Here is a 63,169-nt window from a genome sequence, read left to right on the forward strand (position 1 = left end):
AGTATGACATGCTGGTAAGCAGTACGACTTATATCGCCCACAACTCACTTGTGTTCTACTCGTGCACAACATCAACGCATAAAACCTAGGCTCTGATACCACTTTTGGGGAACGAAGTAATTTAAAAAAAATTCCTACGCACACGCAAGATCATGGTGATGCATAGCAATGAGAGGGGAGAGTGTTGTCTACGTACCCTCGTAGACCGACAGCGGAAGCGTTATGACAACGTGGTTGATTTAGTCGTACGTCTTCACGGCCCGACCGATCAAGCACCGAAACTACGGCACCTCCGAGTTTTAGCACACGTTCAGCTCGATGACGATCCCCGGACTCCGATCCAGCAAAGTGTCGGGGAAGAGTTCCGTCAGCACGACGGCGTGGTGACGATCTTGATGTTCTACCGTCGCAGGGCTTCGCCTAAGCACCGCTACAATATTATCGAGGAGTATGCTGGAAGGGGCACCGCACACGGCTAAGAAAACGATCACGAGGATCAACTTGTGTGTCTAGAGGTGCCCCCCTGCCCCCGTATATAAAGGAGCAAGGGGGGAGGCCGGCCGGCCCTTGGGCGCGCCAAGGACTCCCCTCTTTCCTACTCCTACTAGGAGGGGGAAAGGAAGGGGGACAGTGAGAAGGAAAGGGGGGCGCCGCCCCCCCTCTCCTAGTCCAATTCGGACCAGAAGGGGAGGGGGCGCGCGGCCCACCCTGGCCGCCCCTCTCTCTCTCCACTAGGTCCCATAAGGCCCATTACTTCTCCCGGGGGGGTTCTGGTAACCCTCCGGCACTCCGGTTTTCTCCGAAATCACCTGGAACACTTCCGGTGTCCGAATATAGCCGTCCAATATATCAATCTTTATGTCTTGACCATTTCGAGACTCCTCATCATGTCCGTGATCATATCCGGGACTCCGAACAAACTTCGGTACATCAAAATATATAAACTCATAATGAAACTGTCATCGTAACGTTAAGCGTGCGGACCCTACGGGTTCGAGAACAATGAAGACATGACCGAGACATGTCTCCGGTCAATAACCAATAGCGGAACCTGGATGCTCATATTGGCTCCCACTTATTCTACGAAGATCTTTATCGGTCAGACCGCATAACAACATACTTTGTTCCCTTTGTCATCGGTATGTTACTTGCCCGAGATTCGATCGTCGGTATCTCAATACCTAGTTCAATCTCGTTACCGGCAAGTCTCTTTACTCGTTTCGTAATACATCATCTCGCAACTAACTCATTAGTTGCAATGCTTGCAAGGCTTATGTGATGTGCATTACCGAGAGGGCCCAGAGATACCTCTCTGACAATCGGAGTGACAAATCCTAATCTCGAAATACGCCAACCCAACATGTACCTTTCGAGACACCTGTAGAGCTCCTTTATAATCACCCAGTTACGTTGTGACGTTTGATAGCACACAAAGTGTTCCTCTGGCAAACGGGAGTTGCATAATCTCATAGTCATAGGAACATGTATAAGTCAGGAAGAAAGCAATAACAACATACTAAACGATCGGGTGCTAAGCTAATGGAATGGGTCATGTCAATCACATCATTCTCCTAATGATGTGATCCCGTTAATCAAATGACAACTCATGTCTATGGTTAGGAAACATAACCATCTTTGATCAACGAGCTAGTCAAGTAGAGGCATACTAGTGACACTTTGTTTGTCTATGTATTCACACATGTATTATGTTTTCGGTTAATACTATTCTAGCATGAATAATAAACATTTATCATGATATAAGGAAATAAATAATAACTTTATTATTGCCTTTAGGGCATATTTCCTTCAATCAGTCCATACCGACGCCTCCAAGGAGAGGAACGGCGCCCTCAGGCATCGCCGTCGACACGGCCGGCCATGACTGACCAGGGATTTCGCCCGAATTATATCCCCGCCACCACCAGTGCCTTCTGTATAGAACCGACGACCCAAGGAAGTGCGGCCCAACGAGGCCGACCCGCACGCCGAACAGGGGAGGAGGGGAGGCGCCAGATCGTGTGCACCGGCTACCGCAGAAACCGCCGCCGAACGCCAACGACCACCGGATCCCGCCACGTTACATCCGTAAGTCATAAGAATATGGTTACGTTGATGTGTTCATAAGGGTTAGTGTGAGTTCATTATGAGTATCTGCGATTGTATTGTAGTCTTGAAGAAAAAATATGTAGACATGTCTTAGTGTATCTGTTTGTTCATTTATAGTGCATGCGTAGTCAATATTGAAATATTCAAAACATCTTATATTTGTGAACAGAAGGAGTATCTTTTTTTTTTTGCAGAAAGGCAAATGGAGGGAGCATTTTCTTTTCTGCAAATAAGATGGAGGGAGTATTTGATTCTACGAGTAGATGTGCCTACCAAAGCAGACGACAAGGACCAAACATATAGCCGCGCGAGCGTTAACGGCTAGAAGCAAGTAAAACTACCCACTCCAAAGCTGCCTCGTGCCTCTCTCCGACCAACCAGTGCATCTAATCTATAGATATCCTTCGAAGTGTAGTATTTTGTCCTTTCTTTGCCAGGACCGCTAGCAAAGCAAAGCAGGACGCAGGAGCCTACCTAGGAACGGCGGATGCACGACGTATTTATTAATTCTGATTGTGATCGGCATGTTCTCTTGTGGCAAAATTTCGTGTTTTGATCCTTTTCCAAAATTTATTCAAGATCTGATCCTAAGTTAAATTTTTTTCGAGATCTGACCCTTTTGTTACCGTCAGAGTTCATGGCGGTAGAGTCTAACAGCCTACCGCCAGGGACGTTGGCGGTAGGAAACATCTCTACCATCAAATGGGTTGGCGATAGCCTGCACAACCCTATCGCCAAGGTGCTTGGCGGTAGGCACGAGCACGCATTGTGTTCAATACTTAGGCGGATTTTGGTGGTAGGGCATGCAACCCTACCGCCAGGGTCCTTGGCGGTAGGCTGTTATACCCTACCGCCATGGTCCCTGGCGGTAGCAAAAGGGTCAGATGTCGAAACTTTTCCAAACTAGGGTCAGATCTCGAATAGGTTTGAAAAAAGGGTCAAAACACGAAATTTAGCCTTCTCTGGTCTTGCCAAGGTACGTACGTGCTAAGGCCAACTCCATCGCGTGACCCCAAACGAACATCCGTTTTGTTCGGTTTTTGTCTATTTAGGTAGGGCAATGGGGTCGTTTCCGGGCGTGTTCTGGGATGCGGTGGCTGTGCGCCCAGCGCGCGGCCCCATCCCTTTGCTCCATCATATCCGTCAGGGCCAAAAATGCCCATATTTTCATCAAAACTAGTTTTACAACCCAAATATTTGTCTGAAAATTAAAATAGTTTACAACCCAATTGAAATTGTCTTTAATAAAATAGTTTTACAACCAAATCGAAATTGTCTTGATTGAACATAAAATGGACCAATACATCTACTGGTTGCCAATGTGATCCCACACGTGCTCAACCAAGTCATTTTGAAGATTCAAATGAGTGTGCCAATCACGCATCTCACGGTGGAATTGGGCAAACTGTTCAAATGTGGCCGGGTCTTGGTGCAGGGGCTCAATACTTTGACCTTGATAATCAAATCCTTGGTCGAATATATTCTCATCACGCTCGTCCTCGACGATCATGTTGTGCATGATCACACAAAGCAGTCATCACCTTCCAAAGCTTCCTTTCATCCCATGACAGTGCAGGGTTTCTAACGATACCCCACCGGGATTGAAGCACACCAAAAGCACGTTCCACATCCTTTCTAACACTCTCTTATATTTGGGCAAATCTCTTTCTCTTCTCACCTTGGGGTTTCGAGATTGTCTTCACAAAAGTTGTCCACTGAGGATATATACCATCTGCTAGATAGTATCCCTTGTTGTACTGATGGCCGTTGATCTCAAAGTTGACAGGTGGGGAGTGGCCTTCTGCAAGCCTCGCGAAGACTGGAGAACGCTGCAACACGTTGATATCATTGTGAGAACCTGCCATGCCGAAGAAAGAATGCCATATCCAAAGATCCTACGATGTCACCGCTTCTAATATGACAGTGCACCCGTTGACATGCCCCTTGTACTGGCCCTGCCAAGCAAATGGACAGTTCTTCCACTCCCAGTACATACAATCTATGCTGCCAAGCATGCCTGGAAAAGTCTCTAGCTGCGCTGGTCACCAACAATCTTTCTGTATCAGCACAGTTGGCTGCCTCAAGTATTCTGGGCCAAACACCTCGATCACAGCCTGGCAAAACTTGTACATTGACATCAGACATGTTGTCTCACTCATACGCACATACTCATCCACCAGATCGCCTGGAATTCCATATGCAAGCATGCGGATGGCCGTGGTGCATTTCTGGTAAGAGGAGAATCCAAGCTTGCCAAGGGCATCTGTTTTGCACTCGAAGTATGGGTCATGAGCAACCACTCCTTCTCGGATACGATTGAAGACATGCCTTGCTATTCGAAAACGGCGACAAAATGTATCCGGCTTGAAGAGCGGGGTGTTGGCAAAGTAATCGGCATAGAGCAGGGAGTGGCCTCTCTCCTTGTTGCGGTTCAGGTTGGGAGCACGACAAGAGAATGACCCCCTGTACCGAGGAAGCTGCCCTTGAATGTGGTCGTGAACGACCAGTGCAGCCACCACAAGATCTTCATCATCCGACGACGGATCGTCCGATGAACAAAGGAAGTGATGGAAGAAAAACTCGTCTCCACTGTCCATACCTTTGTGGGCAAAATGCCGAACACCTTGCGGTCGTGGTGGCGAAGAGGCCGCGATGATCACCTCGACGCAGCAGGGGTGGTTGCCGGCCGGCTACTGGCCGCTATGGAGCTCTCGTCGGAAGCTGTCGAGGCCGCCGTGGTACGTCGCCGGCGGTCGTGTCCCCTCTGCGACCGGCAAAGACGGCGACGGCCAAACCTCCGATCGATGGCCAAAACTACGGACAAAGCGTGGGCGTGGTGGCGGCCATGTCGAGACGTGGTTTGGTAGGGACGGCCGGAGGCTGCACGATGAGGAGGCGGCCGGAGAATAGCGGCGGCGGGACGGGGCGGGAGAGAGAGGCCGGAAGCGAGCGGAGGGACTGCTAGTGTCCCCGACAGGCGGGCCACGGGGGGGACAAGGGCGTGCGTCCAGGCCGTCCGCGCGCGTCCGTTTCACCCCCAAACCGAGCGCAAGTTTGGGCCCGGGATGAGTCGAAAACGGACGGAATCCAGACATTTGTCTGTTTGAGACCGCGCGTTGGGTCGCGCTATTCGTCCATTTTATTCTAAACAGACGCGCGCGGATAGGATGGGGTCACGCGGTGGAGTTGGCCTAAAAGAAGCATGGAGACAACGATGCAGCGTAAATTAGATAGTTCACAGTTGTTCCAATGCTAGGCTGACAACAGATGGTGGCAGCTACAGTAGGGTGGTACTGTACTGTACATATGATCGATGTGCAACAACCGGAAAGAAATTGATGGGTAGGGTTGGCCGGTTGGGGGACAACACCAGCTGAGAACGAGAGCGAAGGTGACACGCGGGAAAATAGCTTTCTTTTCCCAAGCTGTGGAAGAATATATGCCTGCCCCGGCCAGCCGAAAACAGCATATCGCGCACTCGGTTTTGGCCAAGTTTTTATGCTCGGATGCATGCTTAGATACATCTGGGTGGATGGTCACGGATATTTTTTTCGTTTTGGACGGTATGAATGTTGATCGCGCTTTACTAGCTTTAACAAACTCGTCAATGGTCGAATTTGTTCTCTTATCTGCCTTTTGGGTTAGCTAGGTTACCTCCATATATATACAGCCATGTACATCCAGATTGCGCAAAGAAACCTAGCATAGCATGTGAAATCTCTGCCAGCACGAGACAGAGGCATGAGGGATACTACTTGAGATGCAGGCCCTTGGATTAGGGCAGCACATATAGAAGCAAATTGGCGGCTTGTGCCCGCTAATCATGCAAATCAGGGGAGCGTGTAGTATGTAACCGAATTGCTGCTTCCTGTCCGAGAACATAAAATTCCCTCGTGAATAAACAATGGCCGCGATTGCAGACGGGGGCAGTGCAAAAGTGCGGCATGCATTTCCACGCGCAAAGTGTCCAGTCAACTCCAGGCACGCATCTCAAAGTGTCAAGTAAAGGAAAAAGATATATACTCCCAATTTTTTTTATCATAAATTAGATTTCTTATACTATAAAATATATTTTGTGACTTAAATATTACAACATTCAAAACTTCTTTCAAATAAGAATTCATTGATACAATTGCTGCCACATATATATAACCCATATTTGTTTGGTCTAATTTAAAATGCATGGAAAATGCCCCTTGGCTCTCGGTGTATATGCACCCGATGTGGAAACTAACTAGTAGTTACAAAAAAATGAAAAAAAATCTGCAGCTTTTTTGAAACAAATTTGACCTTCTATTGTACTCGTTCAAAAGTTTCGCGAAGGAAAAACTGCTGTCGAATTCAGCTAAAAAAATCAAGGAAAAATATTATGAACAGTAATTTTTATGTATCATTGATTTTTTTTTCACTTGGAGTACCGTGAAAGTTAATGCTTGGCGAAATTTTTTATATGAGTATAATAAAAGGTCAAGTTTGTTAGAAAAAATATTTTAAATTATTTTTCAATTATTAAAAAAAGATATCAGGTGCATATAGACTTCAAAGCCAATCGTGTCATTACTTAGTTTGTAGTCTCGAGGAGAAATCTTCTAGTTAGTCCCGACGAGCGATTTTTCGATCTTCTTAATCACTAAGCTCCTTAGGGCTAAATTGGTTGAGAATCGATTGAGGCCAACCAATTTCGCTAGGTGCTCTTGATTTTGACCGGGTCGTCGCTGAGATTGGAGAGCCGTCCTCGCTCCGGGTTTTGGTGGTCTAGTGGGAAGGGGTTGTGTGTCAGCCGACGGTCGATTGGGTTCCACACGCTCGCCCTCTTTCCTTCAACCCTTCTCCCAGCTAGAAGCCACCACCGCCCATCCTCCCGTCCAGGTCCTCTCCTCCCTTTGCAGCTCTGGGCACTGCCTTTTTTTCAATTTCGAAAAAAGGTGAGAAGCCATATCTAGTAGCATTCTTAAAAAAGTTTGAGACTTATAAAATCACCACCGATAAAATTAAAAATTAGGGGCATGTCCAGTAGAGATGAGTGACTTATTTTACCCACAGGACCTGATGGCGCGACGTGAGCTTAGCTCGATTTTGCACCTCGCCTGCATAGTAGGAGCCAACACCTGATGACAAGTCATCAAATGTTGTTGGGAGAGTCGAAGACAATGATGATTCGAAGCATGGATTATGGTCCTGGAGAGGAAAAGTGAAGGCCGGACGAGGAGAACCAACCACACGTAGATGTCGAAAGCGCCATCGAGGGATGTTATTGAAGAGACCACCGACGATATGTAAACCAATGTGAAAGCATCGTGGTCGTTGACTAACACATTTTTTTGCGAGAGAAGACTAACTTACACAACCTAAAAGGATTGAATCTCGCGGCGACACCAAAACCAATTCCAGTGCACCAGGGATGACAACAGAGTGATCATACCACTTCATCAACGTCTACACACACCGGACGAACTACACGAGGACACCAGATGCTAACAACCTAGACCGGATCTCCCCAGGAGCACAAAGATCGACCCATGGTCACCCTGCCTCTACGCACCGAAAGAGATTGTCGGAGGTGAGGGATACTAATGGATTCAGCTACATGACATGCTTTCTCCGAAAATGCCTTTCGGATCCCTAGAGGCCGCTCGGATTTCAAGTTGTTTGTTATCGCAACGAAATTGCTCCATGCACGAAACAAGCGGCCAATCTATGCACAACACGTAAATCCAACGGCCGAAGCACTTGTCAATCAACGTGTCCGGCCGGATTTATCCATCGTCTCTGCATCGTCCAAGTTTCATCGTGTGCGTAGCAAGACTCTTATCGCAATGGCAGGTGTGTCGTGTACAAATATGTTCCTAGTGAGCAATAATAAAAGCTAAATATTACATGCATTGATGAGATAATAAAAATAGCAAGGAGACTAGAATTTCTTTTGCAACATAACACTATCAATCATAAAATAAATAGCAGAAGATTTTGGTCTTGAGGAGCAATCTTCCAATTAAAGTGGGGGAAGATTATATGCTCAATTGTAGTGTTGGGGAGCCATTTGTAGCACCATTTTCAATGTATCTTCAAATAGTTGGTTGCCTGGTGTGACATGTGAATAACATTATTTTGGCAACTGAAACAAGAAGATACGAGAGCTGTGACGCAGACATGTCACGACCAGCCCTGACCCCGAATGCGATTCCTACTTGTCTTTCCTCACGTCGTCCATGTACACTTACTCTGCGTGTCATTTCGCTCTCGCCACGACTAGAGGCTGGCTGTACCAATAAGGACGAAGAAAAAGAAGAAGAAACGTAAAGAAGAGGAAGAAGCATCGACCGTAGCTGTACAGCACCTCACCTCGCTCGTGGCAGGCGCGGCGTCCATGGATCGGCACGTTCCCCAGTCAGTCAAGCCCCGCCATTAGTACAACTTGGTACGTGTCCCTTCCTTCTGCCACTCTCCCGATTGTTCCAGTGGTGCTCCGAGCATTGCTACGATCGGGTTAATTACCACTCTAACGGTTGTATATCACGTATTTTAACCGGTTATATTATGGGAATCTTCAATGGTGACTCGTAAATTTCCTTCTGTTCTATAGACATGAGGATTAATCCACGGACAGAGATACGGAGACCGCATATATTTCAACCATTTTTTGAACCAACCTGACAAAATACATGCAAACACGGCGGATTCACTACAAACTGGACGGAAACATTTACATTTTGGGCATATTTTAACTAAAAATAAATAAAACTATGTGCATGCACAATCCCTTGGAGCTACATTCCCACGACACGGATATGCTACACTAGTCTATGGCCAACCGCGGTGGATCCTTCCCCATGTCCAGCAGCCCGTTCATCGGACTGCCGGGAGCCCCAGAGGTATACTCTTCCCCCGTATCCGATGTTCGGTTGCGCCGCTTATCGGAGTGGCAAAGTGGGTGCTTCAGCTGGAGGGGAAGGGTGCCTACTCCGCTTCAGTGAAGCCGAGGCGAGGGTCGACGATGGTCTGCGCTGAAGCGGACAAGTCACTGACTGTGCACGCCGGAGACGCGTCAGCGGTGGCCTTCCTGGGGCCCAAGTGGTGGCGACCTTCCGTGTTCTACTTTCCCTCAATGTTGGCGGTGGCTGCGGGCGCGAAAGCGCTGGCCACCGACTCGTTGATCTCTGCGTCTTTCTCCACCGACCGGGTGTGGTACCAACAACGTTGACAGCGGCTGGCCTTGCCCATGGCAGCCACGATGCCCGTTCCGCCGTGCTCCCCCGCCTGCCTGGAGGAACTCGCTACTCCTCCGGGAGCTGGCTTGGAGCGGCGAGTTGCCAAACCATGCGCTGGCTATGAGCGGCAACTTGCTCCGTCGGGCTAGGCAAGGGAGGTGGAGCAGTGAGCTGCCTGGCTCGTATCCGGCGGGCTCGGTGGGCCACCCAGTCGGTTTTTATGCCGGATAACTGCTCTTCCTGCTCGTTGGATGCCATCGAGTGGGTGAAGAAAATGGTGAAAGGAAGAAATGGGGATTAGCGGAGTGGTGCGATTCTTGCCCGGCACCTGGCCTCCTTTAGATAGCCGGTTGACGGGAGGAGCTTGCTCGGCGTTGTGGTTAATGCCGACCCGCTCGTGAACGGGTGTGTAGACGAAATAGGTTTCTCGGCACACGCACGGGTTTAAATGAAGATGTTTGAATGTGGCAAGGTGGCGTGTTCACTCGGACGTGTGCGCTCTGGGCTGCCTCAAGGACGGAGCCAGTGAGAGGTCGTGTCCGCTGGACCGGCTTCAATGTGAAGCGTCCACTCTACAGCGGCATAAATGCGGGCAACTGGCGCTGGACAGGAACACACGCAGGCGAAGGAGCAGGGGGTATGAGTGGGCCATGGTGGTTAGAGCATTACTAGTAGAACCCTCAAACCCTTATAGCAGTTTTAAGAGTTGAGAAGTACCAGTTTTTGACACTTTTAAGGGTTGAAAAATAGGGGCAAAGACTAGAACCCTCAAACCCAACCCTTAAACTGCTTTAAGGGTTGGATTTGAGGGTTCTAGTCTTTGCCTCAACCCCAACCTTTAAAACTTTCATTTCATATATCACACATTTCATCACATTTCATCATATGACATATCACAAATTCCATCACATTTGACATAAAACAATAATCATTCTAGTTATTATTACAACACCGAATAAAACAATAATCATTCAAATTATTACAACAATGTTTGAGCAAATTACACTAATTGTTTGAATCAAATAGGACATAGAAAAGTAAAACAAAGATACATCATGGGCCAATGCGCCGCCCATCCAACTGCCAGTGGTTCTCTACTAGATCATCCCGGAGCCGACCATGAGTGGTTGCATCCTCAATCTCACGATGTGCTTGAAGAAAAGCGTTTATGCGAGAAGGGTTTCTTTCCGGTTGCACACAGGTACCAACATTGTCATAGAAACAAGGGAGGTTTAACCCTCTCTCATCCTCTAGGATCATGTTGTGTAGAATCACACGACATTTCATGATGTTTATCAAGGTTTTTTTGTCCCAAAACCGAGCTAGACCACGAAGTATGGCAAACCTTGCTTGCAAAACACCGAAAGCTCTCTCAATATCCTTGCGGGCTTCCTCTTGTGCCTTGGTGAAATGAGCCTCTTTTCTTGTTAAGGGCACCCCATTTTTCTCCTTGATGGACTTCACAAGAGTTTCCCATTCGGGATAGATGCCATCGGTGAGATAGTATCCCATTGAGTACTCATTGTCCATGATTTTGTAGTTGCAAACTGGAGCATCCCCAGAAATTAATCTTTTGAACAAAGCAGATCTATTGAGGATATTGATATCACTGAGTGTTCCCGGCAACCCAAAAAATGCATGCCAAATCCATGTGTCCTGAGATGCTACGGCCTCAAGCATAATGGTAGCATCACGGCTTTTACCGCAATACATTCCGTGCCATGCCTTTGGGCAATTTTTCCACCTCCAATGCATGCAATCAAGACTATCTAGCATCCCCGGCCATCCCCTTTTTTCATTCATTTCCATTAATCTCTTTGTATCTTCCTCGTTTGGTGCCCGAAGATACTGCTCACCGTACAACCGGATGACCAACTTGGCAAACCTACGGACTGACTCCGTGGTTGTATCTTGCCCAATGCGAAGATACTCGTCGGTATAATCCACGGGTATGCCATAAGCGAGTACCCGCATTGCCGCCGATATCTTTTGATATGCACTAAACCCCATGATACCGGCGGTGGATCTACGACGTTTAAAGTAATAGGAGGCGGCCTCACAATCGGTGACAATCTTCACAAACAAACTACGCCGCATTCGGTACCTTCTGCGGAAGAGACGAGGAGGGTATGTAGGTACCTCCGCGAAGTAGTCTTCCATCAAATGCTCGTGTCCGAGAGCGCGGTTCCGGTAGATGGTGACTCGCCCCATCTTCGACCCTCTCCTCTGATCCATCAGCTTCACGCGGTTTTCAAACGATTGCACGTCGATGAGGAGGCTCATCATCTCGACGTCGTCGTCTTGCAACAACTCGTCGCTATCCGAATCGCCGGATGACGACCAACCCGACGAATCGGACACCGAGTCCATGTCGTTGTTGTTCACCTCCATCTACACAATACAACAAACAATAAATTGTGAGTGCCAACAATGAATCAGAAAGGAAAAAAATAAAACAAAAAGAAAGAAAAAAGGAGGCATACCTGCGGGGAGCTCGGGGAGGCGGCGCGGCTCCCTCTGGCCCGCCTGGCCTCTGGCGCGGCGGCTCGAGGATGCCTGAGGCCAGCTTGCCTCTGGCCGCTGGGGGGCGGGAGGCGGCTGGGGGGCGGGGGGGGACGACGGGCTGGAGGCGGGGCGGGAGGCCGGGGGGCGGGGCGCGGGGCAGGAGGCGGCGGGGAACGGCGGATCCGGCGGCGGGGAGTGTGGCGCAGGGGCGGGACGGCCGGTGTGCGTCGAGAGGAGGCGGGGGGCCGGCCGGATTGGCGGCGGGCGACGGCCGGCGGCTTGGGAGGGAGGAGGCGGGAGGTTGGGGACGAGAAATTTCCCTCCCGCGCGACGGGGGAAGGGAGTGCGGGTTGGGGGTCAAGTGCCCCTCTCCAATCCTCACTTCTACAGATTGAAATTGGGTTTGGGGGTTGGGCCCTTATTTTTTTTTTTTAGGGTTTGAGGGTTTAGGGGTTTTAGTCTTTGCGTTTTTTTTTGTTGCAACCTGAAAAAAAGCGGTTATTTTTTAGGATTTAAGGGTTTAGAGGTACTACTAGTAATGCTCTTAGTAGTCGGCGTGTGTGCTATCTGCGATATATACTACTCCCTCTGTGACTTGGTGTAAGCCGTTTTTACGTCTAGAAAACTTCTTATATTGAGTCACATAGGTTGTGGGTTTTTTTTTTTTGCAGGGTACATAGGGCGTGGTTGATTGGAAAAGTTTTGTAGTAAGTATCGGAGCGGCATGTTTGATTTCTTTGAAATCGTTAGCAAGATATAAAATATTGGTTAAAGTTGCCCTAAGCTAGAAATACGTTTGTTTCAGGAGCCAGTTGTGTCAGTGGTGCTCCACATGTGTTAGTCACATTGACATCGACACATTGTAACTACCCTCCGTTCCTAAATATAGGTATTTTTAGAGATTCTAATATAGACTATATATGGAGCAAAATTAGTAAAATCTACGCTTTAGAATACGTCTATTTACATTTCCATAAGTTTATATAAGCATGGGCACATTTACGTCTATTTACGTTTCCATAAAATATAGTTTATATAAAAATGTTTAAAAAAGATTTATATTCAAGAACGGAGGGAGTAGAAGTATAAGTTTCAACTAAAGCGTTAACGGCTAGAAGCAAGTAAACTATCCACAGCTGGTTTGGGTGCCTGCCTGCCAAGTGCCAACTAGTGCATCTCAATTTATCTCCTCGAAGTGTAATATTTTGCCCTTTCTTTGGCAGGATCGACCGGTAGCAAAGCAAAGCAGGACGCAGGAGCCTACCTAGGAACGGCGCACGACGCATTATTAATTCTGATTGTGATCGGCATGTCCTCTGGTCTTGCAAGGTACTCCCTTTGTAAACTAATATAAAAGCGTTTAGAATACTAAAACAGAGAGAGTACGTACTAAAATAAGCATGGGCACGAGATGCAGCCGTGCTTCCTCCATTAGCAGAGTAAATTAGACGGTTCACACTTGTTCCAATGCTAGGCTGGCAACAGGTGGTAGCAGCTACTGTAGTCTGTAGTGTAGTACTGTACATATAATCGATGTGCAAACAACCGGAGCAAATTGATGGGAGATTCGTGGGTTAGGTGACAACACCAGCTGAGAACGAAAGTGAAGCTCACACGCGGGGAATTAGCTTTCTTTTTCCAAGCTGTGGAAGAATATATGCCTGCCCCGGCCAGCCGGAAACATCATATCGCGCACTCGGTTTCGGCCAAGTTTTTATGCTCGGTTGCATGCAGCTGGACATGGAGAGATCTATCTATCTAACATCTCTGCTTAGATACAACGATCATAGATACGTGGGTGGATGGTCGCATTTATCTTTTCCTCTTTTTGGACAGTATAGTTGTTGATCGCGCGCGCTTTATTCGCTTTAGCAAACTCGTCAAAAACCGAATTTGTTCTCTTGTCTGCTTTTTGGAAAATTTTCTATACAGCCATGCACGCTACATCCAGATTGCGCAAAGAAACCTAGCATAGCATGTGAAATCCCTGCCAGCACGAGACAGAGAGGAACGTACGGGGGATAATTGAGGTGCAGGCCCTTGGAGGTTGGATCAGGGGAGCACACATGGAAGCAAATTGGCGGCCGGCTCGTGCCCGCTAATCGTGCAGATCAGGGGAGAATATATAACAGAGCTGCTGCTTCCAGTCCGAGGACATAAATTCCACGTGAATAAACAATGGCCGCGATTGCAGACGGGGGCAGTGCAAAAGTGCAGCATGCAGGTTGCAGGCGCCGTTCTCTTCTTATCTCCACGCGCAAAGTGTCCACTCCATTCCAGTCCAGGACACAGTTTATACTCTGCGCACTTTTCGATGAACCAAACGGGCACGCATCTCAAAGTCTCGAGGAAATGGAAAGATATATATACACCCAAATTTGATTATAATTTTAGCTTAATATAAAATATATTCCGTGACTTAATTATTACAACATTCAAAACTTCTCTCGAATACGAATTCGTTGATATAATTGCTGCCACATATATCCCATATTTGTTTAGTCTAATTTAAAATGCATGAAAAATGCCCCTTGGCTCTCGGTGTATATGCACCTATGTGGAAAATAATTACTCCATCCGTCTCAAAATTTTTGTTTTAGATTTGTCTAAATACGAATGTATCGAGACAAATCTAAGACAAGAATTTTGGGACGGAGGGAGTACTAATTACGAAAAAAAGCCAGAAAAATCTGAAACTTTTTCGAAAACAAATTTGACCTTCTATTGTACTACTTGTTAAAAAGTTTCACGAAAGAAAAAACTGCTGCCGACTTCAGCTAAAAAAAAGAAATCAAGGACGAAAAACTAAAGAAGAAACGTACAGAAGAAGAAGAAGAAGAATAGCACTACAGCACGTCACCTCCATGGTACTCCCTCCGTCTGAAAATACTTGTCATCAAAATGAATAAAAAGGGATGTATCTAGAACTAAAATACATCTAGATACATCCCATTTTATTCATTTTGATGATAAGTATTTCCGGACGGAGAGAGTAGCAGGCATGGCGTTGATGGATCGGCACGTTGCTCCAGTGTTAAGCCTCGCTAGTACTACGATAGCTGCATTCAGCAACTGTTCTTCGTACAAGTCCGTTCCATCTCCGACTCTTTCACTAGTAGAAAAAGGGTCAAACGTGAAGCACATTAGTGCCGGTTTGTATTTGAGCCGGCACTAATGCATACATTAGTGCCGGTTCCAACGGCTAGTCGGGCCGCTTTCATTAGTACCGGTTCGTGGCGAACCTTTAGCACCGGTTCGTGCCACGAACCGGTACTAATGAGAGTGGTGGCAGGATGTTGTCAGGATGGGGCCCCTCCAGCCCCTTTAGTACCGGTTCTTGGCACGAACCGGTACTAAAGGTCGTCCTACATAAACCCTTCGTCCACCCGAGCTCGCTCTGTTCTTCCCCTTTCCCCTCTCCTCTCTGTTCTTCCCCTCTTCCTCTCGAGCTCATCACACATTTTGCCCAAAATTTGTCAAGATTTGAAGGCCCCCATCCATTCAAATGATCACAAAGGTTAGCAACTTTGTCCTTTCATCTCTCATTGCTAGATTAGCTCTTGTAATGCTTTATATAGTGATTAATTTGTGAGTTTAGTAATTTGGGAGTATATATATATATATATATGTGCTAGTATTTGATTTATATGCAATTTGAGGTCAAAAATAACACTTAGTTTGCATATGTAGGTGTGGTTTACTTAGTGCCTTCTAAATCTCCATCGTAGCCACCGTCGATCGCCCGCACCGTCCCGTCGCCGGCACCACCTTGTGGTGAGCCTCTTGTTCATGAAATTTTATATAAAAATTGATGTTTGTGTGATTTGGATATATAATTACTCGTATAATTATCTTACCCGTACGTTGTTTGTTATACATATAGTGCCATGGTTTTGATATCCGTCCCCGTCGGCCCTAGTCCTTGTTATGATTCGAATGTGGTATGTATATTCTCTTTTAAAACTAGTTGCATTTTGTGTTTATGACAAATTATGCCCATCAAGTTGACATAGAATTTTTTTTCTAGGAGGTATGTGAACCGGAAATTCCAACCGACCCTATTGCCGAGAGGTTAAATTTAGTTGAAAGAGAAAACGAGTACTTGAAAGAAAAGTTGAAAAGAATTGAGGGGGAGAAGATTGAATTGGAGTTGCATGTTGCCGATGTCGTCGATGATCACAAGATCAAGATGGAGAAAATGCGCTTGAAGATTAGAAAGATTAGAAAATATGCCATCGATAGTGAGGCTTGGTATCATTATGCTGTTGGATCCATTGTTACCTTAGTTGCGATGTTGATCGTATTTGTTGTTGCATTTAAATGCTTTAGCTAGAGAGTTATTTGTTTGTTGCATTTAAGTGTTGTATGAACTTTATGTATGAACTTGTATTAATTTGGTCTATTCGGTGTTGTGTAATGAAGATGAGCCGGCAATGGATGTACGATGACCGATGCTCTCCCCAGTTCGTTGAGGGCGTGCATACTTTTCTGCTTGCGGCTGATGCAAACAAGCGGGCGGATGGTTTTATGCCTTGTCCATGTGCTCGTTGTAAGAATGGTAACAATTACTCTACGTCAAGAACCATTCACGTCCACCTGTTTAAGTCCGGTTTCATGCCCCATTATAATGTTTGGACCAAGCACGGAGAAAGGGGGGTTATGATGGAAGACAATGAAGAAGAAGAGGACGATGACAGCTATCCTGGCCATGGGTTCCCTGAATACGATGATACAACAATGGGGGAAGAAGCTGAGCCGGTAATGCGGGAAGAAGCTGAAGAAGAGGCATCAGATGAGCCCGTTGATGATCTAGGTCGGGCCATTGCCGATGCAAAGAGAAACTGCGCAAGTGATTTGGAGAAGAAGAAGTTGCAGCGCATGTTAGAGGATCACAAAAAATTGTTGTACCCGAATTGCGTAGGTGACAAGAAAAAGCTGGGCACCACACTGCAATTGCTGCAATGGAAGGTAGAGAATGGTGTATCTGACAAGGGATTTGGAAAGTTGCTGGTAATCATAAAGGATATGCTTTCAAAGGACAACGAATTGCCCGAGAGTACGTACGAAGCAAAGAAGGCTGTCTGCTCTCTAGGGTTAGAGGTGCAGAAGATACATGAATGCCCTAATGATTGCATCCTCTACCGCGGTGAGTACGAGGATTTGAACGCTTGCCCGGTATGTGGTGCATTGCGCTATAAGATCAGCCGTGATGACCCTGGTGATGTCGAGGGCCGGCGCCCCAGGAAGAAGATTCCTGCCAAGGTGATGTGGTATGCTCCTATAATACCACGGTTGAAACGTTTGTTCCAAAACAAAGAGCATGCCAAGGCGATGCGATGGCACAGAGAAGACCGTAAGAAAGACGGAAAGTTGAGAGTACCCGCTGACGGGTCGCAGTGGAGAAAAATCGAAAGGAAGTACGGGAAGGAGTTTGCAGATGACGCAAGGAGCGTATGGTTTGGTCTAAGCGCAGATGGCATTAATCCTTTTGGGGAGCAGAGCAGCAACCATAGCACCTGGCCTGTGACTCTATGTTTGTATAACCTTCCTCCTTGGTTGTGCATGAAGCGGAAGTTTATTATGATGCCAGTGCTCATCCAAGGCCCTAAGCAACCCGGCAACGACATTGATGTGTACCTAAGGCCATTAGTTGAAGAACTCTTACAACTGTGGAATGGAACAGGTGTACGTGCGTGGGATGAGCACATGGGGGAAGAATTTGACCTAAAGGCGTTGCTGTTCGTGACCATCAATGATTGGCCTGCTCTCAGTAACCTTTCAGGACAGACAAACAAGGGATACCGCGCATGCACGCACTGTTTGGACGATACCGACAGTATATATTTGGCTAATAAGAATGTGTACCTGGGACATCGTCGATTTCTTCCGAGCAGGCATCCCGTAAGAAAGAAAGGCAAGCATTTCAAAGGTGGGGTGGATCACCGGACGAAGCCTCGCCACCGTACTGGTGCTGATGTACATGATATGGTCAAGGATTTGAAGGTGGTCTTTGGAAAGGGTCCTGGTGGACAACCTGTTCCGAATGACGCTGACGGACACGCACCCATGTGGAAGAAGAAATCTATATTTTGGGACCTGCCCTATTGGAAAGACCTCGAGGTCCGCTCCGCAATCGACGTGATGCATGTGACGAAGAATCTTTGTGTGACCCTGCTTAGCTTCTTGGGCGTGTATGGGAAGACAAAAGATACACCTGAGGCACGGGAGGACCAGCAACGTATGCACGGAAAAGACGGCATACATCAGGGTCATGCAAGCTACGCTCTTACCAAAGAAGAGAAGGAAATCTTCTTTGAATGCCTGCTCAGTATTAAGGTACCGTCTGGCTTCTCGTCGAATATAAAGGGAATAATAAACATGACAGAGAAAAAGTTCTAGAACCTAAAGTCTCATGACTGCCACGTGATTATGACGCAACTGCTTCCGGTTGCATTGAGGGGGCTTCTACCGGAAAACGTTCGATTAGCCATTGTGAAGCTATGTGCATTTCTCAATGCAATCTCTCAGAAGGTAATCGATCCAGAAATCATACCAAGGTTACAGAATGATTTGGTGCAATGTCTTGTCAGTTTCGAGTTGGTGTTCCCACCATCCTTCTTCAACATCATGACGCACGTCCTACTTCACCTATGCGAAGAGATTAACGTTTTGGGTCCTGTATTTCTACACAATATGTTCCCCTTTGAGAGGTTCATGGGAGTCTTAAAGAAATATGTTCATAACCGTGCTAGACCAGAAGGAAGCATCTCCAAGGGCCGTCAAAATGAGGAGGTCATTGAGTTTTGTATTGACTTTATTCCTGACCTTAAGCCGATGGGTGTTCCTGAATTGCGGCATAAGGGCAGACTGGATGGAAAAGGCACGCTACGAGGGGAACAAATAATATGTATGGACGGAGATTCTCTCACTGAAGCACACTACACAGTTCTACAGAATTCCGCCTTGGTGGCTCCGTATATGGATGAACACAAGAATTTGCTACGCTCCAAACACCCGGAGCGGTCTGATGACTGGATTACACGTGAACACCAGGAGTTTCGCCAGCTGGTTGCAAGCACGTACCATGCATGACACCTCTATTGAAGATGACCTGTACTTGCTGTCCCAGTTATCATCTTCGAATATAATGACTTTCAAAGGGTACGAGATAAATGGTAATACATTTTACACGATCGCCCAAGATAAGAAGAGCACCAACCAAAGCAGTGGTGTCCGCTTTGATGCAGAAACCAAGACGGGAAAGGAAACATATTATGGTTATATACAGGACATATGGGAACTTGACTATCGACGTGGTTTGAAGGTCCCTTTGTTTCGGTGCAAATGGGTCAATATGACACGAGGCGGGGTAACGGAAGACCCGCAGTACGGAATGACAACAGTGGATCTCAACAATCTTGCGTATGCAGACGAACCATTCGTCCTAGCCAATGATGTGGCACAGGTTTTCTATGTGAAGGACATGTCTACCAAGCCAAGAAAAAGAAAAGATAAGGAAGCGAATGCATCGTACGATGAGCCAAAGCGGCACATAGTTCTTTCTGGGAAGAGAAACATCGTGGGAGTGGATGACAAGATAGACAAGTCATAAGATTATGAAAAGTTTGATGAAATTGCTCCATTCACAGTGAATATTGACCCGAGCATCCCGTTAAATGATGAAGATTTTCCATGGCTACGACGCAAAGGGACACACGCAAAGAAAAAGTTTCACACCCAAAGATCTGGGATGTGATCGGCTTAACTATCATCACTTTCTTCTGTGTTTCACACCCAGGAGGGAATCTCTGTAATAGTTAGGGTAGCTAGTTATGTGTTTTGGCATTTGAAACGCGAAGAAATTTTATATGCAAGCAAATTCTTTCATGCATTTACTGATTTTTTCAGCTAAATGACCCTGAAATTGAAAAGCATTTCAAATGAACTCAGAAAAGGATGAAAGTTGGCATGATATCATAATTTCACCCACATAGCATGTGCAAAAAAGTAGAGAGGGTTACTGCAAAAACTGGATGCACTTCGTGTACAAAATGGACAATCTGTTTCGAAGTATCAGGGTTTCGGACGAAAACTCATCCGTTACAAAGGCATTTTATTTTTTAAATAACTTAAGCATTACCAAATTGAATATAATGATAAAACACAGTAATATTAAACATAAAAAAAAGAATCACTGGAAAATGTATTTTTAAAGTTAAGTTATTCACAAACTAGTGATTCACATAAAGTTCAAATAATTCAAAATTAAAACTATTCAAATTTAAAAACTACCGGCACTAACTGAAAGTTTCTAAAAACTATCAAAAATATTCACAAAGAAACTCTAAATACAGTAAAAAACAACTAAAAATAAATAAAACAAAATAAATAAAGCAAAATTTCAAATAATTCAAAATTTAAACTATTCAAATTTAAAAACTACCGGCACTAACTGAAAGTTTCTAAAAACTATCAAAAATATTCACAAAGAAACTCTAAATACAGTAAAAAACAACTAAAAATAAATAAAACAAAATAAATAAAGCAAAATTTCAAATAATTCAAAATTTAAACTATTCAAATTTAAAAACTACCGGCACTAACTGAAAGTTTCTAAAAACTATCAAAAATATTCACAAAGAAACTCTAAATACAGTAAAAAACAACTAAAAATAAATAAAACAAAATAAATAAAGCAAAATTTCAAATAATTCAAAATTTAAACTATTCAAATTTAAAAACTACCGGCACTAACTGAAAGTTTCTAAAAACTATCAAAAATATTCACAAAGAAACTCTAAATACAGCAAAAAACAACTAAAAATAAATAAAACAAAATAAATAAAGCAGAAAAGAAAAAACTAAATGAAAAAAGCCCGCCTACCGGGCCACAGCGGCCTGCATACGACTAGAAACCCAACCTGTTGTTGGGCCAGGATGCAGGCCCGCAAGCCCAATAGGCCCCACAGGGCAGAGTAGCAGAGATAGGCCCAGAAGGCCTGCATTTCAGAGGAGCTCGAAGGAGCAGCCGCGGCTGGGTTTATAAACCAGTGCGGCTGCCCTTCGCTAGGCGAGGTGGGACTAAACTTTGCGCCCCTCGCCTGGCAGCGCACCCCCCCTTTAGTACTGGTTCGTGGCACCAACCGGTACTAAAGGGGGGCCTTTAGTACCGGTTGGAGCCACCACCCGGTACTAAAAGGGGTCGCTTCCCGCCGCTTGGGCTAGCCAAAACAGACCTTTAGTACCGGTTGGTGGCTCCAACCGGTACTAAAGGTGCCTTCTATATATACAACACTTCGAAAAATTTCATTCTCCCACTATGTTTCTTCCTGATCGATCGACGCCGCCCTCGTCCCCGTCGCCGCCCCCGGGCCCGTCCCCGTCCCCGTCGCGCCGTCCCTGTCGCCGTCGCCCCGCTGTGAGCTCTCCCCCCTCTAACCCCTCTCCGATCCCTCGCCCCGGTGGCCGCCGCCCCTCCCCGAGCCCATACACACACACAAGCATGAACACACACACACGCACATTTTTCTGTTTTTAGTTATAGAAATAGTTATAAAATAGTTAGAATTGATAGAAATTTTTCTATTTTTTAGTTATAGAAATAGTTATAAAATAGTTAGAATTGATAGAAATTTTTTCTATTTTTTTGTTATAGAAATAGTTATAAAATAGTTAGAATTGTTAGAAATTTTTTTCTGTTTTTTAGTTATAGAAATAGTTATAAAAAAGTTAGAATTTTTTTTTAGTTATAGAAATATTAGAAATGTTATACAAATGTTAGTTATATATATAGAAATGTTATAATTTTTTTCTGTTTTTTAGTTATAGAAATATTAGAAATGTTAGTTATATAGCATTGTTAGAAATGTTATAGGAATGTTAGTTATATAGAAATGTTAGAAATTTTAGTTATCAAAATCCAATCATTAAAAAAATGTTACTTTTTGCGTGCATATAGCTAGTATTTGTTCTGGACGATGCCCGGCCCGCATCCTCGCCGGCGACCCGTCCGCGACGACGTCCGGCTGACCCATGTCCGGGACTGGGCTCCGCCGGGCTGGCACTAGGAGGTGCTGCCTGGAGGGGCGCGCCGCTTGATGAGGAACCCGGCCCCGGGTCCCGTCGTCGACCCTGATCTCGTTTGGTGGCGTTTGCGTGGGCCAGTTTCGGTGCGGAGGGAGCCGGCCCCGCCGGAGGAGGTACGTCGCCGTGTCAGGGAGGAGGACGAGCACGTCCATCGCTACATGGTTGCGTTAGAGGGCGGCAGGTTCTCCAATACCTGGCAGTTTCTTCAGGGATCTCACTTCAGCTATGATCCTGTGAGAGTTCCTTCTCTTTGGGTGTCCACCGCCCGCGCCGAAGGAACCGCGAGTGTCCTAGATTCTTCTATAGTATTCGATCTTTATTAGCTACCTAGCCAGTGATGTACTCGATATATAATATTCGAGACGATGTATTCGAGATTATATATTATTTGAGACGATGTATTCGAGATTATATATTATTCGAGACGATGTATTCGAGATTATATATTATTCGAGACGATGTATTCGAGATTATATCTATTATTCGAGACGACGTATTCGAGATTATATCTATTATTCGAGACGATGTATTCGAGATTATATCTATTATTCGAGATTATACTAAATTGTTTTATATTTCTTTTGGCATAGTTAAATAAAAGCTATGGCGGACAATACCGACAGAGAGAGAGAGAACAGACCATGTTCGATATCATACGCAGGCCAGATGATGATCAGAATGAAGAAGATTTTGACGACTCCGAATTTCTAAACAACACCGGAGAGGGTGATATGATATTCGATCGCGACGACCGAGAAGATGAAGTCATGAACTACGATGAAGAACATGTTGATCCTGAAACAACAAACACCGGCGAGGTATATATATTTATATAAGCAGGAATCTGGTGATCATCGCATGTTTTAAATGAGTTGAAGATATATTAACGAATCGATCTTTCTTCTTTCAGCCATCTGAATCGAGTAAATCTTCAGGCAAAAGGACGAAACGAGGCCCGAACAAAAAGTTGAAGGAGGGCGTAAAGTACAATATCGAGGCATTCAAACCTAATGGCGAACCATTAGCGCCTAAGAAGATTGCGGACAAGTTCGTTCGTCAGTGCGGAGTTCTTGTGAAGGACCAACTCCCGATCTCCCTTCAAGAATGGAGAAAGCCAGCAAATCCACGTCCAGATGTTACTTTTGTCGACGAGAATCAAAAAAAATCTGCTTTGGGATACTCTCATGGAACATTTCACCCTACCAGATCATTTCACAGAAGCAGATGTGCGGAAAGTCAAGAACGCTGCTTTTAGGAAGATGGCGGTTGCATTCAAGAACCACAAGAGAATGACGTGGGAGAAGTACGTCAAGGGAGGAAGGAAGACTCCAGTATTCGAGGGGATACTAGAGAATCAAAGTGCTCATTGGGACGATTTCGTGAAATTCAAGGATTCAGAATTAGCTAAGGAACGGTCGAGAATAAACAAGAAGAATGCCGAAAAAAAGGATAAGTTTCATAAGCTGGGGCCAGGTGGCTACGCGGTGGCAATGCCTAAGTGGGATAAGTCTGAGAAAGAGATGGAGGATGCAAGTGTCACTCCGGTTACTAAGAGGTGGTCCCCCAGGTGCAGGACTTGGTTCTATGCGCATGGGGGGAGTTGGACCCGAAGACAGGCAATGTTTCGACGAAGGCATGTCTGAACGGAGCCGACGATGCGCTACTTGTTGCAATAGAAGAGGCTCGATCGGGGGTGTTCCAGCCCAACAGAGAGAACGACGAGCTTACGCGTGCCCTGGGAAATCCTGAACACCCGGGAAGAACACGAGGCAAGGGCGCTATTCCGTGGTATGAGGGGTTTTCGGACTGGAACGCCGACTACAGAACCCGTGCGAGAAAGAAGATTGCGGAGGAGAAGAGGAAGATGGAGGAGGAGCAAAGGAAGCTCGACTATGAACGCCTTCAAGGCCTAGAAGCAAGTCAAGCGGAATTGGCAGCTAAATTCCAGCGGCAGCAGGAGCAGATCGACTCACTTAGCCAGCAAAGGGGGTCTCAGCAGCTGTAGCAGCTAGCGGATGATCCAGCATTGGATACCACCGCCCCATCCATGCCGAGAAGCAGCGTGGGTTCCGCCCCGGGCGACGCAGTAGTGCTGGACAGATACCCCGTGGATGACATCACGGAGAACACTAACTGCGAGCTACACTTCAAAATGAAGAACATATCCATGAAGGTGGCGGACGCCGTTGCTTTTTCAAATTCCCCCGAGGCAACCTTCCATTGCAACCGATTCCAGCGGGCTATGCTCGTGTCTTGGTTGATGAGGTGGTGGCCCCTTATTCGGAGCTACAGCTTGACATTCTTGGAGGTGACGACGAGCACACATTGGGAGAGGCCATACATCGTGTCATCCTATGGAGAAAGGATTGCATCATCTTTCGAAGGCCACCGACACCGCGTCACCCGACTCCTCGTCGAAGTCCGTCACCGAGTCAGCAGACTCCCGCTCCTCCAAGTCCACCAACGCGTGAGGCCACTCCTCCTCCTCCAAGTCCGGCAAAGTGTCAGGCCACTCCTCCTCCAAGTCCGACACAGCGTCAGACGTCCACTCCTCATCCAACTCAGCCCCGTCAGCCGTCTCCGCCGCCTCAGCAATCGCAGAAGAGACACCCCGCAGCTATGGTGCGTAGCGGTACGAGTCGAGGTGATAGTACAGGAAGTACAGGCGGAGGCAAGCGATATAAATATGGTCCAAACCTCAGTACTCCTCTTCCTGTGAGGGCTTACGACAGGACCGAGGAGCAAACCAATGCCATAGTGCGGGCAGAAGTCGACGCCCATTTTGGACCGAAACCGCCACCGCCGCCAAAGGAGAAAGTGCCTGTGGAAGTAGTTGACCACTTCATTCGTATGGCTCAACCACCAGCTCCTAAGCCTGTTGACTCAGACTATGAGCGCCACATCAGGAAGTTACATCGACAACGTCGACAGAAGGAGGCGAGCTCGAGCTCGAGCAAACAACAAGCAGCTGTCAAAACATGCGGGAAAACCGTTGCCCAGCTGGGAAAACAGGCGGCGCAATCGATCCCCCCGCCTGTTGTGCCGCCAACAACACGTGACAGTACGCGCGCCCAATATTATTGTGGCCAAACGGTTTACGTGCCCGAGGTGGGCGATGTGGTAATAACCCAGGAGCATATAATGCAGGCTGAAGAACTCAAGATCACTGTTGGACAACTCCTCGAGATCGAGGACATGCCTCCGATTAGAGAGGAGGAAATAAAACGGAAATTTGTCCGGGGCCAACCTTTGGTCGAGCCAGAAGATGTCAAGAAGCTCCCAACGAGAATGTATGAATTGCATCAATGGTACATGGACATTAGCAAGAGATCCGATCGAGAGTCCCTCATGGTGTATGTCAAGAAGGATGATTACTACCATGAGAAAGCTGTGGCCGTTGAGTATTCTGAACTGTTTCAGTTATACAATCAAGACGCACTCGACAAATCTATCGTCAGTTGCTATTGTCTGTAAGTGATTTCTTTCTGTAATTTAAGTCTCAAGCTAGCTGTAGTGATCCTTTTGATCAATCATTACGTGTAATTATCCTCACTATATTCTTTTCTGTGGTATTATGCGGGATGAAGATGTCTGAAATGAGAAAAGGTGGACGCTATGGCATTGGGTTCATTGACCCAAACACCGTTAATGAATACACATGGAAATTAGATGCATATTATGAAAAAGAGGTAGAGGACAGCATGCTAGAGTTCTCAAGCGCCTCAAATACAATGAAGATATACTACTTCCTTACAACTTCGAGTGAGTCACACTTTCTTGTACTACAAATTCTTTGTTTTTTCCTACTAGCTAGCTACATGTTTTTGCTAAATATGCCCGCTTAATTAAGACATGCAAACGTGTGTGCATGCAGATTTCACTGGATCTTGTGTATCATTAAAGTTGACGCCGGAACAGTTGAAATACTGGACTCGCTACTCAAAGAAAATACTGACTATAACATCTTGTTTGGGATAGTCAACATGTAATTTCAATCATTATTAACTATATATCTCGGCCTATTTAGTTCGTCATTTCATGATATGAACTATTTAATAACCCCTTTATTCATTTTCTTCGTCGGCGGGCAGGGCTTGGGCAAGGTTCATCAGCGTCACTCCAGGCGAATGGAAACAAAAACTGAAATGGTTTCGAGCCAAGGTAAGTAATTAAGTAGTACTAGCTAGCTAGCTAGCTGCCATCTCTTTAATTATCATGCTTGATTAATTATTATCTGATCAAATTAAATTCCATTCTCGTAATTAAGGCCCTGAAGCAGGCGCCGGGGACTGATCTGTGTGCATACTGCGTTTGCGAGAATATTCGCATGATGGCGTCTGAAAGGAGCAGATCTCAAAGATAGGAATGGGTACGTTTGTCAGAACAATATTCACAATTTTTACACCATTATCGATATCTAGTCACACAACTAATACACATGCATATTGATCTCCTTTTTAACAATTCAAAGAGGTGCGGGACAAGCTCCTACCAACGGAGCGCGTAGAAGCACTTCAAGAGGAAATAGCGGGATTTTTGCTCGACCAGGTCATAAATCCGAAGGGAGAATACTATTACCCGCTACCGCCCCCATCGAAAAAGACATGAACCACTTCCAATTGTCATCGTGCTCCGAAGGCACCAATCAGGCTAATGCCACTGGCTCCGAAGGCAACATGCATATGTAGGAGAAATTGTATATAGCTATACATGTGTGTATGTGTGAATTAATATGGTGGTTTGTGAGACATGATTGATGATATATATGATTGATTCTACTAGAAATTCTATTTATATATATATATATATATATATATATATATGCATAACGTATACAATGTGTAGTACCGTAAAATACCAGCAAACAAAAAAGAATTAAAATGGAAAACACAAAATTAAATGAAAAAGAAATCATAAAACCAAAAAGCCCCCAACATTTTAGTACCGGTTGGTGTTACCAACCGGTACTAAAGGGCTCCCGGCCCCCGGAGCTGGTTCGTGCCACGTGGTTGCCCTTTAGCACCGGTTCGTGCTGAACCGGTACTAAAGGGGGAGGGGGCTTTAGTGCCGAAACTTTAGTGCCGGTTCCTGAACCGGCACTAAAGGGCCTTACAAACCGGTGCTATTACCCGGTTCTGCACTAGTGTTTCGATGGTTCCACTGGTGCCACGAGCCTAGCTACGATCGAGTAAGTCACCACTCCAACGACCGTAATAAGAATATGACGTATTTTAACCGGTTAAGGCAAAAGTTTTATGATGATGAAATACAGTTTAACTATCTTTTGAAGAAAACACATCGATAAGTGAACATACTAATATACATGACACACTCGCATCCACACGCACTGTCTGCGATATATACTTAGTTGATTTTTTTTTGAACGATAAAGGCACCCATGGTGCCAACTTCATTCAACTCAGTAGCAGTGTACAACATGAATTACAACTCCATGTATGTTACAAGAAAACAGAGTGGAGATGACAGAGCAAATTGAGAATGAGCCGAACTAAAACAACTAAAAACAGGTCATGTTGATCTGATCAGAACCTGATGAGCTACATTATGGGCTACCCCATTGATCTTCCTGGATATATGGAACACATGCGATTGCAACTGTCGAGTGGTGTTGTAGAACTCTGCAATGAACTTTCTGATCGACCAAGGAATCGCATCAGCCGAGACATTTTTGCTTGCTGCTGCTTTAGCCAAAGAGAGATTATCGGTGAGGAAGGTAGGTTGGCTAATCTGCAAAAGTTGTGTGACCCTCGCAGCAGGTACAAGGGCATGTGCTTCTGCTTGTAATGGAGAAAAGATGAGCTGGGTGGAGGCTTGAATTTGGACTTGCATGCTCCTTTGATCCTGCAAAAAAATAAAAAAGACACCAATACCCCTGGTTGTTTGTCCATGCATTAGACCTGTGATCTTTGTACATTTGAAAGAAGCATCAGAATAAATTTTTGCCTCAAAAATAAGAAGATCCGTCCTTATAGTGTGTCCCTGCAGCGGCAAAAGAGTGGAGTTTGTAGTGTTTGGCTGAAGAGAAGAAGTCTTTGCACCATCAGGAGAGGCATCATTAACTGTATTGCTTGCATCCAATGCCATTGTAGCCATAAAAACCTGATGAGAAGTAAGTAGTGAGTAAGGTCAGGTATCGGAGCGTATGTTCGTTTTGTTTGAAATTGTTAGTCTAGCAACGGGGAGGTTCGCTTTTGGAGCCAGTTGTGGGAGTGGTGCTCAATATGTGTCGAAGTCATTGGCGATGCATTGCAAATTAGTGGGAGTATATATAAATTTCGATTAGCTAGATGTGCATACCAAAGCAGATGACAAGAACCAAAACATCCGCCGCGCGAGCGTTAACGGCTAGAAGCAAGTAAACTACCCACTCCACAGCTGGCCAGCTTGGTGTCTCTCTGCCAACTAGTCAATCCATGCATATATATCCCTCGAACTATAATATTTTGTCATTTCTTTGCCAGGCAAAGCAGGAAAGAAAAGCAGCACCCAGCAGCTACCGTCGTCGCCTAGCTACCAACGGCGCACAATGGATTTATTAATTCTGATTGAACTGCCTGTTCTCATCAGATCTTGCAAGGTAATAGTAGTAGTGCTAAAACAAGTATGGGCTGCTTCCAGTAGCTAGCAGCGTAATTAGACAGTTGTTCCAATGCAAGGCTGACAGCACTGTAGTGTACATATGTATACGGTTGATGCGCAACAACCGGAAGAAATTGATGGGAACGAAAGCCAAGTTGGCACGCAGAAAATGAGCTTTTTTCTCTACCTATGGAATATATGCCCCGCCGAAAACATCATATCGCGCACTCGGGTTTCCCGGTGTTCTTATTCTGGGATGCAGCTGGGGAGAGCTATCTATCTATCTAGTACCTCTGCTGAGATGTACTGTACTATTGAGCATCGATGTGAATAATTATTGATGGTCAGATATCTTCTTTTTCTCTTTTTGGACAGTATAAATGTTGATCGTGATTTATTAGCTTTAACAAAAACTCGTCAATGGTCGAATTTGTTCTCTTGTCTGCCTTTTGGATTAGCTAGGTTAACTGCACGTATTTATACCAATGTTTTAAATAGCCGGCTATAGCTTCGCTATATAGCCTTGTGCCGCTAAATGGTCCCATGTACAAATAGCCCGCTATAGCTCCGCTATAGCCAATTTTGAGGTCCGCCGCTATTTGGCAATAGCCTGCTATTTAAAACATTGATTTATACAGCCATCCCTCGGCCCCCCAAAAAATATTCCATGCATATCCACATTGTACATAGAAAGTCTAGCAACTGAAAACCCTGCCTGCACGAGACGGAGGTACGAGGAATACTTGTTGGATTAAGGGAGAACTTTTAGAAGCAAATTGGCGGCTCGAGCATGCAAATCAGGGGAGCAGACACACTAAAAAAATCTACTTCATGTCCGAGCAAATCAAACGGAATGCAAAATGAGCTTGAGGATTTCAAGTTTGAGATTCAAACAAATCAATTTACAAACCCATCCACCCGAATCAAATTTTGGCACCATGTCGTGCATTTATTCATCAGGCGGAAGCTTCTCTGCAAGCTTTCGAAGATCATCTCATCTTAAGTTACTTAAAAAAAAGGTATTCTCATACATTCACGATCAACTAATTTCAATTCCTATTCACTCAAACAAGATAACAAAACAATCTTTTTTTTAATGAAAGGGTAACTTCTTGTCCCCGTTCATTCTGTTTAGTAGGAACACTCCCATGCATATGACAGCAAGCATTGACTGCCGGTCTATTTCCTACAAGACTTCAAGCCCATACGTGACCGGAGGAACAAGGTAAGCATCAACTTCTTGGAAAATGTTATTTCTCACTCATAGCGAACAATACTAGCAAGTCGTTGCTAACAGTTCTTTTTCTTTCAATTTTCAACTCATGTATTTGTGAACATTATTTTCAAATAAACGATGAATACTTTTCAGAATTCATGAATATTTCTTATATTCATCAACATTTCTTTAAATTTATGAACATAATGAAATCCAGAATATTTTACATTTGTAATCTTTTAAAAGTTCTTGAACGTTTTTAAATACATGATTTTTAAATCGTGAACATTTTACATCTGAAAATATTATTAAATGCATAAATATTTTTTAATTGTTTTGAACATGTTTTTAATTCATGTACATTTCCCCCTGAAATAGAATAAAAAATGAAATAATCCCTCTAGCAAAACCTGAAATGATCAAAATCAGTTGAAGCCTTACAGGATTGAGAGAGAAAAAAAACAATGGTTGAGCTTGTAATCAAGAAATTTAAACTGCCCAAAAAAATCGGCTAAATAATTGGTTGAAATAAAAAATTCGATGAACATTGGCTGAAATAAAAAATCCGAAGAACATACTGGAACTAAACTTGTTTTGGGGCATGTTCTGATTATTTGAAGGTGGAGATAGGACCCGGATCTCCCTTGAATCAGGATATTCCTGGTGGGGCGATTCCTACATCTGACCGATGGTGTGATGAGCACCAACAGGTCATGAAGAACGCGCATGGAAAGGCAACTGATCAAAGAGCTCACGGGCTGCCTAGCCTCAAATCTCAAGCTCAACTTTCCGAAGCAAGGCCACACCCAGAAAATTCTTTATTGCCCCCGCAAAAAAAAAAAAAATTCTTTATTGAACTAAAGGGGAAGCTCGGATTGGTCCCGTCGTATTGAGTTAACTTGTAGTAGTGGGGATCTGTGATTTGTTTAGATGTTCGGTTTTTCCAAAAAAAACAGAAAATGTTTAGAATTCTAAAAATAATAATCAGATTTTCACTTTTCTTTAATTTTTTTAGAAAAGGCCCAGATTTTCAAATTTTCTCTAAAATTTCAAAAAAAAAATCAGAATTTAAGATATGTTAAATTAAAAAAAAAATCAGATTTTCAAAAGTCACTTCAATCTTTAGAAAATGATCATAATTTCAAATTTTCTTTAAATATTAAAAATCATTCAGAAATTCTGAATTTATTTAAATTTTCAAAAAAAAACAATAAATTTGTCTATATTTTTTAAAATAGGTGCTCACTTTTTTTTAATTCCGGTTGCTATAGTACCGACCGACATGTCTAAACAGATGCAAACTACCAAATAGAGTCTCAGCTTAGTATGTCTCAGCACATACACCTAGTCCCTGCATACACAGCTATCTACCAAACACATCCTAAATCAACATAGTACAGTTGATGGCCCCATCAAATGCTCAACATCTCCAATCATCCTCTACTGGGTTATGTTATGGGTTGGGTTTTTCTTTTCACGGGATATGTTAAGGGTTGGGTTACACAGTTCGACTCAAACACGTAAGCCTCCGTTTATTAAGAGGCCACATATATTTTAACATTTACGCTCCCTTAAAAAGGGTCCGTCTATATTACATCTAGATGTGAGATAATATCTCATATCTAAGTATGATGTCATCATCACTTAAGTATGACATGAGCGCCACCCCATCCTAAAACAAGCCCACCTTCCCTTTTGTTTTGTTTGTTTATTTGTTTGTCTGTTTTTAAAAAATCTATATTGTATACTAGGCACGGGCGTGTCTCCGTGCGGCGGCTCGTAAGCGCGGTGCACGCTGAGCTACTCGTGCACTGTATGTACTGTATGCAACAGAAAAGTGACACTTATAAGTGAGTACACTACGGGAGATGGGACTGATTGCTACAAGTGGTGGATAGTGCGGTACAGTGAACATTTTTGCTTATGCGCGGAAGCTACCTTCTACAATGCCTTTTTCAAAGAACACTTACGCCATGTGAATATCTCTAAGAAAAATAGTGTGACTAAATAAAAAATAGTTACACGCACTAAATTAAATAATAATAGGTATTTCAGAACAATGTTACAAGAGTAAATCACCTCTACAACTACAAACATTTTTGCAAAGGAACAGCTGGCTATATAAAATAAGCTTGGCAACTTGACATAATAGAAACTTTATTTTGAAAGGCAAGCACAACAAATCATTATCGGCAATTGTGTATGAAAGAAAACATTCATGAATTATACAGGAATTAGCAAATTTAAAAAATGTTCACAAACTCAAAAACACAAACAAATACAAAAAAATGATCGTGGGAAAAACATCCACAAATTTGTACTCGCCCCATCTCTGCCCAGCTCTCTCTGTCCCACCAACTCAAACAGTGCGAGCCAACAAAAACTGAGCCGCACAATTTAGGTGTTATCCGTTGCAACGTTGGACATCTTACAGAAAACTCCTTCGATAAAATAAACAATACAGTTGAGTTCAAAAACTGGTCTGTATGGTCCCCCAAAAATAAAGTTAGGTTGTTTGTGTAAAACAGTGCGAGCCAGCAAAAATAGAGTTATGCAACTGGGGGCACCGACAAACACACACACCCCCTAGTTGTGAGTCGATGGTCGGTTTGCAACTAGGGGCACCGACCAAACACACACACCCCCTAGTGGCAAGTCGATGTTCGGCTTGCAACTGGGGACCCTCGACACACACACACACACACACACCCCTAGTTGTGAGTCAATGGTTGGCATGCAACTGGGGACCCTCGACAAACATACACTCCCCTAGTTGTGAGTCGATAGTTAACATGCAACTGGGGCACCGACAAACACACACTCCCCTAGTTGCAAGTCGATGGTCGGCTTGCAACTGGGGACCCTCGACACACACACACATACACACACACACACCCCTAGCTGTGAGTCAATGGTTGGTATGCAACTGGGGACCCTCGACAAACACACACTCCCCTAGTTGTGAGTCGATGGTTAACATGCAACTGGGGGCACCGACAAACACACACTCCCCTAGTTGCAAGTCGATGGTCGGCTTGCAACTGGGGACCCTCGACACACACACACACAGACACACACTATGGACCCTTGACAAACACACGCACTGTGGACCCTCGACAAACACACACATTCCTAGTTGCAAGTCGATGGTCGGCTTGCAACTGGGGACCATTGACAAACACACAACCCTTAGTTGCGAGTCGATTGTCAGGTTGCAACTGGGACGCTAGACAAACACACATACAACTAGTTGCGAGTTGATGGTCGGGTTGCAACTGGGACCCTCGACAGACACACACACCCCTAGTTGTGAGTTGATGGTCGGGTTGCAACTAGGGACCCTCAACAAATACACACTCCCTAGTTGCAAGTCGATGGTCGGCTTGCAACTAGGGACTCTCAAAATACACACACACACACACACACCTAGTTGCGAGTCGATGGTTGACATGCAACTGGGGACCCTCGACAAACACACATACACACACACACATAGTTACGAGTCGATGGTCGGCATGCAACTGGGGGGCCTCGACAAACACACACACACACCCCCTAGTTGCGAATCGATGGTCGATATGCAGCTGGGGACCCTCGACAAACATACTGTTGGAAATATGCCCTAGAGGCAATAATAAATTGATTATTATTATATTTCCTTGTTCATGATAATCGTTTATTATCCATACTAGAATTGTATTGATAGGAAACTCAGATACATGTGTGGATACATAGACAACACCATGTCCCTGGTAAGCCTCTAGTTGACTAGCTCGTTGATCAATAGATGGTTACGGTTTCCTGACCATGGACATTGGATGTCGTTGATAACGGGATCACATCATTAGGAGAATGATGTGATGAACAAGACCCAATCCTAAGCATAGCACAAGATCGTGTAGTTCGTATGCTAAAGCTTTTCTAATGTCAAGTATCATTTCCTTAGACCATGAGATTGTGCAACTCCCGGATACCGTAGGAGTGCTTTGGGTGTGCCAAACGTCACAACGTAACTGGGTGACTATAAAGGTGCACTACGGGTATCTCTGAAAGTGTCTGTTGGGTTGGCACGAATCGAGACTGGGATTTGTCACTCCGTGTAAGCGGAGAGGTATCTCTGGGCCCACTCGGTAGGACATCATCATAATGTGCACAATGTGATCAAGGAGTTGATCACGGGATGATGTGTTACAGAACGAGTAAAGAGACTTGCCGGTAATGAGATTGAACAAGGTATCGGGATACCGACGATCGAATCTCGGGCAAGTATCGTACCGATAGACAAAGGGAATTGTATACGGGATTGATTAAGTCCTTGACATCGTGGTTCATCCGATGAGATCATCGTGGAACATGTGGGAGCCAACATGGGTATCCAGATCCCGCTGTTGGTTATTGACCGGAGAACGTCTCGGTCATGTCTGCATGTCTCCCGAACCCGTAGGGTCTACACACTTAAGGTTCGATGACGCTAGGGTTATAAAGGAAGTTTGTATGTGGTTACCGAATGTTGTTCAGAGTCCCGGATGAGATCCCGGACGTCACGAGGAGTTCCGGAATGGTCTGGAGGTAAAGATTTATATATGCGAAGTCCTGTTTTGGTCACCGGAAAACTTTCGGGGTTTATCGGTAATGTACCGGGACCACCGGAGGGGTCCGGGGGTCCACCGGGGGGGGCATGGGCCCTAGAGGCATACATGGGCCAAGAGTGAGAAGGCACCAGCCCCTAGGTGGGCTAGGGCGCCTCCCACCATGGCCCATGCGCCTAGAAGGGGAGAGGGGGCAAACCCTAAGGGCAGATGGGCCCTAAGGCCCATGCTCCCTGCGCCTCCCTCTCCTCCCCCTCTTGGCCGCCACCCAAAACCCATCTAGGGCTGCCGCCCCCTAGGGGTGGGAACCCTAGAGGGGGCACAGCCCCCTCCCCTTCCCCTATATATACTTGGCCTAGGGGCTGCCCAACAGGCGCGATTTGATCTCTCTCGTTGGTGCAGCCCTCCCTCTCTTTCTCCTCATATCCCGTGGTGCTTGGCGAAGCCCTGCAGGATTGCCACGCTCCTCCACCACCACCACGCCGTTGTGCTGCTGCTGGATGGAGTCTTCCTCAACCTCTCCCTCTCTCCTTGCTGGATCAAGGCATGGGAGACGTCATCGGGCTGTACGTGTGTTGAACGCGGAGGTGCCGTCCATTCGGCACTAGGATCTCCGGTGATTTGGATCACGACGAGTACGACTCCTTCAACCCCGTTCTCTTGAACGCTTCCGCTTAGCGATCTACAAGGGTATGTAGATGCACTCTCCTTCCCCTCGTTGCTGATTTCTCCATAGATAGATCTTGGTGATACGTAGAAAATTTTGAATTTCTGCTACGTTCCCCAACAGTGGCATCATGAGCTAGGTCTATGCGTAGTTACTATGCACGAGTAGAACACAAAGTAGTTGTGGGCGTTGATTTTGTCCAATATGCTTACCGTTACTAGTCCAATCTTGATTCGGCGGCATTGTGGGATGAAGCGGCCCGGACCAACCTTACACATACGCTTACGTGAGACCGGTTCCACCGACTGACATGCACTAGTTGCATAAGGTGGCTGGCGGCTGTCTGTCTCTCCCACTTAAGTCGGATCGGATTTGATGAAAAGGGTCCTTATGAAGGGTAAATAACAATTGGCATATCACGTTGTGGTCTTTGCGTAGGTAAGAAACGTTCTTGCTAGAAACCCATAGCAGCCACGTAAAACATGCAAACAACAATTAGAGGACGTCTAACTTGTTTTTGCAGGGTATGCTATGTGATGTGATATGGCCAAAGGATGTGATGATTGATATATGTGATGTATGAGATTGATCATGTTCTTGTAATAGGAATCACGACTTGCATGTCGATGAGTATGACAGCCGGCAGGAGCCATACGAGTTGTCTTTATTTATCTATGACCTGCGTGTCAACATAAACGTCATGTAATTACTTTACTTTATTGCTAACCATTAGCCATAGTAGTAGAAGTAATAGTTGGCGAGACAACTTCATGAAGACACGATGATGGAGATCATGATGATGGAGATCATGGTGTCATGCCGGTGACGATGATGATCATGGAGCCCCGAAGATGGAGATCAAAAGGAGCACTATGATATTGGCCATATCATGTCACTATTTGATTGCATGTGATGTTTATCATGTTTATACATCTTATTTGCTTAGAACGACGGTAGTAAATAAGATGACCCCTCACTAAAATTTCAAGAAAGTGTTCCCCCTAATTGTGCACCGTTGCGACAGTTCGTTGTTTTGAAGCACCACGTGATGATCGGGTGTGATAGATTCTAACGTTCACATACAACGGGTGTAAGACAGATTTACACACGCGAAACACTTTGGTTGACTTGACGAGCCTAGCATGTGTACAGACATGGCCTCGGAACACAGAAGACCGAAAGGTCGAGCATGAGTCGTATAGAAGATACGATCAACATGAAGATGTTCACCGATGTTGACTAGTCCGTCTCACGTGATGATCGGACACGGCCTAGTTGACTCGGATCATGTAATCACTTAGATGACTAGAGGGATGTCTATCTGAGTGGGAGTTCATAAGATGAACTTAATTATCCTGAACATAGTCAAAAGGTCTTCGCAAATTATGTCAAAGCTCGCGCTTTAGTTCTACTATTTAGATATGTTCCTAGAGAAATTTTAGTTGAAAGTTGATAGTAGCAATTATGCGGACTAGGTCCGTAAACTGAGGATTGTCCTCATTGCTTCATAGAAGGCTTATGTCCTTAATGCACCGCTCAGTGTGCTGAACCTCGAACGTTGTCTGTGGATGTTGCGAACATCTGACATACACATTTTGATAACTACGTGATAATTCAGTTAAACGGTTTAGAGTTGAGGCACCGAAGACGGTTTTGAAACGTCGCGAAACATATGAGATGTTTCGAGGGCTGAAATTGGGATTTCAGGCTCGTGCCCACGTCAAGAGGTATAAGACCTCCGACGATTTTCTTAGCCTGCAAACTAAGGGAGAAAAGCTCAATTGTTGAGCTTGTGCTCAGATTGTCTGAGTACAACAATCATTTGAATCAAGTGGGAGTTGATCTTCCAGATGAGATAGTGATGTTTCTCCGAAGTCATTACCACCAAGCTGCTAGAGCTTCGTGATGAACTATAATGTATCAGGGACATATATGATGATCTTTGAGATATTCGCGATATTTGACACCACAAAAGTAGAAATCAAGAAGGACCATCAATTGTTGATGGTTGGTGAAACCACTAGTTTCAAGAAGGGCAAGGGCAAGAAGGGATACTTCATGAAACGGCAATTCAGCTGCTGCTCTAGTGAAGAAACCCAAGGTTGAACCCAAACCCGAGACTAAGTGCTTCTGTAATAAGGGGAACAGCCACTGAAGCAGAACCACCCTAGATACTTGGTAGATGAGAAGGCTGGCAAGGTCGATAGAAGTATATTGGATATACATTTGTTGATATGTACTAGTACTCCTAGTAGCACCAGGGTATTAGATACCAGTTCGGTTGCTAAGTGTTAGTAACTCGAAATAAAAGCTATGGAATAAACGGAGACTAGCTAAAGGTGAGCTGACGATATGTGTTGGAAGTGTTTCCAATGTTGATATGATCAAGCATCGCACGCTCCCTCTACCATCGAGATTGGTGTTAAACCTAAATAATTGTTATTTTGTGTTTGCGTTCAGCATAGACGTGATTGGATTATGTCTATCGCAATACAGTTATTCATTTAAGGAGAATAATGGTTACTCTATTTATTTGAATAATACCTTCAATGGTCTTACACCTAAAATGAATTGTTTGTTGAATCTTGATCGTAGTGATACACATGTTCATGCCAAAAGATAGTAATGATAGTACCACCTACTTGTGGCACTGCCACGTAAGTCATATCGGTATAAAACGCATGAAGAAGCTCCATGTTGATGGATCTTTGGACTCACTCATTTTTGAAAAGTTTGAGACATGTGAACCGTGTCTATTGGTGTATATGCATGAAGAAACTCCATGCAGATGGATCGTTTGGACTCACTTGATTTTGAATCACTTGAGATATGCAAATCTTACCACATGGGCAAGATGACTGAAAGCCTCGTTTTCAGTAAAATGGAACTAGAAAGCAACTTGCTGGAAGTAATACATTTTGATGTGTGCAGTCCAATGAGTGCTGAGGCGTGTAGTGGATATCGTTATGTTCTTACTTCACAAATGATTTGAGTAGATTTACTTGATGAATCACGAGTCTGAATTATTGAAAGGTTCAAGTAATTTCAGGGTGAAGTTGAAAGATCTTCGTGACAAGAGGATAAAAAGATCTATGATATGATCATAGAGATGAATATCTGAATTACGAGTTTGGCACAAAATTAAGACATTGTGGAAATTGTTTCACAACTAATACAGCCTGGAACACCATAGTGTGATGGTGTGTCCGAACATCATAACTGCACCCTATTGGATATAATGCATACCATGATGTCTCTTGTCGAATTACCACGATAGTTTATGGGTTAGGCATTAGAGACAACCACATTCACTTTAAATAGGGCACCACATAATTTCGATGAGATGACACCGTATGAACTATGGTTTAGAGAAAACCTAAGCTGTCATTTCTTAAAAGTTTGGGGCTACGATGCTTATGTGAAAAAGTTTCAGGCTGATAAGCTCGAACCCAAAGCGGATAAATGCATCTTCATAGGACACCCAAAACAGTTGGGTATACCTCCTGTCTCAGATTCGAAAGCAATAAGGGATTGTTTCTAGAATCGAGTCCTTTCTCGAGGAAAAGTTTCTCTCGAAAGAATTGAGTGGGAGACTTGATGAGGTTATTGAACCGTCTCTTCAACTAGTGTGTGGCAGGGCACAGGAAGTTGTTCCTGTGGCACCTACACCAATTGAAGTGGAAGCTTATGATAGTGATCATGAAACTTCAGATCAAGTCACTACCAAACCTCGTGGGATCACAAGGATGCGTACTACTTCAGAGTGGTACGTAATCCTGTCTTGGAAGTCATGTTGCTAGACAACAATGAACCTACGAGCTATGGAGAAGCGATGGTGGGCCCGGATTTCGATAAATGGCTCGAGGCCATATGATCCGAGAGAGGATCCATGTATGAAAACAAAGTGTAGACTTTGGAAGAACTACTTGATGGTCGTAAGGCTGTTAGGTACATATGGATTTTAAAAGGAAGACGGACAATGATGGTAAATGTCACCATTAAGAAAGCTCGACTTGTCATTAAGAAAGTTTTCCGACAAGTTCAAGGAGTTGACTACGATGAGACTTTCTCACCCGTAGCGATGCTAAGAGTCTGTTGGAATTATATTAGCGATTAGTGCATTATTTATGAAATCTTGCAGATAGGATGTCAAACATTGTTTCCTCGACGATTTTCTTGAGGAAAGGTTGTATGTGATACAACCGGAAGGTTTTGTCAATCCTGAAAGATGCTCCAGCAATCCTTCTAAGGACTGGAGTAAGCATCTCGGAGTTGGAATGTATGCTTTGATGGGATGCTCAAAGATTTTGGGTGTATACAAAGTTTATGAGAAATTTGTATTTCCAAAGAAGTGAGTGGGAGCACTATAGAATTTCTGATGAGTATATGTTGTTGACATATTGTTGATCAGAAATGACGTAGAATTTCTGGAAAGCATATAGGGTTATTTGGAAAGTGTTTTTCAATGGAAAGCCTGGATTAAGCTACTTGAACATTGAGCATCAAGATCTATATGGATAGATCAAAACGCTTAATGGTACTTTCAAATGAGCACATACCTTGACATGATCTTGAAGGTGTTCAAGATGGATCAGTCAAAGAAGGAGTTCTTGCCTGAGTGGTAAGGTACGAAGTTAAGACTTAAAGCTCGACCACGGCAGAACAGAGAGAAAGGACGAAGGTCGTCCCCTATGCTTAGACATGGGCTCCATAGTATGCTATACTGTGTACCGCACTTGATATGTGCCTTGCCATGAGTCAGTCAAGGGGTACAAGACTGATCCAAGAATGGATCACAAGACAGCGGTCAAAGTTATCCTTAGTAACTAGTGGACTAAGGAATTTTCTCGATTATGGAGGTGGTAAAAGAGTTCGTCATAAAGGGTTACGACGATGCAAACTTTGACACTAATCCAGATTATTCTGAGTAGTAAACTGGATTCGTATAGTAGAACAGTTATTTGGAATGGCTCCAAATGTAGCGTAGTAGTTGCATCTACAAGATGACGTAGAAATTTGCGAAGTACTTACTGATCTGAATGTTTCAGACCCGTTGACTAAAACCTCTCTCACAAGAAAAACATGATCAAACCCCAGAACTCATTGAGTCTTAATCACATGATTATGTGAACTAGTAAACTCTTTGGATGTTGGTCACATGGCGATGTGACCTATGAGTGTTAATCACATAGCGATGTGAACTAGATTATTGACTCTAGTGCAAGTGGGAGACTGTTGGAAATATGCCCTAGAGGCAATAATAAATTGATTATTATTATATTTCCTTGTTCATGATAATCGTTTATTATCCATGCTAAAAATTGTATTGATAGGAAACTCAGATACATGTGTGGATACATAGACAACACCATGTCCCTGGTAAGCCTCTAGTTGACTAGCTCGTTGATCAATAGATGGTTACGGTTTCCTGACCATGGACATTGGATGTCGTTGATAACGGGATCACATCATTAGGAGAATGATGTGATGAACAAGACCCAATCCTAAGCATAGCACAAGATCGTGTAGTTCGTATGCTAAAGCTTTTCTAATGTCAAGTATCATTTCCTTAGACCATGAGATTGTGCAACTCCCGGATACCGTAGGAATACTTTGGGTGTGCCAAACGTCACAAGTAACTGGGTGGCTATAAAGGTGCACTACGGGTATCTCCGAAAGTGTCTGTTGGGTTGGCACGAATCGAGACTGGGATTTGTCACTCCGTGTGACGGAGAGGTATCTTTGGGCCCACTCGGTAGGACATCATCATAATGTGCACAATGTGATCAAGGAGTTGATCACGGGATGATGTGTTATGGAACGAGTAAAGAGACTTGCCGGTAACGAGATTGAACAAGGTATCGGGATACCGACGATCGAATCTAGGGCAAGTACAATACCGCTAGACAAAGGGAATTGTATACGGGATTGATCGAATCCTCGACATCGTGGTTCATCCGATGAGATCATCGTGGAACATGTGGGAGCCAACATGGGTATCCAGATCCCGCTGTTGGTTATTGACCGGAGAGTTATCTCGGTCATGTCTGCATGGTTTCCCGAACCCGTAGGGTCTACACACTTAAGGTTCGATGACGCTAGGGTTATAAAGGAAGTTTGTATGTGGTTACCGAATGTTGTTCAGAGTCCCGGATGAGATCCCGGACGTCACGAGGAGTTCCGGAATGGTCCGGAGGTAAAGATTTATATATGCGAAGTCCTGTTTTGGTCACCGGAAAAGTTTCGGGATTTATCGGTAATGTACCGGGACCACCGGAGGGGTCCGGGGGTCCACCGGGGGGGGCATGGGCCCCAGAGGCATACATGGGCCAAGAGTGAGAAGGCACCAGCCCCTAGGTGGGCTAGGGCGCCTCCCACCATGGCCCATGCGCCTAGAAGGGGAGAGGGGGCAAACCCTAAGGGCAGATGGGCCCTAAGGCCCATGCTCCCTGCGCCTCCCTCTCCTGCCCCTCTTGGCCGCCACCCAAAACCCATCTAGGGCTGCCGCCCCCCTAGGGGTGGGAACACTAGAGGGGGCGCAGCCCCCTCCCCTTCACCTATATATACTTGGCCTAGGGGCTGCCCAACAGGCGCGATTTGATCTCTCTCGTTGGTGCAGCCCTCCCTCTCTTTCTCCTCATATCCCGTGGTGCTTGGCGAAGCCCTGCAGGATTGCCACGCTCCTCCACCACCACCACGCCGTTGTGCTGCTGCTGGATGGAGTCTTCCTCAACCTCTCCCTCTCTCCTTGCTGGATCAAGGCATGGGAGATGTCATCGGGCTGTACGTGTGTTGAACGCGGAGGTGCCGTCCGTTCGGCACTAGGATCTCCGGTGATTTGGATCACGACGAGTACGACTCCTTCAACCCCGTTCTCTTGAACGCTTCCGCTTAGCGATCTACAAGGGTATGTAGATGCACTCTCCTTCCCCTCGTTGCTGGTTTCTCCATAGATAGATCTTGGTGATACGTAGAAAATTTTGAATTTCTGCTACGTTCCCCAACACATACACCCCCAAGTTGCAAGTCGTTGGTCGGCATGCAACTAGGGACCCTCGACAAACACACACTCTCCTAGTTGCGAGTCGATGTTGACATGCAACTGGTGACCTTCGACAAACACACACACACCCTTACTTGCGAGTCGATGTATGGCTTGCAACCAGGGACCCTCGACAACACACACACACACCTTTAGTTGCGAGTCGATGGTCGACTTGCAACTGGGGGCACCGACAAACTCACACTCCCCTATTTGCAAGTTGATGGTTGACATGCAACTAGGGACCCTTGACAAACACACACACACACACCCCTAGTTGCGAGTCTATGGTCGGATGCAACTGGGGCCTCGACAAGCACACACACCGCATAGGTGTGAGTTGATGTTCGGCTCGCAACTAGGAGCCTCGACACACACACAAACACACACACACACACACCCCTAGTTGTGAGTTTTTGGTCGACGTGTAACTGGGGGCCTCGACCAACACATACACCCCCATAGTTGCGAGTCGATGGTAGATATGCAACTAGGGACCCTACACCCCCTAATTGCGAGTCGATGGTCGACTTGCAACTGGGGACCCTCGACAAACACACACACACACACACACACACACCGACTAGTTGCGAGTCGATGGTCGGCTTGCAACTAGGGGCACCGGCAAAGACACACTCCCCTAGTTGCGAGTCGATGGTCGGATGCAACTGGGGACCCTCGACAAACACACACACACACACATAGTTGCAAATCGATGGTCGGCATGCAACTGGGGACCCTCGAAATACGCACACACACACACCCCTAGTTGCGAGTCGATGAATGACATGCAACTGGGGACCCTCGACAAACAAACACACACACCCCTAGTTGTGAGTTTTTGGTCGACGTGCAACTGGGGGCCTTGACAAACTCACACACCCCCATAGTTGCGAGTCGATGGTAGATATGCAACTGGGGACCCTACACCCCCCTAACTGCGAGTCGATGGTCGGCTTGCAACTGGGGACCCTCGACAAACACACACACACTCACTCACTCACACACACACACACACAAGTTGCGAGTCGATGGTCGGCTTGCAACTAGGGGCACCGGCAAAGACACACTCCCCTAGTTGCGAGTCGATGGTCGGATGCAACTGGGGACCCTCGACAAACACACACACACACACACACACACACACACACTTTAGTGCAAATCAATGGTCGGCATGTAACTGGGGACCCTCGACAAACACACACACACACACTTAGTTGTGAGTCGATGGTCGGCATGCAACTAGGAATCCTCGACAAACAGAAACTCTTAGTTGCGAGTCGTTGGTCGGCTTGCAACTGGGGACCCTCGACAAACACACACACCTTTGGTTGCGAGTCAATGGTCGGCTTTCAACTGGGGCCACCGACAAACACACACGCCCTAGTTGCAATTGATGTTCGGCTTGCAACTGGGACCCTCGACAAACACACACTCCCCTAGTTGTGAGTTGATGGTTGACATGCAACTAGGGACCTTCGGCAAACACACATAGACACACCCTAGTTGCGAGTCGATATTCGGCTTGCAAATGGGGACCCTCAACTAACACACACATTTAGTTGTGAGTCGATGGTCGGCTTGCAACTGAGGGCATCGAAAAAAACACACATTCCAATTGCATTTTCATGTCAAAAGTGACACACCCCCCCCCCCACTTGTCGGAGGCAATATGCGGGTGAAGGATGGGCATACAGCTGGGTTGAGCGAGTTGCATGTCAAAAGTGGACATGAAACTAGGTCAGAGTCATGCAAGTTATGTGGGCGAGGTTGATATTGCAGTTATGTGTTCGATGGTGCACATGCAACGACAAACACTTACATATTTACAAACAAAGTTGTAATCCTATTGAAGACATGCAGTTGCAGCCAGGGATGATTCTTGCAGTTGTGTGTCTAGCTAGTAGGGCACACGCAAATGCCCTCCTGACAAAACAGTTTCATCCTATAAGTAGCACAGTCGCATTGAAGATGAGCGAATTTACACTTGTTGTGTGGTGATGGACATACAATTGACACCGATAAGAAAAAATCATGTGTTTAAAAAATATTAATTTATATTGCAGAAATGAAAAAAAAGAAAACAATAAAGGAAAACCAAAACAAAACAAAAATAGAAAACCGAACAAAAACTGACAAAAAAGGTCGAGGGTGACTTTGCAACTATAGACAAAAAAAAGGATTGGGCCACAGATCAAGCCCAGTTACGAGTTAATGTTGGAATTACAACTGAGACAAAAAGAAACTTCGGGCCTAGTTACAAGCCGAGGATAGACTTGCAACTAGCACACAAAAAATCAGGCTTAGTTACGAGTTGAGGATGTACTTGCAACTGAGACAAAGAAAAACAGAAAATCGAACACGTTTGATAATGGGTATACAATTAACATAGACATTTTCAGAAAAAAAAGACATAGACAAAATAATTCTGCACTAAATAGGGTTCATAAATTTAAAATGAATAAATACAAAAGAAAACTGCAGAAACTTGGCTCGTGTGTTTTAAATAGGGTGCATAGACTAGAGAAGAAAAACAAGAAAACCTTGACACATGTAATAAACAAAGCGACACAGCTCATCTCCACTACTAGTAAAAGAGCAAACTTAAATTACCCTATAGCCACACCAACAAATGTACACGGGATTACCAGAAACGTCGGATCAACCCACCTAAATCGCATCTAACAATCCAAATTACATCAAGGGTCTGCCATACAAACCAACTCGCCAGATTGAATGTTCTGCCGGCAGACTACCCACATATGTCCTGCCCCCACGACCAAACCTTGATCACCTCCACCGAATCTCCACTAATTGCGCCACTGCCACAACCGCGCACCGAGATTTCCTCTCTCTCCCTCCCGGTTTCCCCTCTGGTCTCTCTCTTCCCCGAACTCGCAACAACGCTAGGGATTCGCCCTCCCACCTAATGGCGATTCAGATCATGGAGGGCAGCGTAGGAATTGCCGAATCCTGCCACCCCCTGAATCCTTCTTCCTATCATTCCCTTCTCCATGCCCAACACCTGTACCAACTTGTCACGCCCAAGATGCAACCCTATCCTAAAGGAACTCGAAGGTCCCACCAAGGATAGAAGCGCATCTTGAAGACGCTTTTGCAAGGTGGATATCATTACATCAACATTACATAATAGTGGGGATACAGCCAAGACATACAATGTCACATGAATACAACAATACATCATATACAAGATCAACATCCGCCTACAGATGAAACATAAACAGAAACTCAAACAATATCCACCCTGCTAGCCCAGGCTGCCGACCAGGAACCTATCCCTCAATCGAAGAAGAAGCAGAAGAAGAACTCCAACACAAATAAACATCGCTCTCACGTCAAGATCATCGCATAACCTGTACCTGCAACTGGTGGTGTAGTAATCTGTGAGCCACGAGGACTCAGCAATCCCATTACCATGGGTATCAAGACTAGCAAAGCTTTATGGGTAAGGAAAAGGGTAAGGTGGTGAGGTTGCAGCAGCGACTAAGCATGTATGGTGGCTAACTTACGCAAAGAAGAGCGAGAAGAGAAGCAAAGCAAGCGGTCGTCAACTAGTAATGATCAAGAAGTGATCCTGAACTCCTACTTACGTCAAACATAACCCAGAAACCGTGTTCTCCTCTCAATCAACCCCGAAAAGAGACCATCACGGTTACGCACACGGTTGGTGTATTTTAGAAGGGTTTACTTTAAGTTTACTACAACCGGACATTAACAAATTCCTATCTGCCACATAACCGCGGGCACGGCTCTCGAAAGTTTATACCCTGCAGGGGTGTCCCAACTTAGCCCATGATAAGCTCTCGCGATCAATGAAGGATATTCCTTCTCCTGGGAAGACCCGATCAGACTCGGAATCCCGATAACAAGACATTTCGACAATGGTAAAATAAGTCCAGCAAAGCCGCCCGAATGTGCCGACAAATCCTGATAGGAGCTGCACATATCTCGTTCTCAGGGCACACTCTTCTGAGGATATGATCATTTATGCCGCTCGTGATGAAACCATAAGGTTATTTTCTCTCAATGAGAAGGGCGAGCTAGACGCAATCTCTCAGATTCCAGTCGTTTGTGAGTACTAAGATGTCTTTCCAGAAGAACTTCCGGGTATGCCTCCTCACCGGCCAGTTGAATTCGTTATCGATCTTGAGCCTGGCACGGAACCCGTTTGCAAGCGTCCTTACAAGCTTGGACCAAAACAGTTGCAGGTGCCGACGATGCCAGTGCAGATGACGCAACCGAGCTCAAGTGGGAGTTCGATGAGGAACGTGGCCGTTACTATGTTTCCTTTCCTGATGATCAGTAGTGGAGCCCAGTTGGAACGAGCGGGGATCTAGCATTTGGGCTTGTCTTCTTTATTTTGGTTCCGTAGTCGGACCTTGATTGTACTCTGTATGATGACTGTTTAAGTTATGTATTGTGTGAAGTGGCGATTGTAAGCTAACTCTTTATCCCATTCTTGTTCATTACATGGGATTGTGTGAAGATGACCCTTCTTGCAACAAAACCACCATGCGGTTATGACTCTAAATCGTGCTTCGACACGTGAAAGATATAGCCGCATCGTAGGAGATATGACCTGTAGTAGCTCCTCTATTTTTCGCATGTTCAGTTGCTCCTCTACTCTCTCCTCTGTGTGTGCTTTTCTTTGTATCTCTACTCAGGACAACGGCGACTGGGCGGACCGGCGACTGGCGTGGAAACGGAAAAGGGTGGGCGACGCCGTGTTGAGATGAGGGCATGAGGCGGAGAAGCCGAGCAGAGGAGCAAACGAACATGCGCACGTACAGGTACATCTGTGGTCGATGAATCGATCGATATACAGGCGCACGTACATGGAAAAGGGATCGATTAATCGATCGATATTTTTTTAACAGGTGCATGTACATGGAAAAGGGATCGATTAATCGATCGAACCGATAGCTGCTAGGCAGGCGTGGATGCACGGTGGGCTGGCCGGATCTTACCGGTGCCCAGCCCAAAAATCTGGACTATGTATAAGGTAAGCACAAATTGTACCTGGTGCGTCCGCCCCTGTGTCTGCTAAGTACAGACGGTGTACTATTCTATCCTAGCTTGTTCTGTTTTTTTCAACCATTTTTTGTTGTATATTCCTTGTTAGTAAATGCCCCAATCTTTATCATCTAGGGCTAGGCACCATGTATTTGGTACTACAGTGAGTTCATGTGAAATCCTCCGATATTTTGTTATCTAGGCAGTCGAAACAACTTCAGTCCGTTTATCTTTTTTCCTGTTTTTGCTGTTGCGAGAAAAAAGAAGAAAAGGGATGCGGTACCAATGGCGAACTTGCACCAATTGATAATATGTCGTAGTTGTGATAGTTAATGTTTTGAGATTTCCTTTAGATAATATACCAAGTCTCTACAACTGAGTTCGAGTTTTCTGTGTGTGGGTAATAAGTACAGTACATGTACTGTTTTTATCCTTGTACTATTCTCTTCACCCTTTTTTTTTGTATACCCAATCTTTATTAACTAGGCAGCATGTATTTCGTGCACAATCAGTTGATATGAAGTCTTTCCAATATTTTGTTATCTGTGCAGTCAAAACAACTTCAGTCCGCTTAATAAAATTCTTCAGTTTTTGTTGCTGCAATGAGGAAAAAACTGTTATGCCAATGGAGAACTTGGATCAATTGATAATATGCCAATCTTGGGCACTAGACATCTACAGGGGTTTGGTACTGACATACGGTAGTTGTGATAGTTAATGTTTCTTGTTCCACGTTTTTTCTTCTTCTGACAAATCAAGTGTAATCTATCATATAATTCACCATCTTGCAAATGTCATTTTTTTTACAAAAGCTACTTTCTGTTTTCCAGTGTCGGTTAATCTTTTTTTATGCATTTATGTATTTCTAATACCAAAGAAGAGGTTTTCTACAAAAACTATTTTCTATCTTCCAATTCACAGATTTGAAGAATGAACATACATTTGGATGTCAATATATGTCGATTCCTAAAACACCCTGGCCTGTCAAACAAGAAGACTCGATACAGCCAGGTACGGGTGTGGCCCACTCGACAACCAAGCCAAACAACTCGCAGAAGAAGCCAAGAACATGCAGATGAAGTAAGCACTAAGTTGGTTTAAGAGTATGAAATTGAATACGATGAATGATGTGCTCGCCGGACAGGCACATGTTTTGTCTATATATGTACCCATGAGGCCATGACTATGTTTTCAGAATTGATTGAGACCCCCCCCCCCCCTCCCCGGTTCTACTCCCTCCATTCCTAAATATAAGTCTTTTTTAGAGATTTCAATATAGAATACGTACGGATGTATATAGATGTAGTTTGAAGTGTAGATTCACTCATTTTGCTCCGCATGTAGTCCATATTGAAATCTCTAAAAAGACATATTTATGACCAAGGGAGTAGAAACTTAGTGATTTTGTATTCCATTTATGCCGGTATTTGATATACTTATCAGAGTTTAAAGAGAGCAATCTTAAAAAAACCATCCTATTTTGTGTGAGAACTTCTCAAATATATTGGACAAAAAATATATTTGGTTTTCGTTCGGCTGTACTGCAGCACTTCAGTTTCTGCCTCTTATGTTTGATTTATTGTATACATCATACATCAGCTAATACATGCCTTGTATGCATGATTACTCATTATGCTCATGTTCATCCGATGTCATGTTTTTGAACCATGTACATCATTTTTCTGTTTACTGGTGGTGTGCTTTAAAATGCATAATATTGTTGTACATCGATTTTTTTCATGGTTATGCCTTACTGTTATTTCTGGAATTTTCATAATACAAATTAAAAATTTATACTCGCATAAAATTTTATGCGTATTTGTGGAGACGTGTGTTGCACGTGCACGCTTACTAGTATGGCTAAACGTCCGACAAAGAAAAAATGGCCAACGCACAGGCGCAGAAAACAGCTAATTCGATGCAGAGGCCGAAACAAAAAAAGGCAGGGGCCCAAAAAACAGACGAAGGCCCGCCCCCCCACTAGTAATGACCTGGACACCGGCCGCGAGCGAGACTACGCGCCGCGAGCGCGCGCCAGCCAGAAACATGTGTTTGCGCGTTGCCTAACCTTTGTTTGCACGAATCTTAAGAGACAAGATTCAATGGCTGTAGGATTAGATGTGAGATAGCTATTTCATACCTAGATGTGAAATAGCAAATGTGTCTTAAAAAAATGAACCACTTGTGCAAGTGACCTCTCTATCATACCACTGAACGACTGCCAATGGTATGTTGTGCAGCTATATACAAATGCCCGTAATGAGGGCGGCGTAGGTGGTCGAGCGCTCGCGCCAGCGTTGGCGCGAAGCGGGTGGCGTTGATGCGGACGTCCTGCTTGGCGAGGTAGAGCTCGAACACCTTGGCCCAGCCGCTTCGGTGGACGGAGTCGGGGTTCTTGATCGCCGGGTGCTCCGGCCCCAGCGCCTCCAGCAGCGAGCTCTCCTCCACGCTCACGTCGTAGTCGAAGCAGCCGAGCCCCATGTCCGCGGCGGGCGAGCCGAACGCGGTGCTCGCGATGAACCCCATCTTCCCGTACGGCACCACCTGGATCAGCACGCCGCCGGGCGGCAGGAACAACGCGTTCGTCAGCCCCGCGCCGTGGATGCCCAGCACCACGTCGAACGAGTTCACCACCCGCGCCTGCTCCGCGTCGGGCGCGTCGCCGCGCAGCTCCGCCACCACCGCCTCGAACCCCGCCGTCACTGCCGCCCGCGCGATCTCCGGCTCGTTCAGGATCCGGCGGTAGTGCCCCCGGTGGATCAGCAGCAGCCGCGGCTTCTTGTGCGGCGGCGGTTGCCGTGCCAGGCTGACCGGGGCGGCGCGTGGGAGCGCGTAGGTCTCGCGCAGGAACCGGGTGAAGTCGGCCATGGAGAGGCGGCCCCCCGGCACCAGCTCGGGGACGATGCTCAGCTCCTTGTAGAGGCGGAGCCCCACGGTGACGCGCGGGAAGCACCGGACCTGCGCGTCGCCGTCCATGTCCACCACGTCGTACTTGGACAGCCCCCGGAGGAAGGCCCTGTACTTGACCGGCCACTGCGGATGGAACCGGATGTTGGTGATGAGGAACATGACCTCGCCGTGGTACCGCCACGACTCGATGAAGAGCGGCAGCAGGATGTCGCTGTAGTCGTGCCAGTAGTTGCCCGCGTACCCGTCGATCTAGAACAGGACCGCCGGCACGTCGTGAGTCACCGTGCATGGCACCGCGGCCGCCCGGTCCTGTAGCTGCGTCACGGTGACCTTCCTTATGCTGTCGAGCTTGCGCGAGTATGGCGTGATCATCCACTGCCGGCGCTCAGATTCGGACAAGCTCGCCGGGACGAGGGTCACCGACAGGGCTGTGCCGTTGGTGCGGACGTCGCCGTCCACTTGGCAGGTGTCGGATAGGTCATAGGAGCGCCCCGCCGTGCTGCACACCACCTTGATTCTCTGTCGATCGCACGGCAAGGAAAAGGAATTTTTTTTTACCATGGTTAAACTAGCTTCGTTCATCAGCATAAAAGCAAATACGATCAAAACAACTCGAGTTTTCACCTGTTTCATGAGGAGCTTTGATCTTAGGATCCATGATTTGTCGTGCTTCCGTAATGACAACTGCAAATTAAGCAAAGAAGCTTAGCTTTCCGGGGTGCATGCACACGGCCGGCGAGCTAAACTGTTTCATTATTTACGCACCATGAGGGGGGAGGCTGACGGCGAGATGCCGAGCGACGAGATAGGTGAGGAGCATGAGGAGACTGCCGCCGACGAGGCCGACATGGAGGTGCTTCTGCACCGAGCCTGTTTGGCTCCTCCCGGTCCCGGGCTTCACCTCGCCGCCATGCATTGCAACTTCCTGCTGCTGCCGCCGCCGCCGCTCTGAGCTTTTTGTAGCTGTTGTCATTCTTGCTTTTGTTCTGCAGTCAACATGGCTGCACTAGGATACAAGTCAACATGGCTGCGCTTGAGGCTAATCTAGTGGGCTAAGTGTAATTAAGTGTGCAAATTGTTGTTGACTAGTGTTGCTAATCTCGTGGGCTGGCATACTAGGTTCTGATTGAGTATTTAACGGAGAATGAAATGATAACATGTCGTTGACGGAGCAGGGCGTGTCATCCATTGCGATCCTACTGCTAGTACTCCCACTTGTGGGGTTTATAAATCGGGCATGGAATCTTTAGTCTTTAATTTAACCAACAAAAACATGTGTAACATGCTTAAAAATATATGTTTGGAAACTTTATTCGATGATGAATCTAAATAGACTCCCTCCGTCCACGAATAAGTGTACTTCTAGCTTTTGTCTTAAGTCAAAATTTTGAAATTTTGACCAACTATATACAAAAAAGTAATAACATATATGACATCAAATTAATATATTATGAAAGTATATTTCAAAATAGATCTAGTAATATTAATTTAGTGTCATAAATGCTAGTACTTTTTTCTATAAAGTTGGTCAAAGTTCTAAAACTTTGACCTAGGACAAAATCTAGAAGTACACTTATTCACGGACGGAGAGAGTACATATTTTTTGAGACATAGATACATACTAGCCATCCCGCGCGGCGGCACGCCACGCCCATCGATACGGTATGTGTCTATATTCTATTTTTGGCTCATTTGATGAAAAATAAGAGAGTAAGCTATGTACATAAACAATTCTGAAAGGATGCATTTATCATCACCATAAGAATGTAACAGAGGTAATAAATCTTTTAGGGAGTACCAAAATTGGTTGTATTTTTTACGTAGAGAGCTAAACTGAGCGTATTTTTTTCAATATAGAAGATAGGTGTGATGTGAAGACAAAAGTATTGTTCTTTGGAAGAGACTTTTTCCTATAGAAGACGATAAGTGTGATGTGGAGACAAAATTAGTTCTGTAAATCCCACAAGAATCTGGTGGGATGCCAATTTTCCTTGTATAGAAGGAAAAGAACAGGTCTTTAAATCCCACGAGGGAGTTCCAAATTTGTGAGTGCCTAGGTCCTTCTTTGGCTTGTGACGAAGTCTGACTACTGAGAAACTTTTTCTGCAGCACGTGAGTTGCATCTTCAGATCCAAATTTCTACAGGCACTTCCCAAGAAGACAAACATTCATATATTCAGAATACACATGCAAATCGAAATTGGCTGCACCGTATATAGAAAAGCCAAAATAGCTAAGCACCGAGCTACACACACCTGAGCAAAGGCTTGCATGCGATCTCTTTCTTGGTTCTGCCTTTTTCCTTGCTAGCTAGCCAGGGCCGGGCCCACGGTGGTGCAAGAAGTGCGGCCTGCACAGGGCCGAAAATTCTGAGGGGCCCCAAATTTTTTACATAGGCCTAGTATTAAAAAAAACTTATGCCCTACTGAGCTGCTGGGCGCTGGCGCTGTAGTGGGCTCTGCCGCCCTCGCTCTGGGATCGTTACGTCATTAGAGATCGATCGGATCAGCGAAATCACTAATTGAGGAGTGCTCCTTGCAACGATTAGTCAGGGAGCGCTCCCCGCGCACCAAGTGTCACGCGTGGAGCGGTCGGGAGACTTTTCCGAGGCGATCCGCGCGCGACACTTGTCGCGCGCACGGCGTCTCCCGTGTTTTCCGGTTTCTGGTTTCCCTTTCCGGTTTTTCTTTTTTTCACTTTAGTCCTTATACTTTTAATGTTTTGTAAAACCTTTTGATTTGTTTTGAGATTTGTTTTCTCTCTGGTGTGGGCGAACCGTCGTGGAGCACTGTTCTTTCTTTGCCGTCGTCTTCGTCCGTCGCGGCCGCCGCTCTTGTCGCGTGGTTACGGCGGCCCCTGTCCCGGCCGCCGCGCTTGTTGCCTGGTTTTACGGCGGTCCTTCTTTAGCGTCGACCGCGCTTCCCCGTTCGCGTGATCGCCGTTCCCTATCGGTTTCCTTCGTGGGTTCCCTGTTTCCCTTTCTCGTTTCTCTTTTTGTTCCCATTATATTTCCGGGATATGGAGATTTATGGGGTAGTTACGGGTGGGGACTACCAACACTATCAGATGTCAAGTTTCAACTGGTTTTTGTGTGATTAGTTCTTGATAATCATTGTGTTCCTTGCAGTTATGGCTTGTCCTTTTTGCCATATGCCTGGTGGCCCGTGTTCTTCTGTTGATTCTTCTGTAGATGGGTTCAGTGTGGTCCTGGATCGGCGTTGTTGGAGGCGTGTTGTAAGAATATCATTTTATAATTGGTCAATTTTTGGCACACACGTTTATTTCTTTTGGTGCTGCTCATGCTATTTAGGTTTTGATTATGATCCTTGTTTTGAATTGTTGTGCAGTATGTTCCGTGCAGTGTTAGAGCTCATCTTGCTCGTTACATCGAGGAGTGCAGGGCTTTAGCCACAAGGAGGGGTGACGAAGATACTGATCTTGCTTTTCAGTGCAATGAGGTTATTTGTATGGTGTTTTGTTTAGTCATGGTCGGTTGAGGAGTAAATTCCATGGTCCTTCCTGGGAACGATTGGTCAGTGATTATGGTGTTCGTCCTCGTGATATAATGACCATTAGGCTTGAACACTATGGAACATGGATTGGTATTGATTTTTATCGTGTTGGTCGTGGAGATGCGTTGTCTCCTTTACCTTCTGTTGGTAAGGTTTATTTTAAGGAAGTTTTTAGCTTGTTTTATTGCACATGATGATTTTTTTGTTCCCTTGAGCCTGTGTAATTATATTTTGTAGCTCTTGATGCTTTGAGCGACTCTGAGATGGAACTTGTTAGGAGTTGTTATTACACCCGTGGTGTTTTTCTTAATTATCAGCAGATGTATTTCATGAGGTGTCAACTCTTTGATGATGTCTACATACCGTGTTGTCCTTTTGTTCACAGGATTGATTCCATGAATGTTAATAGTCATTATATGGTCATATTTTTTTCCACTGTTTTTTCTTTGTTTCTGTTTATTTATTTATTTATATTATCTCTTCTATTTATAGTTTTTAATTTTTTTCTATTTCTGATAGCTTGATGTTTTTGTCAGGTTATTCCTGGTATTGTTGTGAGGAGTTTGAAGGAGTTTGTGACTTTTCCTAGGACTGGCGTTTTAACCCTTGAAGTTACTTTGGAATCTGGTGATGATGATATATATGTGAGCACTCCTTGCTCCTACTTCATTGGCTTGGGTAGTAGAATGATGTTCAAACAGGAAGGTTTCAGTGATTTTCTCCAGGCATCGTCTATTGAAGTAAACAGCTTGGTGCTGATAACTTTCAAAGAGCGTGATGGGAGGCTTGTTGTTATCTTCAATCTTCTGCCGCAGTGATGTTAGTTATAGCCTTTGAACATAAATGGATTTTGTTTAAAAATCTATGCTACGGGTTAATGTTGTCTTGATGTATGAAACGATATGAACCTAAGAACCTAAGTGTTCATTGCTGTTGTATGTTTGTAGAAGGGGTATGGCTGTGCATCTCTTTTAAAGATGTTCTTTTGGACGGATGTTATTTAATTGGGGTTATAGTTTTGAATACAGTAGAGGCACGTGTGTTGTTTAGTCTGAGGCACGGCTGTGTATTTCTTTTATGTGAGGCACGTGGATTAAGCAAATGAGGGCACGAAATTGAAGTCAGTGCAGGCATGGTCGTGAGGAGGCACGGGTATACTGAGAGCTACGTGTGTGCAGCGCCAAAGTTGTACGGGCGAGATACTATGGGTTTCATACGATAGGCACATGTGTGTGTAGGATGTAGAGTTATTGTTGGTTTTATGTGAGGCACGTGGATTGAGCAAAACGGAGGCATGGAATTATAGTCAGAACAAGCACGGTTGTGGAGGTACGGGCATACTAAGAGACGCGTCTGTGCAGCACCAAAGTTGCATTGGCGATCACGCGTGCGGAGCACGTAGAGTTACTTTGGGTTTCAAGTGAGGCACGTTGATCAAGCAAACAGAGGCACGGAAGTGCAGTCAGTACAAGCACGGTTGTCCGGAGGCACGGTTTTGAACCCATTTGCTGGTGTCAAGATTCTAGAGGCACAGATGTATGGCAGTAGAGGCATCGGTCCGAATATCTGTTTAGAGGGGCTCGGTTAATGATGCACAGGTGTGTAGTCTCTAGGGTCACTGGTGCGTGGCACCACAGGCATGGATTGAGTAGACACTCAGTGAGTCACGCTTGTAAATAGGTCAGTTGCACACAGTAGTGTAGTTTTGTGGCATCGTGCAGAACTGGTGTACGGAGAGAAACCTGTGTACAATAGCAAGGATGTTCTGAATGGATAGAGCGGTGTTTGATGTTAAATGGTGGCAAGGATTTTTTTTTTCAATGTGGTTAAGGTAACAAAGTTCTTGTCGCTTGTGACTGTTTACCGAATGATCTTCTGCAATATTTATAAATTGCTCACGCCAATGTTTAATAAGCATTGTACTAAGCGTTTACAACGATATCATCACATATTCTTGTAAAGGTTGAGTATGAAAATTATAATACAATATCATGCGAGATATCTCTCGTTCTATAATCATGGATACAATATATGCTTGCTCAGTACTGGGACATAAGTTAGTAATTGCATTTAGACATAACTTACTAATTGTATTTAGACATGCAAAACGTAGTATGCATTTGTACATGAGCACACCACTGACTTTAAAGTTCAAACGTAAAATAGTAATACAATACACACATCATCTTTGAGGAACAACAACATATTTACAATATAGGTTCATATAATCCAAATTATTACATGAGCACACCACTGTATTCAAAGTTCAAACGTAAAATAGTAATACAATACACACAACATCTTTGAGCAACAACAAACATATTTACAACATAGGTTCATACAATCCAAATTAGTACATGAGCACACCACTGTGTTCAAAGTTCAAACGTAAAATAGTAATACAATACACACAACATCTTTGAGCAACAACAAACATATTTACAACATAGGTTCATACAATCCAAATTATGATAATAGTAGTTGCTACTAGTTTAATGTAGACATCCATTTTCTCGCAATTTACCAACCGCAGTTTCCCTTCCGGCGCTTCCAGCCACTGGAAGATCCCTCGTCATTGCTCTTACGTGGGCAGAGTCTTTCTTTCATTGGTTGTTGGTGGAGGTGACGTAGCCCGTTCTTGATGATTAGGATTCTACGGTACAACTCGTAGCTAACATATCCGTCCTTTGCCGCGTACTCAAGGTGTATCGGGGAAAGTGGCTCCCACTCCCAGAACTGGTGCTTCTCCTTTGGGAATGATTTCTTCATGTTCTTGTATGAGGGGTCGATGATGGCCGCTGCAAGGTCAGCCATGGAGTCCCTTTCTCCACCACCCTTGATGCAGAATAGCCTCTGGATGTCGACGTGGTGCTCGTCTGGAATTCTGATGCATGCACGGGCAAGCATGGTCTTGTCGTTCCTGGTGTCGAACCTAGTGAAAGTTACCGCTTTCCGTTGCAGGAAGTCAACTAACGCCTGGGAGCGCTCGGACCTGCAGTAGTTGAAGGAAATATGCCCTAGAGGCAATAATAAAGTTATTATTTATTTCCTTATATCATGATAAATGTTTATTATTCATGCTAGAATTGTATTAACCGGAAACATAATACATGTGTGAATACATAGACAAACAGAGTGTCACTAGTATGCCTCTACTTGACTAGCTCGTTAATCAAAGATGGTTATGTTTCCTAACCATGAACAAAGAGTTGTTATTTGATTAACGAGGTCACATCATTAGTTGAATGATCTGATTGACATGACCCATTCCATTAGCTTAGCACCCGATCGTTTAGTATGTTGCTATTGCCTTCTTCATGACTTATACATGTTCCTATGACTATGAGATTATGCAACTCCCGTTCGCCGGAGGAACACTTTGTGTGCTACCAAACTTCACAACGTAAATGGGTGATTATAAAGGAGCTCTACAGGTGTCTCCAATGGTAGATGTTGGGTTGGCGTATTTCGAGAGTAGGATTTGTCACTCCGATTATCGGAGAGGTATCTCTGGGCCCTCTCGGTAATGCACATCACACAAGCCTTGCAAGCATTGCAACTAATGAGTTAGTTGCGGGATGATGTATTACAGAACGAGTAAAGAGACTTGCCGGTAACGAGATTGAACTAGGTATTGGATACCGACGATCGAATCTCGGGCAAGTAACATACCGATGACAAAGGGAACAACGTATGTTGTTATGCGGTCTGACCGATAAAGATCTTCGTGGAATATGTAGGAGCCAATATGGGCATCCAGGTCCCGCTATTGGTTATTGACCGGAGATGTGTCTCAGTCATGTCTGCATTATTCTCGAACCGTAGGGTCCGCACGCTTAACGTTACGATGACAGTTATTATGAGTTTATGCATTTTGATGTACCGAAGTTAGTTCAGAGTCCCGGATGTGATCACGGACATGACGAGGAGTCTCGAAATGGTCGAGACATAAAGATTGATATATTGGAAGCCTATGTTTGGATATCGGAAGTGTTCCGGGTGAAATCGGGATTTTACCGGAGTACCGGGAGGTTACCGGAACCCCCCGGGATCTATATGGGCCTTAGTGGGCTTTAGTGGAAAGGTGAAAGGGGCAGCCCAAGGTGGGCTGCGCGCCTTCCCCCTCCCCTAGTCCTATTAGGACTAGGAGAGGTGGCCGGCCCCCCTCTCTCTCTTTCCCCCCTTAAGGAATCCTATTCCAACTAGGATTGGGGGGGGGGGAATCCTACTCCCAGAGGGAGTAGGACTCTCCTGGCGCGCCCTCCTTGGCCGGCCAGCCCCTCCCCCTTGGCTCCTTTATATACGGAGGCAGGGGGCACCTCTAGACACAAGTTGATCCTTGAGATCGTTCCTTAGCCGTGTGCGGTGCCCCCTGCCACCATATTCCACCTCGATCATATTGTAGCGGTGCTTAGGCGAAGCCCTGCGACGGTAGAACATCAAGATCGTCACCACGCCGTCGTGCTGACGGAACTCTTCCCCGACGCTTTGCTGGATCGGAGTCCGGGGATCGTCTTCGAGCTATACGTGTGCTAAGAACTCGGAGGTGCCGGAGTAACGGTGCTTGGATCGGTCGGATCGGGAAGATGTATGACTACTTCCTCTACGTTGCGTCAACGCTTCCGCAGTCGGTCTGCGTGGGTACGTAGACAACACTCTCCCCTCTCGTTGTTGTGCATCACCATGATCTTGCGTGTGCATAGGAAAATTTTGAAATTACTACGTTCCCCAACAGTAGTGGTATACAAGGACATGCTGGCGCATGGAAAGTTGGACGACGGTTATACCTTGTCGTATGTAACTGCTCTTACGTGTGTACTCGAGGTCGAGGCCGACGAACTTGTTCTTCTCCTCCTTTAGCCATTCTTCGTACTTGTTGACGATCTGCTCCACGGTCCTTGGGTCGTTGGTGTACACCACCTCGAGCACGGTTATACCGTGGGTAGTGATGTGTTCGGTGAATGCTGTTAGTTTCCCGTCGTCCATGGCTGGAGGTGTGCGGTGGTGAACTGCGGCCGGCGAGAAACTTTCGAGGAAGAGGATGAAATGGAGTCGGAAAAGTGAAAGGGTTGTTTTGTCGTGCAAAAAAGGAAACCGCCAAAGAGCAGTTGCTAGTCACGCGGCGGTTCCAGGCGTAGAATTTCGAAATTGAATTTTTTGATTCATTGTGTGCTGCCTGCGTGATGCATCTTTGGCTGTGATAGTAGTCGTGTAAACGCTAGAACATTCAGCAGATGCATGGTCGTGCCTTTGTTGTGAAACGTTTTTTTCAGTTAATAATCTTCCTTGGTTAGGGAGGCACGGTTTTTATGTTATTCGGTGTACAAGTGTGTTTAGGAAAGTTGAACTAAATATAGTTTGGATTTGAAAACGTAGTCCTGTTTGGTTTTTAATTGAGATATGTTTCACTAGATGGTTTGAATAAGTTTGATAACATCGTATTGCTAGAGGTTTTGAATCACAAACTGATTCTTATTTCGTTTCATTTTTGAAAATGAATCTTTTTGTTTTTTGGTTTTTTGAATTGTGAACTTTTGAAAGGATAAGAACTACATTTTTTTGAATGAATCATTTCGATGGTTCAAACAACATTTTTTAAAGGATCATTCCGATGGTTGAAATAGCAAGTTGATTGTCTGTAAGAGCTACATAAGTTGCCAAAGAATATTCCGATAGTTCAAGCAAGCACATGGTCCATAATAGTTAAATTACTCTACCATCCTATCTAGCAAACTTATAGTAATCAGTGTTTTGCTCCTGGAGTCATCATGATGAAATGAGCGTTGAACATTCTAGGAGATGCACTGTTTGCTTCCATTTTACGTCCTTGTTCCGACGGAATCTACATGATGCGTTGAATGATGATGGACACAGAATGGTCATTTCGCTCTTTGAAAGTGATTAGAACAACGTTCTTTTCAACGAAGGATGCAGCTGATATGAAGTCTCTGAAAGAAGACTTTTGTATTACCATCCTGCCGTCGTTTTTGGAGATGTAGTACGATGAAGGAGTGATGACATGTGTATGTTCATAAGGAGCTTCAAGGGTTACCCTGCCATTGGTTGGCATGTCCACCCATCTCTTCAGTGTTGAGACAACGCTCCTCAGAATTTTCTAGAAGAAAATCGAAATTAAAACCGTTGATTTGTCACTTGGACAATAAATAAAAGGATGTCTGAATATGGTGAGTGCACAAACATTAAGAAATTCCATATTCGAAGTAACATAGTTCCTGACATGTTCTGGTTTGTGTGTAAACAGATAAAACAACATATTAAGAGAACAACGGATGTTTTGTTGTTTTAGGTTTGAATAAATAGGTTTTTTATAATTTTACATATAAGCAATATTACGTCAATATTGTTTATATTACATATGAGCAAAATATTTTTGGTATTTTAACAGGGACAGTTGTAACCAACCATGACGTAGTCTTTGGTGTTAGTGTGAGTCACGACATGGACAAATGGACGGCAACGGATGAAATTATCTCTGAAAAGGCATTCTAGAAAGAATCGTGTCTGGTCGTAGGTGAGCTCAATATCCTTAGAGTAGACATAGCAGTGAACATGGTCGAAATCGTCAGAAGAAAGATCGTCGAGAGCTAGAAAAAGAAAAAGCTTTTAAAGTTAGATAAAGTTACATCCAACACAGGGTTAATATTATTCAGTTCGATTCATGCATATAAAATTACAGCGAAAGAAGATAAGTCTGTAATGTTTGTAATATTAAATACCTACCAACGTGGGGTAATGGAAGCAGCCTTTTGTTATCTCGATATGTTTGTATTTCGAGATTGAGACCCTCGTCTGGTAGTTCAAATTCTATGCGGTCTCCAGCACGAAGTTCATAATCAGCCGCAAAGATGTTCCACTCACCACCGCACAACTTTGTGTAGTTCGCCCTATGCTTAAACAAAGCATTGTAAGACCTTCCTTCATGTGTAAGAAGGGCTGGCTCTACCTGCTGTTTATGCAATTTTCTTGCTTCTTTCTTCTCCTCTTCAATGTATTCAGCGAGAAAATCTCTGACATTACAAGATACATATTGGAAAAATAGTGCAAATAACAACATGTAAGTATAAATTTGAACTTGCGTACTATTAATGTTAAAAGTTTTCTTAAATTTGATATGAATTTTTGATAAGAATTACAGATAACAACATAATTGTATTATAAATTAATGGACTATATTAATCAGGGCATAGGCAACCAAACTAATGGAAATTGAAAACACAAGGCAGGTGCGAAGAAGTGGCAGCAGGGGGACCTAGTGTAGGTGCAAGGGGGTATGAGTGACAGTGACGATTTTTACTGTGTTGTAAGCAACTAATTTGTTAGTGATGCTTACTAACCATGCGGCTCCAGCAGTTTTCATCAAGAATAACCTCAAACTCCTGGATAACTTCAGGGTGTGGTTCGCAAGGGCCGCGTGGTTGGCGGCAGGCAGGGCAAATCATACCTAAATATTTCAGAAAAGCTATGTTAAGAAAACAAGAATATCATAAAAATTTAAAAACAAGCTTCAGTGTGGAAGGTAGACAATGGCTAGCTTCAAATATGGTAGCTTTATTGAAGGCAGGCAACAACTACAAATTTACCATAAATCTTCTCATCTACTCCTTCGAGAAAAGCAGTATGACAGAGTTTATAACACCTGTTTAGATTTTCAAATGCTTTTTATATTCCGTTAGAGAATGAAGTCGTTGTATCGGATCTAATACTTCAATAACTATCAAATCAAAAACCTAAACATAAAACGTAAATATGGATCGGAGCATGCTGCTTACACATATGCTTTTTACCTGTGACAGAAGAAGAACAAGGGTTGACGAACGGAGATTTGGGTAGGGGAAGCTTAGGGCAAGTGCACACGGCTAGCAAAATCTACGAGAGAAGCATGGCTTGGAAGTTAATCAAGAGACCCAATAAAAACTCTTCAATAACTTGTTTGAAATGAGACTGTGTGCGGGGAAGAAGCACGAACCTTAGAAGTAGGCGGACGGATAAGGCAGATGGCTTGTGATGGGAAGCTTAGGGCAAGCACCCACGGCCAGCAATCTACGAGAGAAGTATGGCTTAGAAATTAATCGATTGTGTGGGGGTTAGAAGCACGAACCCTAGAAGCAAGCGACGGAGAAGGCAAATGAGTTGTGTTGTGGCTGAGGGAGTCAGAGCTTATTGAAATATAAAGGAGATGGGAGAGAGCAAGACTAGTAATGAGTGCTTCTTGTTTTATTTTTTATTCTGCGAAATGGAATGAATGCTGGTTGTAGATGGTGTGCGTGTATCCCGAGGTGTTATGGGGACATGAGATGTTTGACTCGTCCAGTTGCCTCCCATTATAGTTGTCCAGCTGTGCTGCGTCCGAGCGGAGTCTTTTACGTGCCTATGCTGCCTCAGATACTTTTTGCGAGGCACCGTTATACATGCTAAAAAGCATACTCCTGCTTTTGTGTTTTAATTTTTTTAATCACATGTTTAATCAGATATGGTTGGGTGTGCCTTTAGGAGAGGAACGATGATGATGTTATTAGATGCACGGTCGTTGTAGCAGGAGAGGCATGGTCGATACGTCGGGGGAGGCAAATTGAGGGGAGGCATGATGGTTCCTAGTGAGAGGCACTTTTGTATCTGGAATGGAGTCACGGTTCATGACTCTGTTATTGTATTTTTTTTCAAGCAGTTGTTGACCCAGGGAGCCACTGTTTTTATGTACGTTGGGTTCAGGCGGGAATATCTATGATAGCCCACAGTTATTTGTATGTGAGAAGCATGGACAGACATAGAGATACAAGTGAATTGATATCACTGAGGTTTGTCTTTAAAGCAAAGTGGAGGCACGCGTGTGGCTTTTGTGCTGGCCGAACCATGCTTCTATTTTTGTTCAGTCCCCGTGTAGTATTTGTATGACAGGGTCATCTTGTTTGCTTCTTCTCATTGTTCTCTCGGTCAAAAGATGTGCTGGTGACCGATGGGATGGCTATTTATTGTTAGTATTCATTGTGCCAGATACCGTGGTAGAGTCAATCTAGGTGCTCCTCGACTACAGCGTGGCAGTCGTGACTTTTGAAGTGCATGGTTTCACGAGCTGCAGAAGCACAATCGTCCATTCAGCGTTTCCTTAGCAATTAAATGGGCGCTTTGGTAACTGAGTCATCTCTCCCCAAAGGTTAAGTAGTGGTCTATTCATGGAGGTTATCGCGTCTTATTCCCTCCAGAGAAGTGCAGGTATCTCCCGTCATCCTTGACTTGTACGAGAAGCATAGTCAAATTCCATTGTCGTCTCAGCCTCGGTTCCATGGACGACTTCAGGAACACTACTGAGCGTATTTCTATAGATGCTGATGGTAATACCAAGCTCGATGTGTTGTACACCAATGAGCCCTAGAAGGTGGAGGAGATTCTTACTCTCTATGAGGAATGGCTGCGTGAGGACAGGTACAAGTTTGTGTTGGGGAACGTAGTAATTTCAAAAAATTTCCTACGCACACGCAAGATCATGGTGATGCATAGAAACAAGATGGGAGAGTGTTGTCTACGTACCCTCGTAGACCGAAGCGGAAGCGTTGACGCAACGTAGAGGAAGTAGTCGTACGTCTTCCCGGTCCAACCGATCCAAGCACCGTTACTCCGGCACCTCCGAGTTCTTGGCACACGTACAGCTCAATGACGCACCCCGGGCTCCGATCCA

General features: G+C 45.0%; 1 pseudogene; it reads right to left on the bottom strand.

The window, feature by feature from the left end:
• Positions 1 to 6,942: 6,942 nt before the first annotated feature.
• On the bottom strand, positions 6,943 to 50,936 carry LOC125533124 (annotated as a pseudogene).
• Between the last annotated feature and the right edge of the window lie 12,233 nt (positions 50,937 to 63,169).

This window comes from Triticum urartu, chromosome 1, assembly GCF_003073215.2.
Source record: "Triticum urartu cultivar G1812 chromosome 1, Tu2.1, whole genome shotgun sequence".
NCBI classification, from domain to species: Eukaryota; Viridiplantae; Streptophyta; class Magnoliopsida; order Poales; family Poaceae; genus Triticum; species Triticum urartu.